At 45.3% G+C, this 70,409-nt stretch overlaps 2 protein-coding genes across 2 annotated transcripts; one reads left to right on the top strand and one right to left on the bottom strand.

Annotated features, from left to right (window-relative positions):
• The first annotated feature begins 13,115 nt into the window (after positions 1–13,115).
• LOC119464763 (vacuolar protein sorting-associated protein 35-like) lies at positions 13,116–59,991 on the top strand. Its single transcript, XM_037725710.2, has 17 exons — positions 13,116–13,335; positions 13,767–13,965; positions 14,075–14,198; positions 18,990–19,175; positions 19,656–19,712; positions 19,816–20,032; positions 21,560–21,753; positions 28,951–29,047; positions 32,137–32,285; positions 35,437–35,644; positions 43,894–44,049; positions 44,164–44,286; positions 45,402–45,581; positions 45,715–45,954; positions 51,450–51,593; positions 52,834–53,042; positions 59,100–59,991. The coding sequence occupies exons 1-16, from the start codon at positions 13,333–13,335 to the stop codon at positions 53,011–53,013; spliced, it is 2,457 nt and encodes an 818-aa protein (XP_037581638.1). The 5' UTR covers positions 13,116–13,332; the 3' UTR covers positions 53,014–53,042; positions 59,100–59,991.
• Positions 59,992–67,467: 7,476 nt separating this feature from the next.
• On the bottom strand, positions 67,468–69,815 carry LOC119464778 (pyruvate dehydrogenase [acetyl-transferring]-phosphatase 2, mitochondrial). The gene is made up of 2 exons (XM_037725716.2): positions 69,374–69,815; positions 67,468–69,109 (listed from the first exon to the last, which is right to left on the bottom strand). The coding sequence occupies exons 1-2, from the start codon at positions 69,512–69,514 to the stop codon at positions 67,832–67,834; spliced, it is 1,419 nt and encodes a 472-aa protein (XP_037581644.1). The 5' UTR covers positions 69,515–69,815; the 3' UTR covers positions 67,468–67,831.
• Between the last annotated feature and the right edge of the window lie 594 nt (positions 69,816–70,409).

Consider the following 70,409-nt stretch of genomic DNA (forward strand, 5'->3'; position numbering starts at 1 on the left):
GATTAGGCCAGGATTCACAACTTTCTCGCAACCTCCGACACTTAGGAGTCAGTCCAGTGACAAAGCACACCACGGTGAGCAAGCGCCGGAAACTTTTTTAATCCACCAGGCATCGCTTAACCCAATAATTTGGACCTAAAATTTTGTGCCGCCAAAGCGAGCTCACATGTACCTCTGAGTTCACCAAAACCAGATCGTTGTGCTGCAGAGAGCAAATGAAAAATACTTAAAATGGTCTAAATAAATGATAAATGAAATATCATACGGAGCACAAATGCCATGAACAGTCTTACATCCGCTAGTATTGCACGTACTAGTGCCACTCAGAGCCACATTAGCATCATGGATGTACTGTTTTAACTTTGCGGACAAACTCACAAGTAATAAGTGCGAATCACGCACTAACAATTTCTTTCTCTTGTCCACATAGGACACACACTTAAGAAACAACAACAACAAAATATTGCGTAAATACGCGCTAACCCTACCGAAAGTAAACTGATAATCAAGCGTGTCACTACAGGCTTCAAACAAATAGCCTGGACTTGACATTGCAAGCGTATCTCCTACAAAAAAAGCCTATCTGCTGTTGCGAATGGCGATTGTCCGTGGGTCCACGAAGGGTTCCATGTATGGTGCCCTGCCAGGTGCCAAGAGGAGGAGTTATCCAGGGAGATTAGAAAATTGTTTTGTATACACTGTACATGGTATATTACAAGATGGGCTCCATGATATTGGAGCCGTCTACGTGCTACGTCTTTGCATGTGGTAGCGTTTACATTTCCGAGCGTTCTCCATGGTCGAGCGTGCTCTACATCGTCAAGCGTGCTCTACATGGTCAAGCCTCAAGCTTCTCTCACAACACTCAAGTCCCCTGTTTTATCCCTTTCGTTTCCCTCTTTCACTCGACGAGGGAACACACTGTAGTTCTTTTAGGCAATCAGCATCTTGGATCAGGTGGCCATATCCCGCACGTGATGTGTCGTCGTTTCCCGCCGGGCTCCGCCTCCAATCTTGTTAGGTCGCCCCCGAACACAGGCAGCGGTTGACACCTTGGGAACCGAACGTTGATGTCGTTCCCCCGGGATTGCCAGACGCGGGACCCTTTCAAGATTCGCCTCTCCATAGTGGTCAGTTCGCGGAACCAGGTAGGGCGGTGGCTGTCTCGAAAGGCAGCAGTCGGCGTAGCGTCGTCGTGGTTCGGGCGGCGCTGGTAATTCACGGGACCGCACCAAGGGGCGACGCTGCCGTTTAGCCACGCATGAGGTAGCCTGGAGACCAACTGCTAATCCCTCAGTCCCAGGTGGACAATTCTCGGCCGCGAGAAAGGGCGCCAGGTTGGCGCGTCTGAGTCGGCGCCGGCCTCCTTTGTCCCGAGGGACCGCCAGACACAACACTGCTTAAAAAGGAATGACACGTTGAAAAAAAGTTTCAAAAATTTTAACGCGAGCGAACCATTTCTTTCAGAGTATCGATGAGCGTCTAAAACAAACAATTTAAACAATGCTCAAAACGTGCAAATCGACATGATCTCTATTCCGGAGATCTTAAAACGTTTAACCAAACACTAAATAAAGAAACCAACAAACAAAATGATGTTTCCGCAAACCTGAGTCGCTTTTGAGTCCGAGTAGCTTATGGTGGCGCCGTATCTTTGAGCCTTACTCGAGGCGGGCGCGGTCTGAGAGTCTGTCTTGTCAACGAGGTTGCACAAAGGGCATGTAGGTTAATCTCCTTGCTGCCCACCCCCGACACTGAACTAACAGGCATCATGCCTTCTGGGCTCCGTGCGACGACTCCGCTGCCGCGCGTGACCGATTCGCGTCGCCGTACCGGCTCGCTCTGCAGTGTCATGCCTAAAACACCTCGAAAAGAACCCAAAGAGGGGGAACATAATTGCCCCCTCCGCGCCGCCTTCGCTTTTGTCAACTTTCGAGCCGAACGGCCCTTTCCCTTCTTCGTCCTTCGGCGGTTCGGACGCGATCTCTCTGAAAACATTCCTAGGAACAAACGCGCCGCTCGAACTCTTTGACTGCGCTCCCCACTGGGTGTAGCGCCTTTGTTCGGCCGCGTTGCCCTGTCTGCCGCATTCCCGACTTTTGCGACGCCGTTTCATCCTAGCACGTTTAGTAGTGCTCATTTGCAAGCCTTCCGCTTGAATCTCGTGCTGGCCGGCACTTATTTCATCGGTCACTATTTCTATCTCAACCGCACAGTCTGAATGATTTGCGGGTAAATCATTCCTTTCAATGCTATCTCGACTGGCGGAGAGCTTCAAACACTCAGGGACAATGCAGCTATTTTCATTTGCACAAACTAGCTCGTATACATGGGAGCTGTCCATAACTGCACTTCCCTGCTTACATTGTGCTTTAGCGCACTTTTCTGACCGATTGGACTCTGCACAGGTGCTCTTGTCTGACGACTCGGGGCCACTTCGGGCTTCTGCAAGAGCTACCTTCGCGACGTACTCCCTGGATAACTGTGCCAAATCGTCCACAGCTGGCCTAGCTGCTTCTCTAGTATTCCATTGGCACAGTATCTCGTCGCGCTCAATACGGTCCCCATTAATGGGCTTCTCAAGAACTACGTCACGGTCTACGGATCTGGCCTCACCTGTGAACGTACCATTAGGCTCACGGGGATCAGCCTCTTTTTCTACCATCGGTAGAACCGTGCGTGTTACTCCTTCGCACTTTCCGTGCGCTACTACTGCGGGTGCCTGACATTTCTGTTCCTCCAATTCAAACCCTGTTCCATTATTTCAATCTCTTGTCTTAGAGCTTCGATCTTTTCGTCTTGTTGCTTAATCCAATCCTGTCTTTTCAACTCCTCCTCATTCTCAATTGCTTCCTGTTCCTGCTCTTTTAGAATTGAGTTGCCGAAGTATTCAAAGTATTCCTGATCACTGTTGCTTTCTAAAATTGCTCTAATTTCGGCTTCTGATTTATCATCCTCTATTTCTACGTCGAGCTCTTCACACAACCGCAACAAGCTAGCTCTCGTCAAACTCATGAGGTCCATGGTCACTACTTTAGGCTTTGGCTCAGCTATTCCACAATATATACTTGCTGCAAAACCCGCACAAATCACAATGCAAGTAAAAAGCTACCAGCGGTTCAATTCTGTTTTCCCAAGAGAATTTGAAGCCTGGAAAATATAGCAAAAACCAAATGCCTACACACAGAAGTAGTACCAAGTCCCCAAGTACTGCTCCACCGCATCGAATCAATTCAAAGAAGACAAAATCCTGGGCCGCCTTTAAATGATAAGAATTACGGTAGTTCTCCACTTCCCAATTACTCCCACACAAGAATGAGGTCTGGCTTTAGTAGCTGGTTCAGATCTATGCTGAAAGCTGCTTTCTGCTTGGATGCGCAACAACCACAGTATCAAATGGGCAGTTGTACACGCTTCATCGGTTTTTAGAAAGTCTAGGCTAAAAGATCCGATGACTCAAGCGCAAAGCCAGGCACCTCACCCTGTACCGTGCAGTCATGATTCGCTGCATTCATCCAGCCGCTCGCGAACCAGTTGGCGATTGGCGTGGGCTGCAGGTTCCATCTTGCCGCTGTCATCCTGTCGCTCGTGAATCAGTTGTTGGTGACTGGCGTCGGCTGCAGCGTCCATCTCACCACGGCCATCCAGTTGGTCGCGAAAGAGATGCCGGCGACTGGCGTTGACTGAAGGGTCGATCTCACCATGGCCATCCAGTTGCTCGCGGCTCGGGGCTAGGATTCATCCCACCGCTGCCACCAGTTGTTATGAACGGGTTGGCGTTTCATCTCAGCGCTGCCATCCGTTGTTGCGGGTCGGAGATTATTCCGCCGCTGCTGCCAGTTTGTTGAGACTCGGGTAGCGTTTAGGCCGGTGATCCTTTAGCCAAAGGGATGAGTACGTCCGGAGTAAGAGCGAGAGAAAAAAGGGTTTATTCTACATATTTACAGTGGCTCCAAATATGGAAGCCCACTCCATGGGAGAGCACTTTGAAAGTCTCAGCTCACTACATGTCTGAGCACATATCAGAACAGGTCAGGGTCGACACACCACTGCACGCAAGGTGTCTCCTTATAAAACATCGGTCTTCCCTAGTTGACCCGACTAGGGAATCAGATGACCTTGATGCGGCCAATCAGACGGGCCGTCTTGTTCGCTGAACTCCGCCTCCAATGTTGCACCTTCGAAGCAAGGACGAGGCAATCCGGAAACAGGGGGTTGACACTCCTTCCACGAAAGTCGGTGACCTGTTTCTTGCCCTCCGACGGTCAGCCTGCCCGGGTCGGGAGTATGGCCTTTGCACTAATCCCCGCGTCTAACGAAGGGGGGCAAGCTTCGTGAGCTTCTTTGTCATCGCGTCCCAGCTGGTGTTGCGCCGCGTCGCCAAGTAGGCGGCTGCTGATGAAGAGGGTGGCCTCGGGGGGAAGCACCTAAAGAATGCGCACTGCCCAGTTGGGGCGCTTGTTTGCCTGTCCTCGTCGGTGTCTGGTATTGTCGCCATCTGGGCGACGCTCATGGAAGGGCCTGCCTCGATGGGGAACAATCAAAGAATGCGCCCGGCCGATTCGAGACGCAACAGTACTGAGCGGTGCTGTAGCTCCCGCGAGACAGAAAGATGCTTCGCGCAGGTACTGTAGGAAGCTTACTTCCGTTATGTTCGCAGACTGTTTGCTGCCTTGGAAAACGTTTTCTGTTTGCTGCCCGAAAAAGGCTTTGGAAGAATTTATTCTCCGTAAATAATTACGACATTAAACATTACGATAAAATGCTTAACCCCTTTGAGGGTAAAATGACGAGAAAATCGTTTGTGTTGCAAAATATACAATGTTTATTCATGAATAAGAAGATAAGCGCACTGACAAATGGTGCCGTTGTCAGATGGGAAGAGGACTTGGCACCCGTAGGTACCGCGCCCCAGAGCGTTCATGTACTCAACAACCCAGCATCATTCGGTACATTGACCCCGGCACCCCCCCCCCCCCCCCCCCCTACCAGGGCTCACTGGGTGGGGGGCTTTGATTCGGGCCAACGGTCCTTCCCGGACAAGGGGGCCGCTGTGGAGCGGCGCACACCGTGCTATTTCACGCTTCACACAAACAGCCATGTCGGTCGTCAGGGACACAAGCCCATCAGATCCCTGGATTGCCTCGACGGAAAAGGTGTCAAGGCAAACAACCATGGAGACAACAGAAGCCGTCCGCGGCGCAGCGCACTTTGTTGCGCCAGCACCGGTTCCAACTCTGTGTTCCACTGAGGCGAACGGAAATACGTGGATCGACTGGCGCATGCTGTCCAGTCGAGTGACCTTAGAAGCACGCATCATAACTTAATGGAAAGCTTTCCACCTGACTCTTCAAAAATCACAGCTGGGCGAGCCCACACTTCGAGAAACTTCTTCTCGCCTAGGTGATGCCGCTCCCGGGTGAGATGAAACCAGACTTCCTTCCGTGCTTTTCCAAGCACTTCGTGAAGACCCGGCGCCGCTCCCCCGAAAACCGCATCACAGCGTGCTAACCAAACTTGGTATGAGCACTCGACAAGAAGAAGCACGAACTGGTTGATCGCCTGGCTGGGCAAAGGGTGCAAGAAACGGACTGTCTGAAATGGAACGCCTGGGAGACTAAACAAACTAGCTATCCGTTGGAGGAGAGCAGCAGAAAGTAAACACTGCGAAAAGATGTGAACTGTATCTTCTCGACCGCGACAAAAGGGGCACACTCCACGAGCCGGGATGGCTGTGAAGGGTCGGAAGCTAATCGGCAAACAGCCTCGCGCCAGGCGGTACATGAATGTAGCTCGCCTGGCGTCAAGGAAGCTTGCCGTAATGAGCTTCCAACTTGGTCTGTGAAAAGACAGGTCATACCTTTGACAATGCGGGGGAAGACCGGGGGTAAGGATGTCAACTAATTCTTGGAGCGGAGTAGAAATTACATCGATGTCGGAGTGGACCTTGCGAAGGCGTGCCAACGAATTGGCAGCCATCGCATAGAATGGGGACGGGGTTCCTGAGCGAGGCACACAGTGAGAAAATGTGCTCTGGGAAAACAAACGGAGTCTAGTGCTAAGGAAGAAGGAAGTAAAGCTTCGAGTCAGGAGCATATCTGAGCTAAGGGCAACCTGGGTCCACCTGACGTGCAGTGCAGCAGCTACGATGCCCAAGTCGGGAATTCCGAGTCCTCCCTTATCCTTGGGCAGCTTAAGTACCTGCCTAGCTACACAGCCAGTTGTCCCTTTCCAGAGAAACCGAAAGAGAACCCTCTCCAAGATAAGCTTGGTTCGGGTTGGAACAGGGGACACACATGCTACATACGTGAGAAAAGAAAAAAGAAGAGACCTAAGAATGTTCGCTCTAGCTGTCAATGGACACGACAACACGCTGAACTCCTGAATCCTGGTTTCAAGCTTCTCTTTAGCTTGCTGCCAGTTTTCAGAAGACAGGCCGTCTGGATCGAATTGGAAACCGAGAATTCGCAACCGCGTTTTCACGGGTAGACCATGAACGGGCTGCGGGCTGGACGGAGTGGAGTTCAAGTACATGGCTGCACTTTTCGACCTATTCAACCTCGCACCGCTCGCCCTGCAGTAACTGTCCATGACGTCCAGCACGGTGCATGCTGATGCCTCGTCCGGGACGACAATAGACAAGTCGTCTGCATAGGCGAAAAGTGCAACTGGAGGGGAACCTGGTGGAAGTAGGAACTTGCCAATTCTACTGTCACAGGATAGCCTCTGCAGAAGAGGTTCGAATGCGAGTACGTAGAGAGCAGGTGAGAGCGGATCTCCCTGCCGTACACCACGACCCACAACGAAAGCCTCCGAGACGCGATCCTGTATGAGAACAGCAGAAGTCGGTCGAGAGTACAATGCTTGGACCATACGCTGAAAACCCACGCTAAAGCCGGCCTCCTTCAAAACCCGAAAAAGGTACCTGTGGCTAATGATATCGAAAGCCTTCTCCTGATCAAAGGAGCAGAAAATACCGGGAAGTTTCCTGGCATTTGCCCACAGGAGAAGGTCTCTGACTGCTAAACCGTGAAGCTGAGTGGAGCGTCCCTGAACGCAGCATGCCTGGTATGGGCCCAAAACAGTGTTGAGAACTGGAGTGAGTCGCATACACAGACACTTTGCTATGAGCTTGTAATCGCAGTTCAGAAGTGTGATGGGCCGCCAGGCTCTTAGATCGGTGCTTCTCGACTCATCCTTGCACAGGAGAGTGATTAGCCCCTCTCTTTGAGACGCTGACAAAGTCCCTTCACTGAGCAGCCTGTTCACCAATGATGTGAAAGGCTTCCCTAACAGTCTCCAAAACTTCACATAAAATTCAACTGTCAAACCATCGGATCCTGGACTGCGATTGTGCTTCATAGACTTCAATGCTTCCAAGAGCTCGTCTTCAACTATGGCTGTGTCACCAACCACCGGCGGTTCGGTTGGTGGAACGAAAGGAAAAACAGCCGGAGTGGCAGCTGGCTCAGCATAAAGGTTCATGTAGAACTGCCTTGCCACTGCAAGTACTCCTTCTGGTGAGTCGACTAAGCTACCATCACTTGGATCTACTACGGAAGAGAGAGTTGTGCTCTTCCTTGAAAGATGCCTGCGGAGAATGTTTCTGCTGCACCACGCTTCCATTTCCCACCGCTCCGCTCGGGTTATAGCTCTCAAGCTATCCCAGCGTCGCTGTAGGAGAATCCGAAGTTCCTTTCGGAGTGAAGCCAGCGCCGGACCAACCCCAGGCCCACTAGACAGTGGCCTCGAGAGCAGAAGGATCGCGTCGGAGACGATTTTTATCTCCTCGCGCTCCTCCCGCGCCCGACGCTTGCCCCAGGACCTGAAGCACTCGCGGACACTGGCCTTCACTTCGTCCCATTCTCTACCTTCTAGATCCGCTCTGTTGTGCAGCGAGCGAAACAGAATGGACGATACCTCTGCGGTTGCCTGCCTGTCTTTAAGGAGCCGTGGGTTTAGACGCCACGGTCTCTTCCCCTGCGGCACTAAACTCGAGTCGGCAAACCGCAGTGTCAGGAAGCGGTGGTCGCTAAGAGCAGAATGAATGGTTGTGTGCACGTCCGAAGACCGAAACAAGTGAGAAGCGGACAGCTCTCTTTGCACTACTCAGTTTGCGCCAAGGCTGCGATGGGGGCGCTGGTGGCGGGTTTTTCCGCAGCGCCGCCTGGGCAGAGTCTGAAGTCTATCCAATGAGGACTTCAGCAGCAGACGAAATGGACATGTCTACAAAACGCGTACACTCTAAAAAATGTCACAGTTTCGCCCTAAGGGCGAAGCAATGAATGCGATAGCAACACAGCAATGTCATACGAAGGAAGGTGAGCGGCTTTGGTAGCAATACGAATTGTAGTAAACATGAGCTGATTAAGTAAGCAGGTGTGCTGCGGCGTAAGTAGACCGACATGAAGAGAGACTCGATGAACACGAGAAGGCGCGTGTGAAACGGTGGTGTTGATGAGAAGCGCTTCCCGTGGGCAGCGCGTGCGAAGGGACACACCTGTAGCGCTGCACTGCCGATCTGGGCAGCATCGCATGTGTAGCGTGCGTTGGAAAATGTGGCCCGACTATTACTAACTAAATGAACAAGCGTGGTGTGAGCGCGCACAAACGAACATGAATAGACCACACTGAATGACTACAGACAACGACTGTCAAAACGCTGGCAGCAAGCGCATACGCCGCAGCGGCGAAGGTACGTACGGTCTATCGCTTCAACGGAAACTGAGCGGCGAATGCACGGCGCATAAAGGTCAGAGCCGTGGGGAGATAAGAGACGCGGTGCGGGCGAGCGACGAGCACGGTTGTTGGCAGAGTAGAAGTGCGCCCCCCGCTCCCTCCGGCGCTGGCTTTCCGCTTCTAGGGATGGTCGATGAATTATTTTATTCGATTAACGATTAATCGTTCATCGTTTTAGCCTTTAATCGCTTTCGATGCAGGGTTTTTCATCGATTAATCGAAATTTTTGCAGGGTACTTTCAAAAAGGTTGAAACGCAGTTATCTACTTTTGTAGGGCCCTATTTCAATGTTTGAGAGGTGGAACCAAGTTTGAAACACAAGTGTATATTTTTGAGCAAAGTAATCTTTACCTTGTTAAAGACTAGTGGCTTCTGACAAGATAAACAATATATGCCAATATAGTGCTATTTTATGTGTTATAAAATGGCACTTAGTCAAGAATGAAAAAATTCTGCGGCCCTACCCACAGCCCTAGGGCAGGGCTTATTAGGACCTATTTAATAAAGTTCTTTGTCTGTCTGTCTGTCTGTCTGTCTGTCTGTCTGTCTGTCTGTCTGTCTGTCTGTCTGTCTGTCTGTCTGTCCTGTCCGTCCGTCCGTCCGTCCGTCCGTCCGTCCGTCCGTCCGTCCGTCCGTCCGTCTGTCTGCTGTCTGTCTGTCTGTCGTCTGTCTGTCTGTCTGTCTGTCTGTCTGTCTGTCTGTCTGTCTGTCTGTCTGTCTGTCTGTCTGTCTGTCTGTCTGTCTGTCTGTCTGTCTGTCTGTCTGTCTGTTCTGTCTGTCTGTGCTGTCTGTCTGTCTGTCTGTCTGTCTGTCTGTCTGTCTGTCTGTCTGTCTGTCTGTCTGTCTGTCTGTCTGTCTGTCTGTCTGTCTGTCTGTCTGTCTGTCCTGTCTGTCTGTCTGTGTCTGTCTGTCTGTCTGTCTGTCTGTCTGTCTGTCTGTCTGGTCTGTCTGTCTGTCTGTCTGTCTGTCTGTCTGTCTGTCTGTCTGTCTGTCTGTCTGTCTGTCTGCGGCCCTACCACTCCGTGAAGATGGTTAACTAGCGAAGCTGAAACGTGCAGCCCCGGTATTTATCACTGGGTTGATCCCTAGGGTTCATTAGAGTATTGCTCAATTATGAGGTTACACACACGTTCGGCTGCGACGAAGAGAACGACGTCACCGACGGTATGCCCGCAGTCCGCCGTTGTCGCTTGCATTCGATGTCTGGAATTTTCTCGGCGGTGTTGTTCGTCAGCCACTGCCGCTTGCGAGTCTTCTAAATTAAATTGCTTCAAAAATTAAATCTGTCCGTCACGTAAAACAATGATTGGCTCATGCCCCTTTAAGCAATGGCTGATAGCGCCGTAAACCGGCCTCCCCATTACGACGACAGAAGAGAAGTGAAATTCTACGCTGGAATGATTAGCGGCTACGCAGCCAGCTATCGAAGCAGACGACGACGACGAACGCGGGAGCAGTGGCACGAGCGCATGCCGAGCACGAGCACGAGCGCAACACGAGGGGCGCCTACGAGCGAGCTGCGGAAGAAGACGATGACGCTCGAGCGAATGCTGATGATTATAGTTTTGTGTACGCAGGCGATTTCGCCTAGCCATATACGATTTCGCCTATAGTAGGATACAAATTTAGAAACAGCAGTTGGCAAAAAAGGTAGAGGGACCACGCGTGGTTGTGTTACTCCGCCAGCCAATCACAGAAGCAAACAAAATCGTCGTCTTGCGACGTTTTAAAATGTTGTCATACTTGATACGACTGTACTTGTCGTACTTGTATTTTCCACTATAATAGTTAAGTGAAAACGTATAAAATTACGCGTTTATAATTTCATTTTCGTGGTTACCGCCTTATTTAGGTAACAGGGAAACTTTGAAGTACGAACTATTTTCAGCCTCGCGGAGGAACAGTGGCTGGCGGTTATGAGGGCGTGGACGGGGCTTCACTGCAGACTTAAGTTGTATCCGATTATACAGAGGGGAAGCGCTCAGCTCGGCATCACTCTGGACTCGGAAAGACAGTCGACAGTCGCTCCACCCCAGCCTCACAGACACTGCTCGTGGGTCGCCATTCCAGTACGATTTCAAAATTCTCGTGCCACTCCTGTACAACTCGATTAATCGAACACGATTAATCGAAAACGATTAATCGAACAGGCCTAATCGATTAAGTCGATTAAATGAAAGGTGGACATCGATGACGATTAATCGTTTAGCGGGATACTTTTAATCGATTAATTGATTAATCGTTCATCGATATTACCAACCCTACCCGCTTCCTTGCTTGCGCGTGGGAGATTGAGTGCGTTCGCTCTCCGTGATAGCGCGCGTCCCCGCACGCTTCCGCTCGGGCATATGGCGCGCGGCAAAGATTTTATCTATAGGGAACCTCATGGCGACGCCGACGGCAGAAATCCGGTTGAAGTGTCCATATAATTGTTATCGCAATAAAAATGTCACAGTTTCGCCCTAAGGGCGAAGCAATGAATGCGATAGCAACACAGCAATGTCATACGAAGTAAGGTGAGCGGCTTTGGTAGCAATATGAATTGTAGTAAACATGAGCTGATTAAGTAAGCAGGTGTGCTGCGGCGTAAGTAGACCGACATGAAGAGAGACTCGATGAACACGAGAAGGCGCGTGTGAAACGGTGGTGTTGATGAGAAGCGCTTCCCGTGGGCAGCGCGTGCGAAGGGACACACCTGTAGCGCTGCACTGCCGATCTGGGCAGCATCGCATGTGTAGCGTGCGTTGGAAAATGTGGCCCGACTATTACTAACTAAATGAACAAGCGTGGTGTGAGCGCGCACAAACAAACATGAATAGACCACACTGAATGACTGACAACGACTGTCAAAACGCTGGCAGCAAGCGCATACGCCGCAGCGGCGAAGGTACGTGCGGTCTATCGCTTCAACGGAAACTGAGCGGCGAATGCACGGCGCATAAAGGTCAGAGCCGTGGGGAGATAAGAGACGGTGCGGGCGAGCGACGAGCGCGGTTGTTGGCAGAGTAGAAGTGCCCCCCCCCCCCCCCCCCCCCGCTCGGGAACGGGAAGCCAGCTCCCTCCGGCGCTGGCTTCCCGTTTCCTTGCTTGCGCGTGGGAGATTGAGTGCGTTCGCTCTCCGTGATAGCGCGCGTCCCCGCACGCTTCCGCTCGGGCATACGGCGCGCGGCGAAGCTAGATTTTATCTATAGGGAACCTCACGGCGACGGCGACGCCGACGGCAGAAATCCGGTTGAAGTGTCCATATAATTGCTATCGCAATAAAACAATTGCACCCTTTGGGGCGTATTTTTGCCACAGAACAATAATCGTCATCTGACTTGCGTGGCTTTCCTTTCTTTAACGCTGTGCGCCCGGCACTTCTTGGTCACGAACGACAAGAGCGTTATCAGCGTGACACAGCGTTCTCGACAGGAAAGTGGCAAGTGCCGAGTTTTCGAGATAGGAAACGAAAGCAAGACAGATGACGATTATTGTTGTGTGGCAAAAATGCACCCCAAAGGGTGCAACTGTTTTTAGAGTGTATGGTGAGGCTTTAGGTTCGTTATTCTATCATACCCCGCCTGATTTCGAGAGGCAAAAGTCCCCATGCAGATGAAGTCTTTTTATAGGAGGCGTTGGCAGATGTCTCTCGCGCAATTCACGCATGCGCACAACGGTCGGGAAAATGCTAGGAAGGTCTCGTTGTCTCGCGTTATGAACGGAAAGTGGCTGTGAGGCTTCGTGCCGACATTGAAAGCTACCCAAGAAAAGCAAAACAAGAAAAGCGGGACACAGAATTTTTGTGTCAGTACTCCTTTCAGTGGTACTAAATCCAAAATTTCAATACCTCGAAAACGTCAAAAGCATTGAGTTTTGTGAATAGTGTATGGTCGAAAAGGCTTAGCCTTTCGCCAAGATTTTTGCTGCATGGGCAAGGCAAGGCTCAGGACCACGGTAACCATGGCTGCTACCACCGAAAGTACACGCCGTATGTGTTCAAGAAGTCGTTGGGACGTTGGGAGTAAAACCCCCCCATACAAGTTTTCGCGTGGATGGAAGGGCTTTAGTTGGGAGGGAGGTGGAGTTGGGTTTCGTAGACTTCACTTTTCGTCCACTAGAGGGTCTAAAGTGCTCCTGATGTAGCAAAGCAACGGGGCTGATTTTTTCAAAGCATTGGGGTTTAGAGAAAGGTAGGCAAAATAGACTTTAAGCGGGTAGAAATAACCAAACGGAGGTTATTTGATTGGTGGCTAAAATCAAGGCAGGAGTGAAATTTCACCCTCCACGAAGTACAAAATATGTTAATAGTCACGGCTAGGTGGCGTGTGCCACCGCCCGATTTAAAAGGTTCAGACTCATCCATCCATCCATTCATCCATCTGTAGCTAATAAAACTTTTCTACCAGCGTAATAGTGGCTCGCCACTGGTCGACGTTGAGTGCACTTCATGGTGGGCGTCAATCGAAGTCGTTTTGCTGTGTTTACGGCGGCGTACTGCCTGAGCATTCAAGCTGGTTAAGTTATAGACCACCTATACGACGTAGTACTGGGCTTACAACTGAGCGGGAGGCCACTATTCCGTACTGAAGCGTTGCCTGTGGACATCCCGAAATGGTACGCACTACGTGCATTTGCGTGTATAAATAATCCGTATACCCCAAGTAACTGTTGATGGCTGTAAAAACGGAAATCATTTTTGTAGCTCCTTGTAGCTGTGTTTGTTGTCTGGCACACGAACTCAGTGGAACAACCTCTAGGTCACTAACTCGTTGACCTTACATAGGTAGCAATCGCAGACCTCATCAATTTAAGCTTTAGTCAAGTTCTGCGCACATTATATCAATGTAGTTGGCGAAACTGCATGACCAGGCGTATAACGGTTAGTGCACGAGCAGTTTAACATGTGTCACTATAAGATTGTTTGTCTGCAGATCATGCACACCATCGTCAATGCTGATCAGTGCTTGTCGGTTTACGGTCTATTGTAAGTACATCTCCCGCATATTTAGTTTACCCTGATTTTCGTTCAATCATATATTTTGCAGCCTCAGACACCACAAGCATCCCCCCAAGAAGACCAAGAAAAACTACTCGATGATGCGGCCAGCATTGTCAAAGTCCAAGCATTTCACATGAAACGCTGTCTCGATAAAGGAAAGCTTATGGAAGCATTGAAACATGCTTCTAACATGCTTGGTGAACTTCGCACTTCTCTCTTGAGCCCAAAAAGCTACTACGAGCTGTGTATCCTTTTCTTAGTTCATGAATTTTGATATGTGAAGGTGCATGCAATTTTCACTGCATTTTGTTTACATGTACAATGTTGTGACGGTTTCCTTAGTTTTATATTTAGATATGGCGGTTACTGATGAACTGAGGCATCTAGAAATTCACCTTCTAGATGAAATCCAAAAAGGGCGCAAGATGTCTGATCTCTATGAGCTTGTTCAGTATGCTGGCAACATCATTCCTCGTCTGTAAGTTTATTTGGCTTCCACTGTACTGGCATTAAATAATTTTGCACGCAGGCAGTCATGCTCACTGCTTATTCTGTGGCCAGACTGCACTAACATTGCATTGTGCGAGGCAGCTTGCTTAGTGGTCTCAGTAACCTGTCTAAACACAATATGAAGAAAGCAATGCCTTCTTAGTCCCTGGCTGTCTTAATTGATGCTACATAGTAAAGGGCAGTGCATTGCTGTAAAATGGTGCACACTTTGACTCTTGCTGTGTAGGCTGTATTCTGTGTGTCTGAATAGTTGATATTAGTGTATTATTTGGGGTATGGTATTGGTATAAAATGCTGTGTAATACTTTGTGCTGTTCATGTGGCAAAATAACCGTCCACCATCTCTGTGCGGAAGCTGCTTAAATATCTGGCTAACTTTCACCTTCATTATGTGCTTCTTTTGGCAACATAGATTCTGTCAACTTGGAATTACCATGCCTGTTTAAGGGGCAACTTGACATTGTACTGAATTCCTGTATACAAAATATAAAATAAACTAGTAATGACTTTCAAGGTAAACTGCGTCAAGGACGACGATGGACAGAAGAAACGAACACACACCATGAAAAACAGATTAACAACTGGAGGATTTATTGCGATGACAGCAACAATAAAAAGGAAAAACAACCAACATGTGACAGCAAGGAACATTTTCGCATGATAAAACTAGCAGGAGGAAAGTTATTGAAAAAAAAAGAAAGACAAAGAGAACGACAGATGCAGAGTCCTCCATGCTGATTTTTATGCACTGTCAATTTAACTGATCTTTTTTAGTTAGAGCTAAGGATGGAGTGTGCACGCAAGCATCGACTCTTTTATTATGTATGCTTCAGCAATCAGGCGAGCACATGTGCTACGATAACATCCTGGCACCTTGCACTTTACAGTAAAGTCTGGAGCACAACTGCAGACATTGCAGTGAAGAGCCATTTTGCTGCCTTGTTTTTGGCAGCACTAGTTGGCATGCTCACTGAGCTGCTGGTTAAGACAGACCCGTCTGACCAATGTAGGTGTTTCTACAGGAGAGCGGGACTTCATAGACGACGTTGACTCTACAGTTCATGAAGGGCTTTGTGTACCTTGTGGTACACACAGCCTTCTTGTGCCCTGTTGTGTTGACAACCCTGCATAGTCAACTCGGCTTGTTGGGGGCTGAGAAAACAACTTCGACTCCTGCTCTTTTGGCAACTTTCTTGATCTTGTGCGAAATATTGTGTATGTGCAGAATAACGCTCGTCCGGGATGTTGTCTCAGTTTGCTGCTTGTTGCTAGTCTTCCTGAGAAGCTCAGTGCGAAGCTTTTTGGCTAGGCATCAAAGTAAATTTTCTGGGTAACCTGTGTTCCGTAGTCTTTCCACTTGAGCCTTTAAGTTGAACTCTACCTTGTGATGGCATGGCTCGGTGAGAGCTTTCTTGAGCGTGGCAGTGTCTATAGCATGATTGATTAATTTTGAGTGAGAAGAGGTGAAAGGGAGTAAAGCGGGGTGCATAATGCCAGCAGATGTCCAGTTTGTCGAGTCTGGTTGTGCTCCCGACTTCGCAAAGTGCAAGTTGATAAAACGTTATCGCAGCACATATACTCGCCTATTGCTGCAGCTTACGCAATTAACAAAGGAGCTGAGGCCTGTGTGAGCACCCCATCCTTAACTCTAACTAAAAGCAGATCAGTTACTTTGACAGTGCGTAAAAGTTAGCACGAGGGTCTCTGCATATTTTTCTTATTTTTATTTTTATTATTTTTTTCCCCAATAATTTGCCTCCTGCAAGTTTTATCATGTGACAATGTTTCTTGCTGTCATGTGTTAATTGTTCTTGCTTTTTATTATTGCTGTCATCACAATAAACCCTCCAGTTGCTAGTCTGCACTTCGTGGTGTGTGTTCGTTTCTTCTGTCTGTCGTCATTCTTTTCACTGTTTTACCTTCGAAGCCATGTTGAACTAACTAGCCCAATGTTGCACACTTCTGAGATATAGTAATGACTATAGGGGAAAATAATAGTGGGGAGGCCCCACCTGCACTATAGCTAGTAGATGAATGTGACAATACATTGCATCACATTTCCAATGCATCACATTCATGTAAACGGCGGCAATGCGCTAGGAAGGCCAATCACGTTGATGTGATGGGAGAGGGTAGTTTGAGATGGCATAAGTCGTCTTGCAAGGTGCATGTAAAAGCTGGCGTGTGTCATTGAGGGAGAGAGACAGCTGCCGCCGTGTGCTCTCCTCCACTCACCGGTGGAATGCAAATCGCCTGAAACAGGTTTCGGCTTGTTTCAGATGAGGGTGGATGCGCCACATGTAAACGCTGTTGTATAGCAATTATCGTGGTGCACTAAAGGTGACATGCTACTGTGGCATTCATGTAAGCGTAGCTACTATCTTGCAGCATTGAGAGAACCTGAAATATCCCATGGATAGTTAGAAGTAGTATATTAGAGCAAAAATGAATGGTGCTGAAAGCGAAGGTTTCTAGAAACGATAGAAGGGGTATTAAAACCTCACGAATAATGGCCCTGTCTAATGATGACTTGAAATGTAGTCAGTCATTTCAATGCATAGTCCTCCTTGGCTTTGAGAGGTTTGAAGTTGAGGCTTTACTTCTCCAAGATAAAAAAAAGTGTGCTAGTCAAAGGAACCAGTACAGACACCCTGAATTATTATTTTAGGGATGTTTTTTTAGTGAATTATTTATTAACATGCTCATTATGTTATATAAAAACATCTAGTTCACAGACCCCTTTTACAACTACGTGAGTTATGGGGCCCCATCTTCATAATATGCGCAATGTGTAACTGTCCATGCAATAAAAACTTAAACTTCCATTGATAAGAAGTGCAGTAACCACAAGTAGACAGTTGTATTCTGTATACATTGAAGAGTGTGGGTACAGAATTTTGTTACAGAAGACTGCATAAAGCGTAAAAACCAGCCTGTGTTGCAACACAAGAAAACAGCACTTAAATGTTATGCAAGGAAACTGAGACAGCTTAGAAAAGGGCTTTTTTCATTGCAGTTTTATTGTTACATTATGAAGTTTGCAGAAGTTAAATGGCAAATTTTTAAGCAGAACAAAATATCCAGTTTCTTGTGCCATGGTGGCTGCATTATATGCACCCTTTACTGTCTTCTGCTTCAAACATTTCTTTGACCTTTTCACACATAAAAGTAGAACATTCATGATGCAAAAAGTAGTGAAAGCATGGTATCATTTCATAATGAGGCTGCTGTGCATGTTGGTTGGCACTACTATGAGATGTAGTGCATTGGAGTGTCTGATATCCCATATGTTCATGCGCAAGGACTCTGGCCAGCCGCTCACTCTTGCCACTTTGCATAAAATTGCTTTGTGTGCGATTCATGTGTGGTGATTGTATAACAACTGTGTTCTAATTCTCTTCCAGACTGATTCTTGTTCTTTGCAGTTTGTTTGAGAACTGCCATTACTAACCGTGAATACGCTAGCGCAAGGCAGGGGTAATTGTAGATCGCAGGGAGAGGCCTTCGTCCTGCAGTCAACATAAATATAGGCTGATGATGATTACTAACCGGAATGACAGTTAACTACAGTGGATGGGGGGGGGGGGGGGGGAAGCATGATGTGCTAATAATAAAAATTGCTGTTATGCCAATATTTATTATGAAAAATTACCTTCCATGCTAGCTAGATGCTAGCTAGATCTTAAACTGGGTTCCTCATTTTTCATTCATAAAGTAAAAATGAAGTACTACTTTTAGAAAGGTTAAAGTCATAAGTAATTGGTCAGCTTATAGAACATAAAATTTGTCTCATTTCTGAAGTAGGTGTAGGTATCTGACTGGTAGGATTTGAAGCATCTTATGTTCTCCTAACAGCAAATTGACTCTGATTAGAATTGGGAGCATCAGAAAAGTAGCGTGTTCAAGTGTTCAGGGGTCACTTGTGCTCTAATGAGTAGTGTTAAACCTTGAAGTGAATTGCGCATTGGAAATTATGCAAGTTAGTGTGGTTAGAAAACATGTCTATGTAGCTGCCGATTAGGACACACAGTTGAAATCAATCCATGATTACATACACAAACATTTCATTTTCTGTACCATTGTTTCAAAATGTGACCCAGCTTATCGACCTTTCTAACAATAAGTCCCTTGGCATCCATAATCTATTGCCAGACTGTTGTGAGCTTGCATGAGCACCTGCTGTAAGTGGAAGGCAGCAACACGTGCTTTGCACATGCTCACAGCTGTCTAAAGAGTATGTATTCTGATGTCTTTGTGTAAAGGACAAATCTTGGTGTAAAGCACAAAACTGTTCATATCAAGCTTTTTCAGATGTGGCTTTGCTTTATAATTGTGGTAGCCTGTGTGCCCTAGAAGAAACTTTTTGCAACACTAACTCCTGAGAAGGAAACACTTTAAGTTCTTGGGAAAATTTCCTAATGCACAAACTTTTAGAATAATTAGGTTCGGTCTGATAGTGTCTTGTGCTTATGATCTGTTATGGGTCTGACTAATATTCTCCTTGAAGTTCATTTCTTGCAATTTGTGTTAATCTACATTACATTGTATAAGTGCTGGTTTTATCTCATTGTGGCTTTTTTTTTGATAAGGGACGTGTTGCTAACATATACAGCTGACTTCTTGTGTTTGGATTTCATACTCTTGATATTCTGGTTTTAAATAGCTTTTTCGCATCATCCCATCACCTGAATGTCTTGCTGTCCTTTAAGCATGTCCTTGCCATTCATAATAAACTACAGCATGTGCTTTCTCTTTATAGATATCTTCTAATCACTGTTGGGTTGGTTTATATGAAGTCAAATGAGCACTCTAAAAAAGACATCCTTAAGGACCTTGTGGAGATGTGCCGTGGGGTGCAACACCCACTACGAGGGCTCTTTCTGCGCAATTATTTGCTGCAGTGCACACGGAATATTCTCCCTGACAATGAAGAAGATGCAGCCCTGTAAGTAGCTGTGGCGCCACATCAGTTTCTGTCAAAAGGGCTGTAATGACATGTTTGATTAGCATTATCTAAATATGCTATTTAGCCAAACAAGGTACAGGAGTATGCATCTAGTGGCCCAAGGAGTAGTCAGAACTCTGTAAATTGCTTGTGTAATCAAATTTGAATGCTATTGTATTTACCTGTGTGGCAGGGCGCAAGTGGCATCTAGAGCGAGACATGAAATACCATGTCATTTTCTGTGCTCTTGTGGCACAGGTATGGTTTAGGCATTATTATAGCAGGTTCTTGATTATGGTAACTAGGGAACTGCAGTAGAAACTGAATAGCTTTCTGTGGAAAAAATTGTGTAGATTTAAATGAGTTTTCCAGTATCACTAAAGTAGGTGGCTGTCTTGCTTTTGCATCTGTTTATACTTATGTTGCACAGTATAAAAGTTCATTTCACTCCACTACTGAGTACCTCTTGATGTATTCCAGGAATGACGCAAACCTGAATGCTGATGGAGGGAAAGTTGAACTGCTGATGTACACAAGGTAATCGTGTAGTAAGAGTTTGTAGTTTTAAATTTCCAGCTGCAAGGGGAACTATTTATGTAAGGCAGCTGCTTCAAGCTGTCTTGTTGCTGTTTTTTTCCAGAGACAGCGAAGTGAGTGGAACAGTGAAAGATTCTGTAGACTTCGTTCTTCTTAATTTTGGTGAAATGAACAAATTGTGGGTGCGGATGCAACACCAAGGCCACTCTCGGGATCGAGATCGCAGAGAAAAGGAACGCCAAGAGTTGCGTCTGCTGGTAGGAACCAATCTGGTGCGTCTCTCTCAGCTTGATGCTGTGGACATGGAACGTTACAAGAAGGTAGGCTGCTCTCCTAGTTCCTTTCTGCGTAAAAGTGCACAGGTTTTTTTTGTAGTGAATGAAAGGTGTGATGAGAAGCACCAAATGACATCTGATGTTTTTAGGCTACTGGCATTTTCAAATGCATAGAAAGTTCGCTTCTTCATTAGGCTTCTGTCTTAACCTGAAGCAGCATGGTTATGACAGCTGCAAAGGATAACGCTGAATTCAAGCACCAAATATCCTTCCAGCCATCTTACAGAAAATATTGGGATGCTTACAACTTTTAATTCCTGCTTACTGCACCATAAGCAGTTGACCAATTTCACCATTGGTCTTCGATGTCCCGCCAAACCTTGATATTTTAACATTTCAGCTAAAAGCACAACCATCTCAGAATGCTGTTTCAGGCATGCTTTCTGATGCAGTGAGTCTTCAGTATATTGAATGTACCCCAACTAGCCATTGACTAGGGACTCGGATGTTTGCACACACATCTGTATGATCCTTTTTCCTGAATAAAATATGATGATGATGATTATCTGGAAGCCAGCAGAATGAAGAATGTTGATGTAAATTGTAATTAGATAAAAGTAGCTTTGCTGTAATAGTTGTGACACTAGTGTTGACTGCTTCAAAGTCTTGGTGTCTAAGTGGTGTCACTTTGATAATGACCATAGGTGCGTTTTCAGGACGTGTTCCTGTTTTGTACAATGTCTCAATAATGTCGGGTACCATTGGACATCTACTAAGCAGTGTGCACCTAGTTTTCATCAACATTTCTGTTCCGAGTCGTCCTGAAGTTATGTTGAGCAGCCTGGAATTTCACAGGTTGTCCCAACTTTCCATTAAATGCGTCGTTCTTGAACACATACCTGTACTTAGTACTTCTTTCACCCATCATCAATATCTTTGCATTGGCAAGCAGTAATATCGGTGTCCTCAAGCAGTTTTATAGAATCTGAACAGTATGTGCTGGAAACACTGTGCAAGAATGTGCCTTCAAGCTATGTGCACCACGTACAGAGTGAGACAAATTGGCGGACCAAATTATCTTCAAATGCACTCGCATTTCCCCTGTCTGCCCACTCTTTGCTACCTACATCAGTTGGCTTCATGCTTGAGGATGACCAGGAGTGAGTCGGTGTGAAGTAGATACACTTTTAATCTATACCGGGCATCACAACAATGATGGTTTCTGCAAGTAGTGTGGGTTGAAGCAGTTTCTTTAACAGTGATTTTCCCTAAATGTTAGCTGGTAAATTGAATCATCTTTGGAAGAGGGGTATATTCTAGCAACAATCATTTAGGTTAATTTTACATTGAAACTCCTACTTTCCATTGCTTGCTTTTCCCATCTTGTTCATTATTTTTTTGTGCTGCTGTAATGAAACTGTTCTCAATGCCTGTTGTTTGGTCTTGCTTACCTATGTTGTTTGTAGCGTATCATCAAAATAAAGCCCAGCTGGCTATTACTTTTTTTTTTTTGCAAAAGGTGTATATGTGCTGTCATTTCATATTGCTTTTTTTGTGTGTGTATGTGACCAGGTGGTTTTGCCAGGCATTTTGGAGCAAGTAGTAAGCTGCAGGGATGCCATAGCCCAGGAGTACCTCATGGAGTGCATCATTCAAGTTTTTCCTGATGAATTTCACTTACAAACTCTGAGCTGCTTTCTCAAGGCCTGTGCAGAGCTCAGGCCACAAGTAAATGTCAAAAACATCATCATCTCCCTTATTGACAGGTGACTGCCATTTTTCTTGTTTTTCAGACCTTTTCTGTTGAACCTTGATTTGATTTGCCAAATGCATTTGGAAGGAAAATTAAATTCTGTTTAAAGGAGATGCTGAAGTAAATGTACGCTTTGCACTTTGTGCAGTCACGGAGGCACCTTTCTGTCCAATCGTTGAATCCAGCTATTGAACTTGGTGTCATTCCATAAAGAAATATCCAAGACATTAAGTTCATCATCATCAGCCTATATGTGTCCACTGCAGGACGAAGGCCTCTCCCTGCGATCTCCAATTACCCCTGTCTTGCGCTAGCGTATTCCAACTTGCACCTGCAAATTTCCTAACTTCATCACCCCATCTGGTTATCTGCCGACCTCGACTGCGCTTCTCTTGGTATCCATTCTGTAACCCTAATGGTCCACCGGTTATCCATCCTATGCATTACATGGCCTGCCCAGCTCCATTTCTTCTGCTTAATGTCAACTAGAATATCGGCTATCCCTGTTTATTCTCTGATCCACACCGCTCTCTTCCCGTCTCTTAACGTTAGTCCTAAGATTTTTCGTTCCATCGCTCTTTGTGCGGTCCTTAACTTGTTCCCGAGCTTCTTTGTTAACCTCCAAGTTTCTGCCCCATATGTTAGCACCGGTAGAATGCAATGATTGCAATCTTCTTAAAATACATTGCAATTCACTTAGCAGCTGTGGTGTTGTGCTGCTGAATGCAAGGATGCATATTCCATACCTACCAAGTCTCCCAAATTTTTCATACAGTTTACAAATTTGGGATCGTTCTACGATTTTATCAATGTTTTGCCACACTTTAGGAAAAATAAATTCTGTCTGTCATAAGTTTTAAAGGTGTTGATGGATGGGCTGACACAAGATTGCAAAAAAGTGCATGTGAAAAATGAATTATGTGGCACTTGTGCCGTCCTCTTGAGGCAGTGCAAGACACATACTACTAGCGGGGTACTTGCTTTGAGCAAGTATATTCAGTATAGTTCCTGTAGCAGGTGAAATCGGCAGCAGCAAAGTCGTCAAAAATGACAGTGCAATCTGAAGACAATGTGTTGTGTGTCAGTCTCTGCTGTTTCAAGTTTGCTGCTGTCTGTGTGCTGTGTCTGAAGTTGAATTAATAATAAAGCACACACACGTATGCTAAAAAAGGTGTGTTATCAGGCCAAAGTTCTTAAGAATGCGTGTCATACACCTCTAAAATAAAATAAACCTTACATATTGCTTAAGCATGAGGCTTATCAGCATGCCTACCCATGATACTGTGAAATACTGCACACCTTGATTGTAATGTTTCAGTCATAGTTGATTACACATGAAGTTAATAGAGTTGGCAAGTTAGTGAGCACTTGATTGGTCGTTTTATACCTCCATCGCTTACACAAAGCATATCCTTCTTTCTCGTATGCTGGCATGTCTCAACCATAGAAGGACTACATTGTGCACTTCACACCAAGGTAGTGGTGAGGCTATCCTGTACCCTGCAGTTTTGGACAACTTGCATACTATGATGATAAGATGAACATAAATTTACAGATAATCTGATGAGGTGAGATGCAGGGTGGCATGGTATTTGAGAACATGATGATGACTTTGAGAGAAGCATTGATGTTTCACGCAACATTAGATATGTTCACACACAATTTTGTAGACTATTTCATTACTGTTGTCAAAAACTGTCGTGAGTAAAGCCACCTTTGGCTTCAATAATTGACTTAATCTGACTTTGAAAATGGCTGCATGCTTGGCTGCATGCCTGCTGATGTTGACAGTTTTGTGACATGTCACTTGTGCCATGTAGTGTGCCCTTACATGGCACATGGGTGTTGCATATGTAAACAGAAGAGTACATCTGCCCTGCATAACTCAAAAGGGCAAGCACACAGATGGCTACCAGCACTGTAGCATTTTTCTTGCGACTTGAGCATTTTTCCTTGGCACCATCACTCGACCAGCTAATGTTCAACTCGACATCAAGGTTTTGGAAGTTGTCTTCAACACCATGCCATTGGTTGAGAGGATCGACACTGGTGTGCAGGTGACTGTTGTCCCGGCAACTTTTGTTGGGGTTCCACGGGACACCTTCAACCGGTCAAAGAAACTGTTGTAAGACCAATAGGACCAAGCCCTCAAAAAATTTGACTTATCTGCATCATGGAAGCGAAAAAAATTCGAAGCAAGCCATCAATGTTGTGCGACAGCTCAAGTGCCCTCTCTTTGGATTACCAGCTGTAGAAAGCTTGGGCATCCAGAAGGTCCTCTGTGCAACAGAATGCATTGAAGAACACTATGCCAATCTTTTCAAAGGACTGGGTCATTTGCTGGGCAAGTACATAATTTATTTGGACCCTCCAGATGGGCCATATTTTGTCTTAACAAACAAGGAGACATGACAGGGCTTCACATAGTGCCACATGCATGAGCCTTGTAGTGAAACTTGAGTGTGCTTCCACTGTGCAGGCCAAAGGTCAAACACATGCACGCCTGCACTTCTCAGTAATACTTTAGTTTCCAGCCAGCAGCTTGGAGAGTCACGTTTCCTCATGCTCTAAGCATGAAACATATTTCTTCCACAATAGCAGCCTTCAGCAAGCTTTTAGTAGTTTTTTTTTTTAAGGTCCTTCTTACTGACGCTGCAGACATTGCAGTCTAGTGGATTTGAATGTTGGGAACTAGGAGGCCGTTATGGGTGTGACATGGTTGTAGAAGTTCACAGATGGCTACTTTTGGGCTTAGCCAGCTGTGTGGGAGGATGCAAAGCCATCACTTAGCACTGGTACCCAGTGTGCTCGTGTACAAAAAGCCTGACTATTGACCCTGCCCCTTGGCAGTAGCTTGGCAGTGGTCTTCATTGACTTTCGAGTGTTCTCACTCATGATGTTGTGGACCTGCTGGACAAATTCAGCCATCTGGATGACATCCTACTACCAGCAGTGCTTCTTTCTCTTTGCTACAGATTGCATGTCACTGTTAGAAGTCATGCGTTCTCTTCTGACCTTGAAAACAAAAGACATTATTGACAGGAGAAATGGCGATTAAGGGAGTGCTGACATGATACTTTCAACTCTTCATTTTTTGCGTTAAATGAAGGTCTTGAACCTCGAAGTCCTAGAAAAGATACTGACAAGCCTTTGAGCGCCCTAAATATTTTAATGCAATTGCTTTTCTTCCGACACTTTCGGTTTCGTTTCCAGCAGGTTACTGTGTTGCGACATCACGACTCCAGCTCGCTAGGTTGTCTGCTGTGCTGCTACAGAGGGCCTCACAATGAGTAGCAGCATAGGAACGACCAAGGGAGCTAGAGTGAGTGCCATAACGTCGCGATGACCTGCTCCCACGTGATCACACTCTGCCTCATGAGGTTACAACACAGTAACCTCCCGGGAAATGAAACCGAAAATGGCTCTAGAAAACCAGTTGTATTAAATTATTTTGGGCACTCTGAGGCTTTCTAGTATTTCTTCTAGGGTTTATTGGTATATAACATCAATTTAACAAAACAAAAAAATGACGTCTAAAATACGTCAGTACTTTAAGAACAGGACAGCAGCAGTCAACACACACAATTGCTGACTGGCAACCATAATGTTCTTGTGGTGAAGAGCTACATATACAGGGTGTCCCAACTATCATGCAGCAAAATTTAAAATTATGCAACTGCCACGTAGCTGGACAGAAGCAAGGTAATATTGTTTGCTGTCGCTTGGAGATACTTGGATTTTTTGCATTCCGCCTAATTACTTAATTAGTTTTAATTACATAATTAACTTCTCAAATATTATAATTAGGTGGAAAGTGTCAACGAAAAAACTGTAGAGCAGCATGAAAAACTTCCGATATAGGTTTCTGTTGCTCAATACAGTGTAGACCGCTTATAACGTAAGTCGCCGGAGTTGCGAATATCCGCACTATAAGAGGTACCGCACTATAACCAAAGCAACAATTTTCAAGGCCTTCACATATGCAAAACATGTGTACCGAGCCGCCACGCGTATGCGACAGTCGAGGAATGTGGCTAGAACGTTTGCATTCATTTTACAGTCGAATCTCGTTAATTCGAACCAAATCACGTGGCGGCGCCTCTGACCGGCATTGCTCCGGCACCGCCATAGAGTAAAAGCTTAGGAGAGACCCCTCAATGTCGCGCGCGAACAAAACAAGAAAAAAAAAGAAAAAAAAAACGCGGCGGAAATTTCACCCTCTGTCAAATGGCAAGGTCGCCGATTCTGCGTTGCGTGGGAACATGCGTGTACGTGCCGACGTCTCAGCCACGCTACCGTAGCCACTCGTAAAAAATGACAGTGAACCCATCTTTCTCCTTTATGCTTCCTTTACTTTCTAGTCACGTGTTGACCTTGCACGCTGCGGCTACGGCGCAGAGGGAAGCAGCGGTGCTGTCCCGGGCCGGCCAACGAAACTGCCCACGCCGGCAAATGCCCGGCAGAAAACGAAACTTCGGGGAGCTGGCGCTGGGCCGGCTGGAGCGGCGGCGGGCATGCACGGTGACATTCGAAAGTGAGGGAGTTACGAGGGAGGGTGAGGGGAGCCACCGAAGCGGCGGAGTTGCCAAGGCGAAATCCATTTCCCTGCCGCCCTCCTCCCTCACATTGCACGGTCTCCGCGTGCGCCCCATAGTGTGCGCCCTTCGCCGTGCCATGCCGGCGCCGCCGCTCCCTGAAGTTTCGTTTACTGCCGTTATCGTGAAGCGAGCGTTGGCCGGCGTTGGCAGTTTCGTGGCCCTCACTCGCTATGCGCGCCGTGATATTTCACGACTCGCACTCAAGATTCTGGTTTTAGCCTCACTGGCTGTTCGTTCGCACCACGTGCCCTTCTCCTCCACTTCGTCTCTCTTCCTCGAGCACTCCTTGGGGCGCCCATTTGAGGGGAGGGGAGCGTTCGCCGGCTCCGCTGACTTCGGTACTCCCAGGCAGCCGCACTGTAACCGGTATTTCGTTTCCCGCAACTGTACTATAAGCGATACGTGTATTACATGGAGTGCTATGGGAAAATTAACGGGAGTCTGAAAAGACCGCACTATATCTGGTCCTGCACTATAAGCGGTTACGTTATAAGTGGTCTATACTGTATGTGCTACATAAAAATGTTTTTCCGAGCGTGAAAGGTACCCAGGAATACAGGCAAAATTGCCGTGCGACTGGCCGCTCGAGGCACTTTGCGTGTATTCGCGGGCTTCTTTCACGCTCGGAGTGAGTGAGTGAACTTTATTCGGTCCACGATAGATGCGAGTAAACTTGACGTCACCTGGCTAGGTCCACTCGGGGACCATCAGGTCAAACCTGACGGCCCTCTTGCGGGCCCTCTGGACTGCCAGGATTTGAGAGGTCTGATCCTGGGCCTTAATAAGCGTCATCATTTTGGGTGAAAGGGGGGCCGGCAGAGGCGCAGCCCCACAGGACATGCTCGAAGTCCGCATAACCACCACACGGGGCAGTTGGGGCTTGGAAACCGTTCGGGGTACATTGTGTGCAGTGTCGCAGGGCTCGGGTAAGTGCTTGTTCGTAGAAGTCTGAGAGTGACTGCCTGGGCCCTGCACAGCGAGGAGTGCAGCAGAGGCAGGAGTCTTCTTGATAGGTAATTGTGTTTGCAGATCTCATTGTACTAGCAGAGAGGCTCGGGTCGCCCAGGAGAGGACGCATTACTCGGCGCACGGTCAGTCATACCTCATGCAGCCAAGTGTGCCTCCTCGTTGGGGTTGAGCGAGGCACCCTCAATGTTTCCAAGGTGCGCAGGGAACCAGGCCAATGAGTGATGTTTGAGGTATTTAGCGTTTTGGATGATACGTAGGGCCTGGGGAGCCACCATTCCCATCTGAAAGGCCCTGATAGTGGTCTTGGAGTCTGAATAAATCGTGTCATGTTCACCGTCCGTCAATGCAAGAGCAATGGCAACCTGTTCTCTAATGCTGGAACTAGAATGCGGATGGTAGCGCAGCTGATGATTTTCGAATCACAGTCGATGACCATTGAGGAGAAGGCTTCTTCTTGAGCGTACGAAGCATGTTCGATCCTTGTCTAAGCGGGCACTGGCGAGCAGAGCGTCTTCGTCCTTCGTTGTAGGTTGGGTTGTAGGTCACGCTCGGAAAACACTTTTATGTAGCACGTATTGAGCAACAGAAAGCTATACCGGGAGTTTTTCATGTTGCTCTACAATTTTCACATTGACACTTTTCACCTAATTATAATATTTCAGAAGTTAATTAATTAAGACTAATTAATTTGGCAGAATGCAAAAAATAATCTGATTATCTCCAAGCAACGGCAAACAACATTACCTTGGTTCTGTCCAGCTGCGTGGCATTTGCATAATTTTAAATCTTGCTGCATGATAGTTGGGATACCCTGTATACGGGTGCCACCAAGTCCAAACCAACTAGAAACATTTACAAATCACACTCAAAATATGCCAACTCTTTTTTGGGCAAAGATATGGAAGCTTTCTTAAAGCACCGTCTCTTCGCCCAAGTATACACCAACCAGTATATATTAATACTTTGCAATGGAGATTGTCACATTTAGGAATGTGGCAATCTCCAAGTTGCGGTGGTTTGCAGCTAAAGCAACTAGGACTGCAACTAGGCCGGCCCTTCTCTCCGATCAGAATGGAAGCAGTTACTTTTGAATAAACATCAATGACTGAAGAGTTGATGAAAACAAATTTCAGCACCTAGACAGATATTACAGGAATGTTAATTTCTTCTGTGGTGATCCTAAGTTATGTTCTCTAATATCTTGTGCATCCAGTATTTAGAGATGGGCAATGTCTTATGTCAATGTCAATGTTTTAACAGTTCCTAAAGAGTCCTAGCGATTGTGAATGCATATCAGTAATGAGCACTGTGTGCATTCATGGATGTGAGCACTATGTAGCAGAGCCTCTTTTGAGTCTTGAAGCTCAGAAAACAATTGCTGAAAAAAAAAAAAAAAATTACTTGGGTATTTATCTCACCGCCCTGTAGCTTCAGGTCTTTCCAATAAATCTCCATTTTCTAAACCTAACAGCAATGTATTTAAGAACTTACTAGATTTATCTGAAAATGTATAACTACTTACACATTATTGGCTGGGTCTGACTACGTGTGTATCTGAGCATATTGAAGAGACCTCTACTGTGAAGGATGTTCTTACTCAATTGTTTGGTGTATCAGCTTAATTTTTTTTTTCTACCCACTAGACTAGCAGCCTATGCAATGAAAGAAGATGGACCAGGCATTCCGAGTGACATCAAATTATTTGATATCTTTTCTGACCAGATAGCACAAGTGATACAGGTTAGTGCTTTTGTTAAGTGTGTTGCTTCATTTCTACCTCTTCTCGTTGGTTTGAAGATTTAGCACTAATTAGGTTCTGTTTGTGGATGTCACTACTCTTCATGTTACATTTGCTGACATGTAGTACTGGATGTTGTTAATTATGGAAAAGCAGTTTATTCTGTATCCTGAAATAGGTGTAAGCATGAAATGGCCTGATATTATGTCATATGTGTTCATTGCAACCTTTCTCACTGGGAGATGGAACACTTACTTTACCTTCATTGTATTCAATTTTCTGTGACATTGATGTGCGGGGTCTAAGCGTCAGGCACACGATGAATCATTGCTTGCTTGATAAGGACGGAGGACGTTATGCATGACACAAGAGGGTGACACCATAGTTAAGAGGACAGCTAGCACATGTAAGGAACTAACAAGATAATGCGGCGTAACTCATGCAGTGGTTACTAGAGCCTGTTGCGTAGGGAAGTTTCTCGGGGTTTGATGACCCTTGCTGCATTAGCAGTAAATGGTCACATGTGTAGAGGCGGTGTTGTATGTCAGTATACAGGGTGTTTCAGCGAACACTTTCAAAAATTCTTAAAAGGTTGCCTGTGGCAGATAGCAGAATTCTAGTTGTATGAAGTGGGTCTACTCGAAGAGGCGGACATTTGCACAAGAAGTTGAAATGCATATTCGAATAATTAACAAAAATTTACTAATTAGGTTTTTAACTAATTACCTGATAGCCCATATTGCAATTTACAAATTGTAGCCTTGGAGTTCGCAAGGTGGATCCAGTTGGAACGAATTCTTGGGATGACACCAGTTTCGAGATATTAATTACCAAACCTTGCGGAGAAATGCATTGACGTTCCAGTTAGTTTCTTAACAAAAGTTGCTTTATGCATTGAAGCACAAAATTAACTGGTACGCCAATGCATTTCTCCGCAAAGTTCGGAAATTAATATCTCGAAACTGGTTTCATCCCCAGAATTCATTCCAAGTGGATCCGCCCTCGAACTCCACGGCTACAATTTGTAAATGGCAATATGGGCCATCAGGTAATTAGTTAAAAACTTAATTAGTGAATTTTTGTTGATTAGTCGATTGTGCATTTCAATTTTTTGTGCAAGTAATGTCCGCCTCTTCGATTAGACCAGCTGATTAACTAGAATTGGGCTATCTGCCACAGGCAACCTTAAATAAATTTTGAAAGTGTTCGCTGAAACACCCTGTATACCAGGGGTTTCTTTTCCTTCTTTTTATTTTTAGCTATGGCATATTTTTAAGCATCATCTGCGACAAATATTGCAGATCAGCCTCTACAGTTTAGTCAGTTTGGAGAGGCTGGCATTACTTTTGTGAGTAATCACAACATTCAATACAGTAATTAACCAAATCTCAATTGAAAAAATTCTAATTAGGTACATTAAGGCACGTGGTGTGATGGCAGATGGAGATTGATCAGTGCTGAATGCATGTCAGAGTGGAAGCTCAAGAAGTTGAGGCTAGCGGTAGTTGCTTGATTGCTCACACTCAGTGGTCGAGGACAATAAGTTATCACAGGTTTTTTAATAATGGTGTCTGCTTGGGGTGTCAGTGAAAGTCATGGGTGCACCACACGGTGGTGAAGTGGTAAAATTAAATCAGGTGTCCAGAAGTTCTAAATATGTGCCCTAGTTCAGCCTACAAGAATTTAGAAGCCTTTATATGTATTTGCGAGTAATGAATACCTTTTTTCGGAAGTGCAATAACAAGAAGTGGACCTGGAAAAGCTTAGACGAGGGAACAAGAAATCAGTTTCATACTCTGTGCAACTAAAATCAAGAAATAGTTTTCATACTCATGAATGAGAACTTAACAAGATAATTTCAGAGCCCACAGTTGAAGTTGGAGATAAGCCGTTAAGACAGCAAAAAGGCAAGCTCTCCCAAGTAACAAAGGAACTTATAAGGGAATGACAAAGCATGACAGTGTATAACCCAGAGATCAGATTGAACTGGTTGACTATCAAAGCTGATAAACAGGAAGAAAATAATTGACATTAAAAATTTGAACATTGGAAATATTGAGGAATCTGTAAGGAAGAAACTTTGCATTTAAAGGATCAAGGTGTATGCAGTCAAAGATAAGCAGGGCAGTGTCATCAGTAATTTCAGTGATATAATAAAGCCAGCAGAGGGATTCCGTATGTACTTGTACCCAGAGTAGCCATGTAACTGATTGAACGTAGTGACGAACAGGAAAGAAGTTATGTGTATAACTAGAGATGAGGTTGGAAGGGCTTTGAAGAAGGAATAGCAGCTGATTAAAAGATGGAGGGCATACTACACTGTAAAAGCTTGGGGCCCTTTATGTGCAATGCGTCATGACTTAAAGTGTACCAGACGCTTGGAAGAATGCCATCATATTAATCCATAATAAGAAAGACATTGAAGAGTTAAAAAATTATAGGCCAGTTAGCAATTATAGGCCAGTTATCTCTGTTAGTCGGCTTAGAACCACTTTTGACAACAATTGACAACCCCTCAGCCTATATAGCAATATTTACTTTTTCAGATTCACTTCATTCTGCATCTTGAGAGATACATGGTCAAAAAGTCAATACAGATGTTGGCTCGGGGGTAACCATGCCCCTGTTTGATGTACAAGGGACAGCGGCAGCAAAACAGATGATACATCTTGATTACAGCAAAGAAATGCAGAAACACAATAAACTATTGACAGTACTACAAATATACAAATGACTAGCTATTACTTGTTGAACATGATTACAAAAATTTTTTTTAAAATTATCACATGCATGATGAAATCAACTACTCTAGCACTGGCGTCTCTATGAATGAGGGCTAAGTGAATCGGACAGTGTTGCAAAAGCTTTGCATTTACTTTGTGTTTTTGCTTTTCGAAGCTTTTTGGTTGTGCACACCCTTGATACCTGTCTGTATCAATGCTTGTAAAGTTTGAATAAACCCTTGATGGTTGCAGGATTGGTTCTAAAGGTCTTGTGGATAAAAACAACTAAAAAAATGTACGGAATTACTGCATGTGATATCTACAGAAATGCTGCACCTAATTTCTCTTTTTTTTTTTTTTTTTTGAAGATGAGGCAGGACATGCCAACAGAAGACATCGTGTCATTGCAAGTTTCCTTAATTCACCTGGCTTTGAAATGCTACCGAGAAAGAGTTGACTATGTTGACAAAGTGCTTCAGACAACTGAGGAAATCTTCATCAAGCTTGGCATAACTAGGTATGAAACAGTGTTTACTCTTCTTTTGAGCAGCAAAAAGAGTTGCAGTATGTGAGATGACATATCAGAAATAACTTGAAAATATTGGTGAAAAAAAAAAAAAATGTGCATTTGGGGGGGGGGGGGGGGGGCAAATCAGAGGTGAACTCAATGTCATTGAACATGGTGTCGTTACAGGCAGTCTTGCGTAAGAAAGGGTATGTTGCTGTTTAAATCAGCTAGCTAGCTTGCAATAACATTTTACATTGAAGACAAATATGAAACCTTTGTTATAAAGATGTAGAGTGTTCTCGTAATTAAGTTTTCACAAAAATGTTCCAAAAGACTTTCCCTTGCTCAGAAGAATTCATGCAGCACATTGCAGTAAGAAATTATAATGGTTGTTATTGTTTACTGGACATGACTGCAGCTGCGTGAGCGCCATGGTGACAAGAAATAAATGGTTAGGCTGTGCCTGCCTGATGCATGTGTAAACAAGCTTCTAATGCCACTGGTTATGTTATTTTTGACTTTGTTTAGTGCTTAGAAAAAAATGTCTGAATAGTTTTTGGCACTAGTTTATCTTTTGATATATGCTCTGCAACCTTCTAGTTTTTCAAAAGATTTGTTAAATGGTACCCGATCGTTTGTAAATTTAATTGCTTAGCAAACTTAATATCCTTCTTACATGACATGGCTTTCAAGAACACAACATAGGCTGCATTGTGTCTGAGTTATTTGTTATACTTAGATGGATACCATATTTGAACAAAGCATTATCGAAAGAGAAAGAGACGCAATGCCTGTACTTCATTTAAGAATAATTTGGCTCAGGAGCGAAAGCTATGAAGTGTGTTCTGGCACATTAGACTCGGCAGGTGATTTGATGCAAATGGACACACAATGCAAGATTTATTGCATTTAGGTGATCAGGCTTCTGATTGGCTTATAACATCTGTAGCTTCAATTGCAGGGCCACATTACTGCGAAACAGTGCAATATGTTCAACCATCCAGGGAGTGTTGTTTTTAAATGAAAAGACCACATTTTATTGGACATGTAGCAGATTTAGCTCAAGATGTATTAACTCTTTTACCAGAAGAATTGAATGGCTTACCTGTCATCCATCCAGATAAGAATTGGCTTGCAAATGCAGTATTTCATGCAGTGAATAAAGAACAGTGGCTGACAGTAGGCACTTTCTGCAGAATTCAGCTTTGGCATGTAGGCATATACACAAGCTTGTGGCAGCATCAACGTACAACGTGCAGGCAGCATGTGTAGTCACTTTGGCATTGATACAGCTATAAATGCATGCATGCATGCATAAACATTCTTACAGCGAGCTGGATTCATCTTATAATAAAGTCAGTTGGAAACTGGAGAAATGTAATGGCTGTAAAGTCTGTGCTCTTTGTCGCCTTTCTACTGAGATAAGCTACTTAGAAGATTGTCATCATGACCTTATAGCCAGATGATTGATTCTTCGTTTCATCGTTCAAGGCTCCAGAACCTATGAGGTCCTCTTTTGTTAAGTGGATTTTCAGGACCTTAGTAGATAACGTAATTTCAACCAGAATAATAATGCTCCTAGATGAACAGAGTAAGAGTTGGTACTTCAGCACAGCCAAGCACAGTCGGTAAGCTTTCAGCAATGGCCTCCTGGGCAGTGTATGTAGCTGAGACAGCTGAGGTATGTGCTAGCAAGATGCCTTGAGGTTTGGGGTCATGACGGGAGTTTAGAAGGCTTGATTCCTATGTTTGCAATGCATGCAATGAAAAATTCATAGGGGTGTGCAAATATTCGAAAATTTTGAATATTATTGAATGTTAATATTCATATTCTGTTCGAGAACTACCGCATAGACTCGTGTAAGGGCCGCACTTTTTTTCACAATTTTGACGAGGTGCGGTTCTTACAACGGGACCGAACCTTTTGGTCAAAATGGTGCCGATGCAGCCTGCGACTTCTGCACACCACGGATATACCATTGCATCAGAGGTCAACGCGCAGCTCTCATTATTTAGTAGTGGCACGCGGAAGTACGCAGCTCGCAAAAATTCACCAATGCGCATGCGCGACATCGGGGCACCGAACGGGACTGCTTCTCCATTGGAAATATTTTTTCTAAATTTTGGGCTGCCAAGTTGGGGGTGCGGCCCTTACACGAGTCTATACGGTAGTTCTCAAATCGAATATGGATATTAAAAATATAACACAGTTCTTAGCATTTGTTTCTATCTAATCTAAGAATATGCGTCTGAATTTGTGCTGAATTTGAGAATTTTGTGCTGCTGGCGAAATTTCACCTGTAAAGCACGCTTAGCCACTGGACATCTAAGTTTCGCGGGAAAGCCAGCCTGCTCTCAATAGCAAGTGAGAGCGCAGTGAGAGCACAGGTGCACAGCTGCCGCCTTCCTGAGCACACTTGGCAAGGCCACCACCAGTGGCTCGTCCGTCGGTGTGCTCTGCACGTATACATGCGTGCACCCGCCATCTGTTGTCACAGTACGAGCACCAAGACGTCTAAGAAGTGTATCGGCAGGCCTTTAACACTATTTCGGATGTGGCTGTGGCGAGCTCTTGAGGGCTGTTAAAGGCATGCATTAATTTTTTTTCTGACTGCCAGATGTTTTGGACATTTTTGAGGTCCCTACGCGGTTTGAAAAATCAGGCGGTGGCTATATTGAAGTTCGTTCTATCTAGCTATAACCGTATTTGCAGCATCTTTAGCATAGCACACAGTGCATGCTCTAAGTATAAATATTTGATCTTATTGCTCATTGCTGTTTTTCTTTGGGGATATTTACCAGATCTTTTTTGATTTTTGGTGTTGTTCTGGCTGGTACTTATGCAAGAAAGCAATGTGAAGTGTTTGTAGACCTTAAGAATGCCCATTTTCTATAGCTGTTGTTTTTATGGAAATTGTTCATACGTAGTGGATTTTCAGAAGGTTTGCAAAAATGTTTGGAAGATTACAGTGAATTTTTAATGTTCTAGTGAAATTCTTACAAGAAAAATGGCAACGCTGATGCTGATAATTGATAAAAAAAACTGCTTGCTGATTTCATTGTAGAGCATTTTGTTCACATAAAGAATTCCTGAATTTAAGAACTTGCGATGGCCTGTTGCACTGTGACCCTCTTTCTTATTCTTTTTTTCCTCCTCTAGAGTGGAGCTCTCGAAACCTGTTGGAAAGGAGTTGGTGCGACTGCTGAAGATACCGGTGCAGTCGTACAATGATTTGCTGATAATTTTGCAGCTCAGCCACTTTGGAAGTCTTCTGCAGCTTTGTGACTACCGTGGCCGCAAAGTGATGGCCTGCTTTCTTGTGAACAGTGCCCTCGAGAATGACACTCTGATTCCAACACCAGAGCAGGTATTAATGCATGGTTTCAGGCTTGCAGTATTCTTGGTTGAAGGTTATTAACAATGTAATTGATAGAAAAACAACTAAAGCTCCATATTTTACCCCGAAATGTTAAGCACCTGTAAAGCCAAGGCATGCATATTTATGAGCATGCAATAAGCCACATTGCAATCGACTGATAACAATGCCTAGTACAGTCGAACCCGGATATGTCGCAGTAAAACCTCCTTGAAAATTTCTGTATAAGATTTTCATTTTATATATCTAATTACCTATATATCGAACGTTTTTGTGATCCCCTTCAGATTCGATATATCCGTATTCGACTGTATAACAATGTTGTTCGTAGCGATGAGTCAGCATCACCAGCTATTGGGTAGGCTGTATGCGAGAAACTGCATTGCAGGTGTTTCAGGGAACACTAAGGGACATTAAGCTCAGCATAGTAGAGAGACTAGAGGTGGTTTTTGCAAAATTTAAACCGCAAAGTATGCAAAGCACACCCATTTGCTGGAAGGCTTGTGATTAGCACCAGTTTTGAAAAATGACCTCGAAAGATGCAGCAAAATGCACTGCTGTTCCAGTCAATGTTTCCTGCACTGTATAAAAATGCTGTGTGAACTGCTAGTGCTTGTGGGAACTGTATATTAGTACGGTGACCTGCATTTTTGTTCCTGCAAACATCTGAAAATATTTTGTGCTTACCATTCACTTTTTTCGTCCGGACCAATTGATAATGCACTTGGCATCATTGCTCATCTGGTTCATCTCATGCACGCAGGGACACTATCACATGTGCAATTTTAAAGCAAAGGTTTCTTTGATCCTCTACTGGGTTTGATTGGGGGTTGTCTGGCACATCTCTAGCAGAGCGCATCCAGCACAACACGCTCACATGTAAGTCTCTCACCTGGCGCGTCTCGAGCACAGCGCATGACACACACAGCGCACAAAACTCTAAGTCAAACACAATAGACTCGAGCATCAACGCATCAATTACACCAAGTAACATGCTCACATGGAAATGTTTACAGGCAATCTTGTATAAATCTGAGTGGTGATGAGACGAGACCACCAGAGATGCCTGGCAGACCTTTGAAGAAGCAGAGTAGGGGAAAGCCGAAAGAGAATGTCAGTGCTATGCAGCAAATAACTTAAAACATCAGTGTCAGGTAACAATGTCTGCACAAATGCCTCGAACGCTTTGCATTCTCGTGGTTCTGACACGGGCATCTAACCTGCGCAAATTTTCTTATTGGTGAACTTAACGGCTGCAGAGACATAGACTGGTTTCGCTTCCTATCGGCAAATAAAGAAAATGGCGTAGACAGTGGTACTAGCAGCAGGGCACTGCTGGCTCAGCATATTTTCTTTCATCCTTTTACTTTGATTGACATCACCAAATTGGTTTTTCTTTATTGAAATGAAGCAGCTCGGCTAAAGTGCCATTGGACCAACTCGGACTATACAGTTGCCGACCGATTTTCCGGAACTTGCGGGGACCGAAAAATAGTCCGAAAAACTCAATCACCCCCCCCCCCCAAAAAAACGAAAATTTATTGGGTTTAGAGTGGCATTAAAAAATGTTTAATAATGCCTTGCCTCATGCTACGCTTGGAGGCGATCACATGTGCTTGGATTTGCGCAAGGCTGACGTCATCTCTGCATACAGTCAACAGGAGCGTCACGGCGTTGGCGATCTCCATTAGCAGAGATCGCCATGGAGGTCGAAGAAACGAGCCCTGTAAAATTTTGCACGTGGCCTCTGCGATCAGCTCTGGCCGTCCTATTCAGCACGTAGCCCAGCGGAGAAGTGTAATCTTGCTAACTCCTTAACAGATCAGCAACGGCGCGCTGTTAGAGCTGATTGTGGAGGCTCCACGCCGTTGCTGAGCGTTAGCAAGATTACACTTCCACCGCGCTACGCACCGAATGGGATTTCCGGAGGCCATGCTTCGCACTACTTGGCTCTCGCAAAGGCACAGGGGGTGGCGCCGATCACACAAATGCGAAGCCGCACACGTCTCCGAGGCGCACAAACCACGTGCAAAATAGCAAACGAACTTAAAAAAACGTCACAGGCCTGTGTGGCACACGCAGCACAGTCACAGCGTAAGCTGGTGGAGCGGCTCAAGAGTAGCTCCAATTTGGGCACCACGCACAACAGGGTCTTCGTGGCAGTCTGTTCGCTTTGTTTTGACGAGAACGATCTGAACTGTCCTGCCCGGCGTCGACGGCGAGCTGAGGCTTGTTATGCTCTCTGCACAGCAGTCTGCTAAGCAGGATCAAGCCTTAAAGCTGCAACTTACATGTCGGGCGCGCCGCATTTGCAGGCACCTTAACTAGATGGCGCCACCACACTGGCGTAGGCTCGGCAGCTCGGGAGCACGTTGATTGCGTGCCTCGTCTGAATCGCATATCATCGTCTGCGCCTGCGGACGCTGCGTTTGCAGGCATCTTACCTAGATGGCACCACCATACTGGCGGAGGCTCGAGTCGTCTCCCCCTGCATGTGCCTTAGGGTATTTTCTGCGGCCCGATAGCAAACGCTTGCGTGGCTCAATGTTAAAGTATCCGGCTCCCATGCAGCGGGCGTGGGTTCGATCCCGGCGGGAGCCGGCGGCGGCGGCATCATCACGATTTGAAACAGCTATTGGAATGAGCCCATAACAGCTTACGCTGTAAAGTAAGAAGAAACGGATTTCACAAAGTGATTATGACGATAGTGCTCACCGAAAAAAGAAAAAAAAAAGTGTCGTCCCCTAGAGCGTTAGATCAGCTAAGGAAGAGTGGGCATGGCCTCCAAGACAGGAGGATGGCGCACGCGTGCGTTTTCCAATCTTGGAGGCTATAGAGCCGGCCACTAGAAGCCAAGCCTGGGCAAGTTGACGGAAAATCCAACATGGCGGCCTTCAAGAACAGGTAGCGTGGCTCGGACCGAGCGATTTAGATTGAGTCTGGAAAACCGAAATTTGTAGCCTAAATTCGTTGGAAAAATCAGTAGTGAAAATGCATTAAAATGTATTAGTAGCTCTATGAGAACCCTGATGGTGTATTACGTCCAGAATATCCAACAAGTCCGAAAAATCCGTCGGCGACTGTATTTGGTTTTTGGAGGCCAAAATTCTTGATAAGCTAGTGTTTGGTTTCCACTGATATGGCAGATATTTTGTCAGCAGATACCTTTCTACATTTATCAGTTCAAAGCTAAAACCACAATTCCGGAGGCTTGCATACATTAGACTATAACAAGGATTCATTCAAGTACTGTGCGAACCATCATTATCCTTGCCACTAATATTATGCATTTTAATTCTTGATAACTTCTACAGTCAAACCTTGATAAAAAAAATTGTATTTGCAATGAAAAACTTTGTTAAATCGCAAATTTCTTTACGTTGAGGCTCTCATGTTCCAGCAGTAAAAATAATTTCACAGGTTTTCAGAACATTCTTGGTGGATAGTATCCTGTCAGTAAGCACTTACAAACTAATTATTGCAGGAAGGTTGGGCCATAAAATAAAATTAAAATAAATCGCGATGATGACCACTGGCACGTGCAGTGCAGATTGTGCTGCCAGCAATGCATTTGCTCAGCCGTACGGACAACCATACGCAGCCACAGGCGAGCTAGAGAAGGAGACCCACGCTCACCTGCACCCCCTCCCCTTAGTGCACACTTGATCACGTTACTGCATGTTCACGTTCGCACCCCCCCACCCTGCTCCTTGCATTGGAAAAACAATTGCTGGGGGTGAAACATCGCTGGCACTACGTGTTTCCGGCTGTAGCTTCTGGTGCCTTTAACGCACAAAATCATGGCCTTCAAGGTTGGCTATGGTTACTCCAAGCCACGGTGGAAGTGTGCTCCGAGCTGCCATCGCATGGTCTTAAAGGGACACTAAAGGCAAATACTAAGTCAAGCTAAAGTGATGTATTAGTGCACGAGTATCTCTAAAGCGTCAATATTATCGCGAGCAGAGCCTTAGTAATAGAGAAATTAAGGTAAATGCAGGACACGATTAGCGACTCCCCCGGGACATTCAAGTACTCACCCGATGACGAAGGCACTCATTTAAATTCTGTCTCTAGTACTGAACCACTCGTTATAAAAACATCATTGTACTGTATTATAAGAAGAAAGAAAACACTACTTCACCAGTTCTATTACACTTTTAAAAAAAGAACTAACTGACATTACACCGTTGACAACGACGCGGGCGGTCAAAAGGTTTCGTGTTCGCTCGACTCTGCGCCGCCCGCACTTTTGCGTTTCAGTTTTTCTGTTATTGTGTAGTGTTGCGCTTGTTTTTCTGGCTCGCGAACCTCGCACTAACTGCAAGTAGCAGAGAATTCCACTTCCATGCGACGTCGCGGAATGCCGGAACGGTCTACGCCACTTTACCAAAATCAGCTGCAGCGGTGCACCGTACCGCCATCTGTCGGGCGCCGTTACACTCACCAACGGCAGAAAATGGCGTATGCAACGTCACCACTCCTCGGTTGGCGTGGCGGGTGATTTGAATTGCAATAAAGGTACTTGGACCCTTCAGATGCAATTTTCTCGTAAACTATGTCTTTTCTTTTCACGAGACAAGCGTTTTGAGGTTTCTGGAAAAGTATTTAAACAGTCCACGTTGACTTAGTATTTGCCTTTAGTGTCCCTTTAAAGATTCACAACTGTTACTCTAAGCTGCCGTGCATCCCACAACCTCTGTAACTTCTTCACCGATGTGACTGCGTAGCGGTTTGTCGTGCATACCGCGCCCTTGGGCGCGTGCTTCGAGGAACCCGATGATCCTGTTCAACGTTCTTGCCTGTTTTTGCCAACAGTGTTTTTGTGGGCAAATGATAAATTCTGCCTCAGCTGACCCATTTATAGTTTTTTGTAGGGATGGGCAAATATTCGGTATTGTCGAATATTTGATCGAATAATTCTATATTCGTTATTCGCTTCGATTCGAATTCAGGTATTCAATATTTTCGAATTATTCGGCACTCCCGAATAGTCAGCCAGAAGCCACGGACGACGGCCAGTACACATCTCGGAGTCTATGCTTCACGCCATGGCTGCCATAAATGAACCATAAATCTCGAAGGCTATACGTTTTTGCATTAAAGAGCCGGAAATGTGCGACGCAAAAGAGCAGAAATGGCGCTAGCGTACAACCGAAACGAAGCGGCGGAGTCCACATCGCTATAGTCATCAGCGGAAATCGTACCTGAATGACAGCAACGACGGAAGGCTTCGTGCCTACCGTATTTTCTCGCATATAACCCGCACCGAAAATTGAAAAAAAGTGCTTAAAAAGTGGAGGTGCGGGTTATCTGCGAATATTCGCGAAGGGAGGGGGTGGGGGTCGCTTCACGGCAACGCGCGACCTGCCGTGCAGAGTTGGCATTGTCCGCATGCCTATAGACATCGACGTGTGTTAAGCCAATAAGAGGCCAACACAAGTTATTGCCTGATCCACATTCATAGTCTGGTTAGACGCTTTTCGGCATGGAGGAAGAAAAATGATTTTCGGTGTGGGTGTTCTGTGCTTTTCGCACTCTTTTCGCACGAGTCAGGTGCCGTTTCGTGTACGCCCAGTTTGCACAGTTGGCCAGCCTTAGGCATCATGAATCTGTCTCGGCGGCAGTTTTTCACAGTGAAAGAGAAACTGAAGATCATAGCTGCTGCTGAAGAAATCGGCAACAGAGCTGCTGCGAAATGGTTCTGAAGACGATTACGTCTTCGAGAGCGGCGACGAAGCCTCGTATGGCAGCAGTGAATCGGACGACAGCGCTGACAACGTTGCTGCGGTCGTTTTGAAATAAATTTGTTTTGAAAACAAAATGATGGCTGCGCGTAGTTGTAACTTCCTAGTCATCATTTCTTCAGATAAGCGTGCGGGTTATACGCGAGGTTATTTTTTTCTTTTTCGCGGAGTTCAAAGTTAGGGGTGCGGGTTATATGCAAGGGTGGGTTGTGTGTGCGAAAATACGGTATTTGTGCCTTTATTGCGTTTACCGTCGCGCATAACAACGCGTTGGCCGCGGGATTTTATAGTCGCCATCCGTGATCCCATCAATAGCTGCCGCAGTTTCTTCGGCAGCAGTTGCGGCAAAAAGTAGTTTCGTTTTGACTCAATACGCACGTCGGCTGCGTGCCTAAAAAAACTGCATAGTGGCCATCCATGATCGCATAGATAGCGACCGCGATTTCGTCTGCAGTTGTTGCAACGAACGGTAGTTTCGTTTTGACTCGGTGCGTGCGTCGGCCACGTGCTTAAGCACCGTAAAGTCGCAGTTCATAATCGCGTCGATAGTGGCCGCGGTTGCGACAAACAGTTGTTTCGGTTCGACTTGGTGCAAAGCTGTCGAGGATGAAGAGCACCCGCTACATCACGATGGACGTGCGTGCGATCTGTTGGCGGTCAGCTTACTGGCGAAAAAATAATCGGGATGTGCGCGCGGTATGCAGAGCGTGTCGCAAATGATGGCGCGCGCCGTGGCTGTGTTGCGAAAGAAGTCGCGAGGCCTCGATCGCTGCTGAGAGCCAATCAGTCACGAGATGACGAGAATTGAAGCTTCCGCACTGCTTTTGTGCAAAATAGCAAAAAGATTTGCTCATCCATTACACTAATAAAATCGTGCTGATGTAAGCATTTGCTCATTGTTTTCTGGATGCCTTGATAATTCGGCATTCGATTAATTCGGACATTTTTTTTTTCGGACCTGTGAACTTTGAATTAACTAGGTTTTACTGTAATATGTGATATACACTATTCGAACTATTCGATTCGAAATTATTCGACCAAATCACTATTCGCTTCGAATTCACTTCGAACCTCAAATTCACTATTCGCCCATCCCTAGTTTTTTGCTTGATTTACTAGCCATAGAGGCTCCAAGTACATGTTTGAAATGGCTGGAAGTTTCATTAAATCGAAACCATGTCATGAAATTACTTTGTTAAAACACAGGGGGAAAAAATGCATACGTGGTTTTTAATAGAACTAACATTGGGAAACGCAAATAGTTTGTTACGTCACGGGTTTCATTAAATCGAGGTTTGATTGTATGCATCATTAGACAGTTTTAGCTTAGCGCGGTTACCGGAATAACGGGCGTACCAGAATAGCGGGATTGAAATGCGCATGCGCAGAACTCTAAATGACCCATACCGTTTACCATGCGCACGCTATTTCTCAGAGTTAACGTTACCGTGTTAGCGTGTTTGCGTAGTTCACGTAAAACATGGTGGCGGTCCCGGTCACCCACTTCGAACTGAATTTGGCGTTGTTTTTGTAGAGTTCACTTCGTTCGTAGTAAATGACTGCATAAACGGCTTTTGCTTAGTCTCATGCCGCTTCGACGAGAGAGTGTTATGGCTAATCTTGAGGAATTTTCGAGATCGCTTCTCATTTCGAACGCGCCTAAGCCTAACGAGAGAAATTTTCTTCGAGATGCGAGTGCCACCGGTCAGTAAAGTTGGGAGATAGGCGCGATGACGGCATATGGCCTCTGAGATGGGAACATTTCGGAGGCTATGGTAGACAGCTTGTACTGCTTGTCTGTTTCGCTGCAGATCGGCAGACATGGGAAGTAAAAATACAACTCGCTCCTGGCTTCCATTGCGCTGCCTCTCGCACTTTCCGGACGCACACACACATAGGCTTTGGTGCCCTATGTATGCTAAATTCAAAGCGTAATGGAATAGCGTCTTGCAAGAAAACTACGCTATCACGCTATACTAAAGCTCTTTCTGCAAAGTTCGTTTGCGGAACAGTAACGCTATTTCCCTTAACCCTGCTATTGCGCTAATGCTAAACTAAAACTGTATTATTATAGCTTGCCCAGTTTGTTGAACCTTTTTTTTTATTTATGATGATTATATATCATTTGACTGCAATCAAAATCAGGTACCAGTTGATGTAGTCAGTACATGACTTCTTTCTCGTTGCATCATTTGCACTGTTACACATGTAGACCACAAAGCAGCTAGCCCACAAAGTGATGTGAAAGCAGCTAGCCCACTCCCCCACACTTGTGTATATTTTATATTAAATGCTGCACCAGTAGTCCAAGAAAAGTTATCAACTTTGCTATCCATTAAGTACTTATTCTCCCTGCGTCTTATTTTACTGAGAAACTGTGCCAAGTGATGACCAAGGTGGCTTATGAGCCCCATTAAAAGTAATTCAGAATTGTGACCTGACGTGCCAAACACAAACCATTCAAGCCTACCTGAATGGCATGCTTGCTATTCCCAGGCAGACCAAGTGCTAAACTTGATAAGCCCACTGGTTCAGGACCAGCCAGACCAGCCAGACGAAGAGGAAGACCCAGAGGACTTCTTGGAAGAGCAGGTGCTTGTAGGGCGATTTGCAAACCTCATGGTAGCCGACTCGCCTGACCAACAGTATCTGGTTTGTATCTAGTTTGTATGCCTCTCAGCTGAAAAAAAAAAAAAAAAAAAAAAAAACATGCACATTGATCTTGTCATTTCAAACATTTTTCAACACGTATTGTTTAATTTACAGATCGTGATGACTGCCAGGAAGCACTTTGGCAGTGGAGGCAACAAGCGCATTCGCTACACATTGCCTCCACTTGTCTTCCAGTCGTATCAGCTGGCTTTCAAGTACCGCTCCTTGAGTGACAAGGTATAAGATTACTAGGATTGGTAGGACAGTTTATTTGCCTGTCCTCTGAGTGTTGTAAACATTTTGGTCAGTATGTTACAATTAGTCTGTGGGGTCGATCTAGTGCCACACAAGCTATTAAGTTATGAAAGGGAAAATTGTCATGCACCTCACTGTAGCATGAATCTACAAAGCTTTCTTTCAGAGCTCCCTTTCACAAGCGTTTCTTCATTTTGTGGGGTTCTGCAGAACTGAATTGCCATATTTAGCGTCCCTACACTACAAATTGTCTATTAATTCACCTTTGCTCTGCAATCTGCTAGCCTCCTGGTTAGCGGTAGAGTAACCACCTCGGAAAGGCGTTGGTGCCAGGTTTGATCCTCATACCAGGACAAATTTTTCAACTGTGAAGCTTTCTTTCTGAGAAACCCATATTGGGTTTCTTTTATAGCTTCGTGCTAGTCAGATGGATGACAATTTTTCCTTTCATGAACCTTCCCCTTTTGGGCTTCCGCAGAACTGATGGGTGGGTGGAATAACTTTATTGTAAGGTCCTGCGGGCTACTCCCACGTTGGGACCGGGAGTTTTAGCTCCCTGGCCGCATCGTGGGCTCGCTGGACGGCCCAGAGCTGTTCCGCCAGGTCCGTGCTGCGTAGTGCTTCTTGTAGAACTGATGTGCCATATTCATTGTAGCAGTGGGCAGCATTTAACAACAGCTTGCTGCAATGTATCATCAATTTTGATGGGACACCTGTACTAGCAGTTAGTCATTGCTATCTAGAGGTGGTCACATGTCCCCGGGAATGCGTTTAGTGCGAAAGAAAGCACTTTTCTGTTCTGCACTATTATGAGAGGATCCACATGTCATTGTTTGTCCACATGACAATTGTCGTTTCAAAAAATATAATGAACACAGCCTCTTATAACATGCAGTATTTTCTGACATACGCTCGTTGCATGTCTGTTGTAAAGGCGTGTGACTTATGCAAGGCAGTATTTTCTGACGTGCAAGGCTCGTTGCATGTCTATAAAATATGTTATGGTTGCACTAATCTTGTTGTGATGGTTTCAGTGTTGAAATTAGTATACTGCTTTGCGCAAAAAACTAGCTGACAACCTTATCCATCACATGCAGGATGACAAGTGGGAGAAGAAATGCAACAAGATTTTTCAGTTTTGCCACCAAACTATCAGTGCACTTATCAAAGCAGAACTCGCCGAGCTACCTCTACGCCTGTTTCTTCAAGGGGCACTAGTTGCTGGTCAAATCAAGTTTGAAAATTATGAGACAGTGGCCTACGAATTTATCTCTCAGGTACTTTCATTACACTTTCATATGCTTGCCACTCTTTCATTTGTTCTTGAGACTGTATTTTTCTACGTTCTCAACACAATGGCCTGTTAAAGCAGATAAAATTGCTGTTCTTTTATTTTCCATTTTCTTTTAGGCTTTTTCTCTGTATGAGGATGAGATTTCTGACAGCAAAGCCCAGTTATCTGCAATAACCCTGATTATGGGTACAGTAGAACAGACAAGTTGCTTCTCTGAAGAAAACCATGAGCCGCTTCGTACACAGTGTGCACTGGCAGCATCCAAGCTTCTAAAAAAACCCGATCAGTGCCGTGGTGTGGGTCTTTGTTCACACTTATTCTGGTCGGGCAAGACCCAGGAGTCTGGAGGTGAAGAGGTTTGTGGCCTTTCTATATGCTAACTATATTTCAGCAACACTTTAAATATTCTTTCCTAAGTAGTCTTCTTGCTTAGATTATGCAACTGATGTGAGGAGCATTAGATTATGGTGGATTCCATTGAGACTGCACTGTCGAGCTTGTCCTTGCCTTCATGACGTATTAGCAACTTTCTTTAGAACGAAGCTTAATTTAAACTTAACTTTTGCAGTGTAATGCACGTATTGATGACTCAGAAACGCGACCGTCTCAGTCGAGCGTCGAACACCGAGAGTGCGAGCCCATCTTCGTCGGTGGGCTGATGATGATAGTGCGTGCAAAGGGCGCGCCAGTCTTCTTCGCTACAACTGCCCCCTGGAGAAGGAGCCATCCTGGCGACTCAAGGAGAGGAGAGGACAAGGGGGTCGTAATAGGGTTTAAGTCTCTGGACGTGGACTGTCTCGCGTCCACGATGCCTCAAGTCAGTAGATGGCTTTAGCGGCTCGACAACGTAGTTGACCGGCGGCGTCTGTTGTATGATGCGGTAGGGAATGGGACCGTGGTATTGAGCGAGGAGTTTAGAGGATAGACCAGGAGTGCTTGAAGGTATCCACAGCCAGACTAGTGAGTCCGGCTGGTAGGTGCAGGGAGGTCGGTCATCATCGCGATGGAATTTTTGGAGACTTTGGTCTTCCGCCGTGAACGAACGGACCAGCTGACGGCATTCCTCGGCATACTTGGAGGCTTCAGACAGAGACGTGCCCTCTGATGGGTCAGGCTGGTAGGGGAGAATGGTGTCGAGCGTACATGTAGGTTCACGGCCATATACGAGAAAGAATGGCGAAAATCCCATCGTGGCCTGTGAAGCGGTGTTATAGGCGTACGTAACATATGGCAAAACGAGGTCCCAGTTTGTATGATCCGACCCCATGTACATGGATAGCATGTTGCCCAAAGTACGATTAAACCGTTCTGTTATGCCGTTCGTTTACGGATGATAAGCTGTACTGGTGCGATGGACGGTGTGGCACGCGGTCAGAAGGGCGTTAAGAACTTTGTAAAGAAACGCACGCCCTCTGTCACTCAGAAGTTCTCGCGGTGCCCCATGACGCAGTATGAAGTGATGCAGGAAGAAGGACGCAATGTTGCGGGCTGTCGCTGTTTGCAGTGCCGCAGTTTCTGCATAGCGGGTGAGGTGGTCGACAGCGACAATAATCCAGCGATTGCCAGCTGATGTGCAGTGAAGAGGGCCGTACAGATCGATGCCGACACAGTCGGATGGTCGGGACGGACAAGGAATGGGCTGTAAAGGACCAGAAGGACGAGGAGCAGGAAGCTTGCATCGTTGGCACGCTGTGCACGAGCGAATGTACTTTCGCATAAAATTATACATGCCATGCCAATAAAAGCGGGAGCGAAGTCTGGCGTAAGTCTTGAAGAGGCCGGCATGGGCGCATTATGGGTCTGCATGGAGAGCGGAGCATACATCTGTGCGCAGGTGGACGGGAACGACGAACAACCATTTGCGACCGTCGGAAGCGTAATTTCGACGATAGAGAACACCATCCCGCAACTCGAAATGACAAGTGTGGCGGCGGATAGCGTGTGAAGGGCGTGTTGTTGAAGTGTCGGAAATACAATCTATAAGTGCCGCAATCCAGGGATCTTTGCGTTGCTCCACAGCCGTGTTGACGGGCACAGGCGACGAAAACGCCGATTCGATGGCTGTAATGCAAGTCATGTCACTTGGTGTAGGCGACCGAGAGAGGGCATCTGCGTCACTTTGTTTACGGCCAGACCGGTAAATCACGCGTATGTCGAAGTCTTGTAACCGTAGAGCCCATCGCGCAAGGCGGCCAGACGGATCTTTTAAAGTCGATAACCAACATAGAGCATGGTGATCTGTAACGACGTCGAAGGGGCGGCCGTACAGGTAGGGTTGGAATTTTCCAAGGGCCCAGATGATAGCCAGGCACTCCTTTTCGGTGACGGAGTAGTTGGATTCCGCTTTCGTTATTGTTTGGCTGGCGTAGGCTACTACGTATTCATCATGCCCACTTTTTCGCTGTGCAAGCACGGCACCAAGTCCTACGCCGCTGGCGTCGGTGTGGACTTCCGTGGGGGCCGTGGGGTCGAAATGGCGCAGTACGGGAGGCGAAGTGAGCAAACACCGCATGTTTCAAACGCATCATCGCAAGCTGTGGTCCAAGTAGAAAGTCGTGTGTCGCCGCGAAGCAGCTGAGTCAACGGAGAGCAATGATGGAAACGAAATTCCGGATAAAACTACGAAAGTAGGAGCAGAGCCCGATAAGTTCTTTCAGGGACGTGGGTTTCGGGAACTCGGCGATGGCGCGAAGTTTCGAAGGATCAGGGAGTATGCCATCTTTCGATACGACGTGTCCGAGTATAGCAAGCTGCTTGGCTCCAAAGCGACATTTCTTCAAGTTGAGTTGGAGGCCTGCCTCGGTGATGCACTGCAGGACTTGTTCGAGACGGTACAGATGTGTGCGAAAATCTGGAGAAAAGACGACGACATCATCAAGGTAACATAGGCATGTCTTCCATTTGAGCCCACGAAGCAGATTGTCCATCATGCGTTCCAATGTAGCAGGGGCATTGCGAAGCCCAAACGGCATAACGTTAAATTCATATAGGCCATCTGGGGTCACAAAGGCTGTCTTCGGGCGATCGGCAGGATCCATAGGCACTTGCCAATAGCCTGAGCGTAAATCGAGCGAAGAAAAATACTCCGCGCCTTGCAAACAATCTATAGGATCGTCGATGCGCAGTAAAGGGTAGACGTCTTTGCGAGTTATCTTAAGACGGCGGTAGTCAACGGAAAATCAAATTGAGTCATGTTTTTTCTTAACCAGGACTACAGGCGACGCCCAGGCACTATTAGAAGGTTGAACCACTCCACACTCAAGCATTTCGCTTACTTGGTTTTCAATAACGTGGCGCTACGCGGGTGATACACGATAAGGCCTCTGGCGCAGTGGTGCGTGGGTGCCGGTGTCGATCTCGTGACGTACAGTCGATGTGCGGCCTAATGGGGCGTGTTGACAGTCGAACGTAGATTGGTATTTCCGTAGAAGGCTGAGAAGCTGCGAACGCTGCGTAGGGCTCAAGAGGGCATCTACTGAACTATGGAAGACGTCGTGCATAGGCTGGGAACAAGGCAAGCTATAAGTCAACGAGATCACGTCTGAACAGGTGTCGTCAAGAGGCGCGTCAAAGATGGTTACTGAGTCGGCAGACTGAAGATGTCCAAGGCACTCGCCACGACGTAAGACGAGGGGCGTGGCCTTAGCGTTGGAAACGAGCAGTCTCGTGCAGCCACCACTGACAGTTAGGACAGCGAAGGGAAGGGAACATTGTCGGCGAACAAAAATGTCCGATGGGACAAACAGGGCAGTAGTGTCAGTGGCGAAAGTAGAGCAGGCATGCGCAATCACCGAAGAGTGCGGAGGGATCGTAGTGTCTTCTGTAATGACCAGTTTGTCGCCGAGATCGTCAAGGTCATGTGAGCGGGTATCGGGAAGTGGAGAAAACTCAATTTCGGCGCGAGAACAATCAATGACGGCCTGATGATCGGAAAGGAAGTCCCACCCCAAGATGACGTCGTATGAACAGGATGAGAGGACGACGAACTCGACTGTATACGTGTATCCTTTAATGACGATGCGGGCGGTACATGCGGCAACAGGGGTAATGCACTGGGAACTTGCAGTCCGGAGTGACAGCGCAGATAAGGGCGTGATTACTTTTCGAAGCTTGCGGCAAAGGTCTTCCGTAACTACTGAAACGGCGGTGCCTGTGTCGACTAATGCCAGTGTGACGACTCCTTCAACAGACACTTCGATTAGGTTTGTCAGAAGAGAGCGAGGCCTTGTGTGGTTCGACTGGAACACAGTTCTCGCCTCTTGAACTGTGGTAGCTAGTGTTCCTGCTCCGATGGGGCCGGACGCCGCCGCATGGGGGAAAGTGAGCGGCGACGAGGGGATGGCGAGCGACGATCACGGGCAGAAGGAATGACGTTGCGCGTAGACGGCAAGCGCGAATCATGTGGCAGGTGAGAAGGACGAAGCTGGCGAAATGTAGGAGGAGACAGGTTGGTCATGACCTTGAAGCCATAAGCGACGGCGATAGAACCGTGCCACGTGACCAGGGATACCACAGAAGAAGCACACGGGTCGCTTGTTGGGTGTACGCCAGGGTCCCGTGCTAGCTGGTGATCTGGTGGTGTACACTGGAGGGATTGGACGTGGCGGTGCAGCAAACGGTGGTGCTGAAAAAGTCGACGGAGGTGGCCGTGCTGCAACCTCGACGTAGCTGAGAGGTACAGGCATTGGTGGTGCTGCACGAGGGGACTGTATGGCTTCGGACACTTGTTCCTGGAGCATTTGACGCAACGGAGGAGCCAAGGACGGCGTGGGTCCGGAGACGGCGGTGAGTAGGGATAGCTGGTGGGCGACTTCGGAGCGTATAAATTCCTTGATTTCACCGGGCAGATAGTCGTTGTTAGTCACAGCTGCTAAACTTGCAATGGAAGTATCGGGAACAGAAGAACGTCGAGTGAGCAGATGTTGCCTCCGGAGTTCGTCTTAGCTCTCACAAAGTTCAGCGACCTCAACCACAGTCCGCGGGCTTTTCGAGAGGAGCATTTGGAATGCATCGTCTTCGATTCCCTTCATCACGTGACGGATCTTGTCAGACTCAGTCATTGATGGATCGACGCGCTTGGAAAGGTCCACAACATCTTCTATGTACTTGGTGAAGTTCTCACCGGGTTGCTGGGAATGGCTGCGCAAGTGCTCTTCGGCACGGAGCTTCCTCACCGCAGGGCGACCGAACACTTGCGTAATGCGCGCCTTGAAATCTGACCAGGTGCGAAGGTCGGATTCGTGATTGTGGTACCACACACTAGCGACACCCTTGAGATAGAAGTGGGCGTAGCTGAGCTTCGCAGCATCGTCCCATTTATTGTGGGCACTCACCCGCTCGTAGATCGAGAGCCAATCTTCGATGTCGTATTCATCGGAGTCGCTGAAGATGGGAGGATCGCGTTGACGCATTGAGCCAGGACAAATCAACGTTGGCGATGCCGGAGGTGTTGTTTGGCTGGCGTCGTCAGGCATGATGGCCGACAGTGTTCGATTGCGTAGTTCCAGGGTTGGGTAAGTAGAACCCAGCACAGCTCCACCAAATATGTAATGTGGTTTATTGACGACTCAGAAATGCGACTGTCTCAGTCGAGCGTCGAACACCGAGAGCGCGAGCCCATCTTCGTCGGTGGGCCGATGATGATAGTGACGCGCCAGTCTTTTTCGCTACAGCAGTTATTATTGTAGTAGGTTCACTTAGGCACTGGAAACTGTCTGCAGTCATTTAATTACCTCTAATCTATTATAGTACAAGTTTTGTAGCCCATACTTCAGTAGACTGCTTACAACACATGCTTGCAATGTTTCCTGTCTAACTTTGCACAATTTTGGTTGTCTCTGCTTTCTTGCAGCTGCATGATAGCAAACGAGTTGTTGAATGTCTTAAAAAAGGAATTCGTATTGCCACACAATGTATGGACCCATCAGTCAAGGTGCAGCTTTTTGTAGAGCTGCTGAATTATTATATTTACTTCTTTGAAAAAGGCAATGAACAGGTGAGTTTTGATTGTTTTTATTTTCATGTGATGGAGTTTGTTTTATTTCTGAGTTATTTATGAGTTGCTGAAAGGAGGTGATGTTTGTTTAATTTATAGTCAGCGGTCTGTATGGAATAATAAGCTAAAGCATTAATAGTGCATGCTGGCGTGTTAGAATGTATGACAACGGCACATTGCTGCATTCTGCCAGCAACTGCCAATTGCTACCGATTCATGAACAAAATGGTTGTACGTGAAATGAATCCTTTTGTTTGGTGGTGGTGGTGGTGTTTTTTTTGGTCCAAGACTGTGTTACACATACACAAAGGAACTCAGCTTTGTGAGGTGAGATGTGTGTTCTTGTTTGGCGATAATTGTGGTAATACTGAGCTGCTTCGATGCCAAGTAATCATGGTGATAGTATAGCATGGTGCTGAGTTGGCATGAAAAGGCTCTACTCCTGACTGAATTATTTGCATGGGCTGGCCAGAAAGCCTGCTTTTTATCACAAGGCTATACATTGTATATTTCAGAAAATTGTCCCTTGTGTTTAACATTTGCACGGGCTGGCCAGAAAGCCTGCTTTTTATCACAAGGATATACACTGTATATTTCAGAAAATTGTCCCTTCTGTTTAACTTCTGAAAGCTAGGGGAGGGGATGGGAGAACACATTAGCTTTTACACAAAACAGCTTTCCCACTGTCATGTTGTGGACTGAAGTTGCTACAAATCAGCTGTCTTGAGTTGGGAATACTCCGGCCAGTTAAAGGGATATAATTAGTCACCAACATTTCATTCAAGTATATTCTCACACTTGAATGAGCGAGAATCTGCGCGTCGGCGGGGAGCTGATTCGGAATACCATGCCTAGCAGCACTTAACATTTCCTAGTAAAACCTGGAAGAAGCTAGGTCGATCACCAGCTCTGCTGTTTACTCCAGCCTTGCACCACTAGTGCAAGCTGCCCACGTGTTTTTTTTTTTTATTATTATACCATTCGCTTATAATGTATAACTGTAGTGGCATATGGAATTATCTATAGTTCTATACACTTATTGTGATCATTAAGCTAGAATGTGTTGTCTAACTTGCCTAGTCTTTGTAGTTTGAAAAATTTCATGTTATGTTACTTATAAATTCAGGGAGGGTGTCATCTTGATTACTGGTAAAGTAAGTTGCCTGGATGGCACAGTATGACCCCTTCACAACCAAAATGTTGTTCCTCTTACTAACATATTCATCTGAATTTTTTTCAGATCAAGACCGATACTGTTGGTCAACTTATCGGTAGAATAAGAGAAGAGCTTCCGCAGCTTGAAGCAAATGAAGAGACAGACCAAATCAAGAAGCACTTTCAGAACACCCTAGATCATCTTCGCACTCGTATGGAGTCCCAAGATGCCGAAGGACCATCTTATGCAGGCCTCTCACTATAAGTAGGAATACGGCAAAGACCGATCTTCAGGTGAGCTATCTGTAATCAAGATTTTTTATGCTCCTTTTATGTTGTGGGGCATATGTAGCATAAACTTCAAACCTATTGTGTTAATTTTGGTTACAGATGTGTTATAACCTTCAAACGTGCTGTGTTTACGTTGCAGTGGCGCACCGACTGGGGGGGGGGGGGTTAGTTGGTAACCCCCCCCCTGGGGCCGAGTTAACCCCTCCCTCCACCCCCACGCATCAAGCCCCACCAGTCCAACGTGTACCTTCAGCGCTCTGTTCACATTGTCATTACAATTCAGGAGGTGGCTTGAGGCCGAATTTTCCTGATTAACAAAAACACTCTATCACTGTCTTGTATTCATTCACTCTTAAATTACTTTGAGTAAAACGCTGAAGAAGTAAACATCGTCATCATCCTTGGTGTCATTATTATAATTATTAGGCATTTTATTTGCTTTTGGATTCCTCTGGCTAAAGCACGAAAATTGCATATTATGCAAAGTGCTTGCAACCCCCCCCCCCCCCCTGGCAGAAATCCTGGGTGCACTACTGTCACCTTGGTTACAGATATGTCCTCACATTATTGCGAAATCTTGGGCAACTGCTCGCTTTTCTGGTGACAGTAAGATCTCCAGAAACTACAACCCCACAAAGTGCGAACACCATTACACATCAAAGAAAAATTAGAACAGTTTGTTCACATTTATTTCTGGCCATGCAGAGTTTATTGGTACGAAGAAAAGTGTAATGAGAACTGAGTAAAAATTAATTGGTAATTGATTTGCTGAACTATCCACAACTTAAAACTTCTGCGAGCATATCAAAAATGCTAGTATGGGCTCTACATTAGGCTTCCAGTGCTTAAGGAGAGATGCAGGTCTTGAAATAGTAAAAAAAAAATTTTTTTTTTTTTAAGTTGACTTCCGGAAAAATGCATTTTTGCTATGTTTATACCTTCAAGAATCTCCGCAAAATATGAAAGCCAAATTCAATCTCAAAATATAAAAAAAAGTCGGCATTATAATCTCAGGGCGGACACGAAATGACGGAAAAGAGGCCAAATATGGTCGAAGTTTGCACACTCGCAACGTGCAAATGCTGTGACCGGCAGTCGCTATCTTGGGCTTCTTTTGAAACTGCTTTCTTTGTGCGTATATTGCCTATTTTCAAAATGGCGTCAGTGGATGGTCCTGTGCCTTTGATTTGCTTTTTGTTCTTCTTTGCTCTGGTGCTTCTATGCCTTGCACACTTCTAGGCGTCTGCTCAATGCATTGTTCTGCTGTATCACGTTTGTGCAGCCGCTTCCTTAGCGACCTCATTGAATGACTTGCTGACTTGCTTTTGCTCAGGGCCCCAATGGGGCCCCATGTGTGGAGATGCTCATCTCAAGAAGACTACGCATGAAGCATTCTGCAAGAAACGAAGATGACCGTGGAATTTACAACACAAGGCAGCAAGGCATGCCATACTCCCGAAATTGCCGGTTACCAGATCTGAGTACGGAGCCACAACCTAACCTAGCACATCCAGCGTGTACGCCTCATCAACCCATGCTTCAAGTGCTGGCACAGACCGCATCATACTCCTGGAATTGCCAGTTGCCAGATTGAGTGCAGAAGTGCAACCTAGCATGTCCAGCGTGGATGCCTTGTCGACCTATGCCTCGAGTGCTAGGGAACACAGCGGGATGGAATTTGTGATTATGGATTTGAACGTGATAAGTTTTTCATACTCATGCCCTGCCTCTAGTGCGGCGACAAAGCGGTCACGCTATATAAGAACGAAGGGAATGAGTATGGGCTTTGTGTGAAGCTTGTGCTAATATTCTCGATGTGCAGCATGTGCAACAAACGATTTTCTTTGCCGCTGAGGGTGAGTGGTGGTGCCTAGATAATGCTAGTCGAGGTGAAGGTCTGAGCGTTGAAGGCTATCCGAGGCATAGGTAAGGGAGCAACAGCCCTTTCTGACTTTTTTGCATCTATAAACATATCACACTGCAGCTTGCACCACAAGACCTATCGGGGTCACATGGGCATGATGGTGCATATTTACATCAGTAGAACAGCAGATTATGAGGCCACAAGTGTAGTCCAGATCAAGGAGCTATATAAGGGCTTTATCAACCCACCAAGGAATATCGATGTGATTTTTGACGGAACCTGGCTCACATGCGGCCACAGTTTGCACGTCGCTGTTGGCTGCATCATCGAGATGTATTCCGGGCTTGTTGTGGACCACATTGTGCTGTCGAACTTTTGCTTAGGCTGCTCAAATGAACCCAAGCCCAATCAGCTGGAGTACAGCACACAGCTTGGCTTGCAAAACATGCTCCAGAGTGCCAAAAGAACATTGACGGTAAAGCTGGGCAAACGGTGGTGCCAGTTGCACTGTGCATGTTTCAAAGCTCACTTGACAAGTATAAGCTGTGCTATACAACAATGCTATTTCATGGGGACAGCAGTACCTTTCATGCCTTGACAGAAGAATCTGTGTACGGCTTCATCAAGGTGGAAAAGAGGACTGTGTCAACTATGTCCACAAGCACATGGGAGCAGCCTTGCGTGGGCTTGTTGACCAAAAGACGGCTCAAGGTAAGCCACTCGGAAGAAAAGGACATCTCACCCAGGACAAAATAAAATAAAATAAATTACTATAGCTATGCCCTGCACAGCCACAGGAACAATGTGCCAGGCATGAAGAGGGCAGTTAAGGCCACACTGCGGCACATGTCATCAACTGATGATGTCCCTAAGCATGGCCTTTGCACTCAAGGTCCAGGGTCTTGGTACAGCTACAACCATGCTGTGGCAAAGGACAAGGAAACCCCACACACAAACAGCCCACTTGACTTTGTCCGCGAAGCTTTGGAGCCCATCTTCAAGCGGCTGAGTGAAGCGCTCTTGGAGTGGTGCAGTGGTGGCATGACTCAAAATTCCAGCGAGAGCCTGCAGTCTGTCATCTGGGATCAAGTCCAGAAGAATAAACACGCCTCACTACACAGTGTTCACAGGGCAGTGGCTGAAGCCAGTTCCACCAAGGCATGACAAGGAGCAACACCGCTATAGCCAAGAAGCTGGGCTACACTGTGGGCACCTGTTAGGTGTGCTGAAGCCTTGAAAAGATGGCCGAGGGCTTCACATGTCTAACAAGGACCACTCAGACAGATCTGCTGTTAAAAGCAAGCTTATTGCCAAGAGGCACAAGCCAGCAGTGGACTCTGCCTACAGTCCCGGTCAGCTGTAGGGTCTAGGAGTGAGCAGAGGGCAATGCCATAGTGCTGCAAGAATTAAAAAACAAAAACAAAAAAACTTTTTTTTTTGCTTTGTGATTAAGAACTTGGTGCAACTTGTGGAGGGACAGAACACATGTGGATGTGATTTGTGCAACTGCTGTTCATCTACAAACTGAAAAAGAAATGTTGGTCGAGTGGCTGGTAGTAGCTTTCTCACTGTTTTCTAGGACTATTCATGACGCTACGACACATTTTTCATTATTCTTATTGTGTTGTGGCAGCAGGTGTGGCATGAACTTGTTTCTGAAGAACATTGCTACATGGTGATGCTGTTTGTATTGCTATAGTACAACGCCAAGTAAATTTACAGCAAACTGAAACTTCAAATGCATTTTTCATGTTTTCACATTTTTGGACAGAACGCATTGCCTTTTGGAGTATTTTCATATGTTGTTTTTCAGTCTTGGCAACAGGTTTGAGACCTTTGGGTTCATATTGAATAGATTTAGCAGGTGATGCTATTTGTATTGCTCTAATCTTGTTTGCCAATTTATAATTGCCCATAATGAAATAACATGTAGTGAAAGCTTTGTATTCAAGTTTGTATGTTTTTTTTTTTTTTTCATTTCAATTGCATCGAGAACAATAAAACTAGCATCACTGGCTAGAGCAACCGTCTGGCAGTCGGGCCACGTACTTTGTTTTTGTGTTTGGTAAAGTGAAGTTACTAAAAAGCCCCGTAAGAAACAGACTGAAATTAGATATTGAAAATTTTAAATCTTGTTCATGTGAACCTATCCAAAATCCAATTGCAGATTTCGAATTATCAGGAAAAAAAATGAGAATGTTAAATTTAATCCAATTCACCCTCAAAGTAAAAAAATTTTAGACCCCCACCTCCCCTTAAATCGTAGAATTTAGGCACCAAGTTCAGCGTATCAAAAACGATATGTTGGGCTTTGTGGGGTTAAAAGGGCAGGCCGTCATGCTCATTGCTTAGGCAACAGTTAGTGCAGTATTATGAGCTTCATGCTTTTATGTACTGGTTTTATTTTACAAGCTGCTACCTGATAAAGCCAGATTTTGCTGTATGAATGGAGCTTTCTGGATCATAGAATTCGTTTTTTTTTCTTGTTGCTATTTCTTAATATGAAAATTAATCAGTGGATGTGAAAATACAATTAAAGGTGCACCAGGTGACATTTCTGAGTTCATCTTAACCATTTTTAGTTAGAATGTTTTTTTCTTTACTGGCAGTTCAATTGAACTATCTAAAAAACACTGTTCCACCAATATATTTTGGAACATTGAAGTGGCAGTATAGGCAGTATAGGCTTTAGAAGCAGTTCAGCTGCTTTCCCCTCATATTTTCAAGCACCTTCATCCTACCATGTATGGCTCTTGAAAACCCTTGGGAAGAACATTGTGTGTCATGAGGTGCTTTGTTGCATTTACCTCTGTGCTGTGTGACAGAAATGTTCTCTCCTAGTTGCTGCAGTTTTGCATTCTCTGCATCTAGTGGCATTGAAAGCTCACGCAAATTTTTTTGTGACTGCAGTTGCTGATTTCGGAGTGCCTGTACTGACGTCACTTGTTGTTGACGAAATTGGCACTGTAGCTAGAGAGTGTACCCAAATTCATTTATTTAGGCTCTACACAATATGTAGAGTATTTTGTGGAGCACATCACGTAATGCTACAGTGTGTATTGGGTCAATAAGATCTGCACAACCCACTGCAGTGGCTCAGTGGTTATGACAGTCTGCTGCTGAGTATGAAGTCATGGATTCGATTCCCAGTTGTGGCAGCTACATTAGAAGGGGGCAGAATGCAAAATTGTTTTTGTACGGAGCTTTGGGTGCACATTAAAGAAGCTTGAAGTTTTCAATAATAACCTGGAGCCCTCCACAGTGGCACCTCTTAGTCCGTAATGCTTTGGGATGTTTACTCCATCAATCAAACATGATCTGCACTTCTCAACTACTGACTAGCAGCGACTACTGTTCTGCATGCTTTTGTAGGCATTGTACTGCTAGCTGTTTGAAGGTCACTGATAACCCGCCGCAGTGGTGGTGCAGTGGCATTCTGCTGCTGAGCATGAAGTTGCGGGTGCGGTTTCTGGCTTTGGCAGCCGCATGTCGGTGGGGGCGAAATGCAAAAATGCTTATGCATACTTAGATTTAGGTGCACATTAAAGAACCCCAGGTGGCCAAAACTAAAGGGCAACTGCAATGAAATTTCACTTTGGCTAAGTTGGTCATAAGTGAGTAGTGTAACATCACCAAAGCAATCAAGCAATCTTGGCAAAGCCGCAGGGCAGGGAATTGTATAATTTCCCTATTAGCAGCCTCTGAACAGCACCTAAGCATACAGCGCATCTACCTGGTGGTTAGCAGCTATGACGCAAGTCCCAGCACGTCTCACCTGAGATCTTTCAGCGCGCCGTAGGCAGCTGCGGGCACCGCCTAATGTTGGAGGTCATGCCGAGGGGCCATGCATTTTGGTATCAAAAACGGCTATTTTTGCAAGCTGTTCATGACGCTTCCACTTGTATTCCATACGTCAAATTTTGCACGGAGGCTCCTCTATACCTACACTGTCTTAAACTGGCCTTCTTATACACTCCTAAATTTTGTTGCAGTCGGCCTTTAATCCAGTGCCTTCCTTTATGGTATCTCTCATAGCCCCAGTGCTGCTTTTAGACATTAAACTCTAACTCTATGAATCAATCAAATTAAGGCCACAGATACAGGGCCATTTCTTTCTTTTTTTTTTTGTCCTGATGTGCAGAACTTTATAAAAAGCAGCTAATATTTAAGTAATTAAAATCTTTTGCCTTTTGCAGCATGGTTCCTCTGATGTATCATCGCAGGGATCTTCTTCAAGAGGAGTTGCCGAGTGCCCTATCTGAGAGGCGTGTTCAGTGTCTTTTTTTCATTTTCTCTTAGCCAGTGCTTAGTTCACAGAAAATTTGTCCTCAATCTAATATACATAAAGGATTGCAGGACATTTTTTATTATGTCCTTCCAAGTAAGCATTCAAATGCATGCACAATTCGTACTATAAATAATTTCATTGTGAGAGTATACAATTTTTCACTGCAAAGCCTGTTTTTCTGGAGAGGTGAGATGGTGTGGTTTCTTCCCCCGTTTCTACCATGTATTATACTTGTCTGTACAGTCGAATATTTGTGTTGTAATGAATACGAAATAAAGTGTGGTTCAATTAGTATTGAATTGTGCAGCAATTCTGGTATAATGAAGCAGTATGGAAGGTATGGGTTTTTTTGCCTGAGCTTTTCCTGCAGTTTTATGGGTAGCCTTATTAGAATTTATTTGTTGATGTGATTATGCAAGCGGTAAAGCTTCATTTGTGCAGTAACATTTTTTTTTACCTGTTGAGAGTCCCACGTGCAGTGCACCTTTGACTACTTGAACCTGTCCGCCTTTTTTTTTTCACATTTGTTAATAGTATGCTCTGTGCATCACTTTGTACAGTTGCAAGAGTTAATGCAAGTAGAGCATTTTTTACAAAGTAAGGAACAGCGAGGAGTTAAATTTCTGCAGGTGTTTAAGTGCAGTACAGCATTTCTGGAGGACATTTTGTTCAAGTTGCATCGTGCATAAAAGTAGGATGGCTATATGGCTAGTGGCATTCTTGTGTGAGCGTGTTAATATTCAGGCATTCTAACCTGAGGTGTTACCTTTTGAATAAAACTACACTGCTTGAAAGTAAAATTTGTATATTGTTTGATGTGTAGCTTTGTTATTCCACTCTGGCCCACAGCACAGTGCATTGCTATAGTGATATGCTTTCACTTTGGATTTGCATACTTGCTAGTAGGCAATGTCATGGCTTGTCAAAGGTTCTGGTGACCATATTTGCACCAGAAAGTAAACCTTTTATAAGGCTTCACTTCTTTTTCATTTGGGATGTAGTGGCGCTGCCTTCTGCAGCAGCGTGTTCAGATGATGACAGGAGTTAGTTGAAAAGTTCATTGGGGATCTCCTGCTTCACTTGCAGGAAACGCCATACTTGGGAGGTGGTGCCATTCACATAGCGGATAGACTCGCACTGAGTAAACCAGTCAGCTGGGCAGTTATGGTAGAAGCCTGGTAGAGGCAGTGGTGCAAGGGGAAGGACCGTGGTCTGGCACGATGTGTTGCTGTGAAAAGCCATGGTTGTAACTGAGGCAGCAAATAGGCTCTAGACTGAATGAATTGCTTACAGGTTGCTGTGGTCCACATATTCCGTGGTCACCAAAATGGGGGGGGTCAGCAGTGAGGCGACTGCGGCCATATTTATTCGGAAGGTCCCTGTGAGGCAAGAGCAGTTGACCGACATGTCAGGTCGGCCTTGAAGCCAGGAACATCCGAAGCCCATGTTCCTGTCATCATCCTCATCTTCTACTTTGGCTGGACACACTGCTGCGAACGGCAATGCCAGTCCAGGGGCCTTAATTTGTTTTGAGTAGCATGGTGCAGAAACTAGATCACTTTCATGGCACAGTGTTGCATCTGGTTACATGAAGCTACCTGTATTGTAGAATGGCATAAACAAACTTGTCAGTTGCAGCTTATAAAAAGAATATGGTGTGGTCATACACATTAAATTGTGGGGACGTGCCAAATCGATCAGACATTAAATCGATCGGATGTGCCAAAACCACGATCAGATTATGAGGCACGCCGTAGTGGGGGACTCCAGAATAATTTGGACCGCCTGGGGTTTGTTAATGTGTACCTATATCTAAGTACACGGGTGTTTTCGCCCCCATCGAAAATGCGGCCGCCGTGACCGGGATTTGATCCAGTGACCTTGTGCTTAGCAGCCCAACACCATAGCCACTAAGCAACCACTGCGGGTTCATACACATTTAGTCAGTCTAGCTTACTCCACTGAAACGTTATTTAGCTGACAGACTAGAAATTGTTATTTTGTGCATATCGGATTCATGTATGGTTTGTAACAAGCTGTTCACTTTTTTTTAACCGATTGTGAACCCATGCAGTCAAAATTTATTTAGGCTATCGATAGTAATTTTAAGTCCCTGCTCATTCAGCAAATGTAGTAATGCAAGATTTTCGAACTGAATAATAAATAAGCGTGACAGTAAATTAACCCTCGTGAGCTTCAGTGTTGAATGTGCACTTGATTTTGAACAATGAATGTTGACATCAAATTTAAACTACTTGCTGTATTGCATGTTTGTTTTTACAGGTATTGAAAGAATATTATACTATGTACATGCACCAAACAACTTTTGCACCAGAATGCTACATTGTTGCTCCTAATTTTGCAACACTTCTAGTGCTAGTATGCACTTGCTTGTGGACTTTTTGCACATGGAGGGTGTGGTAAAAGAATAAACTCCAGGCAGCTAAAGAAAAAGCAAAACGAGGGAAAGTTTGTGTCCCAGCAGCACAAAACCCATTAATGTGCAATATTAAGTACAATGTTATAGTTGAAAATTAGTGGTGGTTATGCATTTCATTTTAGCCCAGTGTGCAAGTGGTGTGGTCTCATGCATGTTGCACATAGCGACATGCAGGTGTGCCTACCGTTGTGACTTGGTTAATAGTGTTCTCTTTCTGAGCACGAGGTTGAGCGATTGAAACCTGGCTGTGAGGGTTGCATACTGTGATAGGGACAAAATGCAAACACACCTGTGCAGCGAGATTTAGGTGCACATGAAACAGCTCTGGGCAGTCAAAATTAACTTGGAGCCCTCTGCTCTAGCGTCCTGCATAGCTGTGGGACTTTAAGCAGTTTCTGTGCCATGAATGTGCTTTGTAGGCTGTGTGCACAATGAACGTTGTGGTAATGTTGAAGCATTTTCTAGCCGAAATTGTAGGCACAAAAGCTCCCACAAGTTGAGTGAACACCGAATAGATAAGAGGTAGCCCATGCTCTGATTGTGATATCACCTGGCAAAGCTGACACTCTCATTGAAAACCACTCTTTGAAAGAACTGATCATGCTAGGCATTGCCCACATCCCTAACTGAAATGCATGAGTTGTCAGCCTTTCTGTGTGATGCCGTGGTTTGAAGTGCATAGGCCAGTGTATAGGAGCTGCTGGTAGGGTATCCATGCACAATTGCTCACTCCCTGAACTACCTTTTGACAGGTGGCAGAGAATGCTGTTGATAAGCATACTCACAGTGGCCAAGTTATGTCTGAGCTTTTTTAGTTAGTTTGGTGTTGACTCAATTTATGCCTAGTGGTCAAATTGCACTTGTGAAGTCGACTCAAGAAATAGGCCTCACTACTGTACAAAGGCTCATTATTACCTGAAGGACGTTGGAGAAGAGGCACGAAACCAAAAAGGCATAAACAGTTCTTTTTACCAACCTGGGTTGGGATAATGTAACGATTCTGTTCCAATGCCTTTCTTTTTGTGCTTCGTCAGTGGTCTGAGCGGTGCTCCATCCATGTTATCAGAGGGATCGATCGGCCGGTTGTGAACGGTGGATGATAAAAGAAGGTGTATAATCAAGCGAGGGGAATATGTACAGTGCTCACAGAATGAAATGCAACAGTGAGCATTTAGTAGAACCTTGCGTATGTGCAAGTACTCAAGCGTACCATGTCATGTTGCTAGGAATCTAGTCACCAAAGGTGACGCGAACTTTGATCTAAGTGTACGTGCCAAAATTGCGTCGATGTCACATGAACTGCAGACGGTGGAAACGAAAGTATGCGCATTAGTTAGCCCTAAATTTACGCGTTTTATTCCGTGAGAACTGTACATTATACCGGCTCTGGTTTGGTTATTTAGTCTGCTGTAATATTTAACTGCTTAGTTCTATATGTTGCACAGTGCACATACACAATAATATGAAGTGAGAAACTTCAGTAGAACTTGAAAATGCAGTTATTAAAGTGAACATACCACTGTGCATTCTGGTGATCAGGTACTAGTATACAAATAGTTGTATTCAAGGAAATGATGGCATGGCAAAGTATTCATTGGGGCGCTGGAGGCACAATTTATTTTCTGAAGCAGTCTAGGTAGTGTCGTATTACAATTAATACCGAACGTTCTTGTGTGGATATTGCAAACAGTGTAATTTGATGTCGCCTGTAGCAGTAAATAGCAAAATTGCATAAGATTGCGACATTTACGTAGTTCAAAGCAAAGTTGCCAAAATAGGTTTCTTTCCACATCTCGGTATCTTGTCCATCTAACTCCACTTGTCTTTTCAAATCATGTATGACTACGCATTTACATTTATAGCAGATGAAACAGCCATGGTACGTTAATAAGACACATTGCAACATAAATATTCTGTACAAGAACTGAGGCAACTGGCAGCTTCTCCTAGGGCTTTGTTCAAAAGTGTAATGTTTTAGATTGTTTTGCTTTGCTGCAACATGCTATATGCAAAATGACACTTCTCAGTAAGATTTGCCCTACGATTGGTGATGGGAAACCACTAAAATTCAAACTACCTATCGCAGTGAACTGTTGTGGTGTACTATCAGCATAAATTTGACCACAAACAAATCAAAAGTGACTAGGCGGTGTTATTGCGTTTCCAGCTTCACCTGTATTTGTAAGGGTGACTCAATTCAAGCTCCACAATGAGCATTTGGGCCCACACCATTATGAATAACCCTGCTAGGAAATCATAGTAACTTTCTAGTGGTTACAAGGAAGAGGTGTTGTGATTATTTTTTTCTTGTTTGCATTTCAGCTTATGCTGATAGTACTGAACCAACACAATTGTTTTTATGGAAAGCATTAATTCTGAGAGACTTAACTAAAGGCAGGGAAGCTTACTTTTAAAATGGCACAGCACACAATTGAATAGATGTTTGAACAGCACTGTGATAGGTCTTGCCATCCTTGGAAAGCAAAGAAAGCATAGATGTAATCACCTGCATATGTTTGGTTGTGGAACAGGCTCTAATATCGGGCTTCTGTTAACATCACAGGCTGGCCTTTGTAGACAGCAGTTTGGGGTTTAGTGAGCATTAGATTTTTTTAATGGGCTAACACACTTGAAATAAAAGGGACTACAGAGAACAAACTTAAAATGTCATGTTTCGTATACACCATATGAGAAATTTACATGACCTAATGATTTTTTGGTTAAAGCTGAAGGGTGAACAAGCTGTTGGCTCAGCTTGCAAAACAGATTAGTGCTACAAACAAAGCATGCAAGAGGGCTTGGGCCAGCATTTGTCCCATGTCCTCTCGACAAATATTAGGCCTGTTGTACTATTTAGAATGCTTTGAAAGTACCAATCTATGCAAATGACAGTTAGTGAAAATGACCTTGCATCTGGATCACATGGCAGATCGGAGATATCTGGTGCGCCCACTACATGAAGACATTACCATCAACCACAATGACAGTACATCACAAAAGTAAAAATAAAAGTATGCTGCCTCGAATTGTATGGAATTCTTCCTCAATTGATGTCGTGACTTACAATAACCCCCTAATTTGAGGAAACACTCAGTATGAACACCTTTGCATCATCCAGCAAATCTTGCAAGAAGCCTCTCGAGCACTGCCTATTCATGACCTAATAGCTGTGCCAGCTCATTTACAGGTAATGAAACTAAGCAAGACTGTGGAACAGTAGTCTCACGAATACCCAACAGGTAAACCAAGATTTACAGTGGAAGCTTCTCGTGGCTCAAAAATTGCCAGTAGGGCCTGTTCAGTGCACAGGAAGTTGCTAAACAAAATAGGCAGTTCAGCTTTTAAGATTGCTTAACTTGTATGCCAGATGTTGTGACACTAGGCGCAAGCACAGAATGTGTGGCCAGTTGCATCTGGCTGTCAAGCACACCACTGACTTTAAACAAGTGCCAAAGGGAGATAAGTTCTGTGATGAAAGTACTCGCCAGAAACAAAGGCATCATGTTTGTGTCCATTTGCAGCACACGGCTGCAAGTGGCAAGCATCTGACTAGCTTAAAAAACTGTGGGAGTTCAATTCCTTGGTAGACACTAGTTGAGCAGACCGCAACAAGCTTCTGGTACAAAAAAAAGAAAAAAAAAAGAAAAACAAGCCTTTTATGTTATTTTCCAGTTCCAAGCATCAATCTAGCGCTTTGTTCACTCCTTCAGAGATGCTTTATGGGTAGTTGCAAATATGACACTTATAGAGAACACAATTTGTTGTAAAGCAATACATTGCAAGCACGCTTGACTGAATGAAATTTTCTTCAATTATAACTGTGCAATGCCTGTGATACTGTAAATGTCACTTCTGAGTAAATGCACTTGTGGATGCTACAAGATGACGCCATGGACAAGATAACACAATGATAGACATGAGGAGGCCTTTGCATTCTTTATTTGCCGAGGCTGCCTGTAGCTTCCACTGTGCTGAGGAAAACCACTGAGACAGAGCATAATGGTGGAATCAGGTCTAATCAAAAGCTCGTACTATTTAAAAACCATGTTGCTATTCTGTCCATTTATTGTAACTTTCCTGTTCCTACACTCCATTATCTTCTCCATGGCAGTGGAACAGTTAACACTGATAAACAAGGCATCTCTTTGCATGCGGCCTATCCCTTTCTAATGAGTACAATAAATTGCTACTACTACCTAATACTATATGCTTATCAGTATCGGCAATGGCAGAAGGCTAATACCAAACTTGCATAAGCATACTTTTAACAACTGCTTGCAGCAAGATATATCAATAAAAATATGTTTCTGTCGGCAAACGTCACACAGCAAAGGCCATTTCATTAAAACTAAATGTGAGTGGCATATGCGACTTATACAAATAGGTCGGATAAAATTTTACTGCGAGCACTGCTGCAACTTAATTTAAATTATGACCCATTGACATAAATGGCAGCACCAATGCAGAAAAGAGCAGCATGGTTGAACACTTGTGCGGTCACACATTGGTTAGTAACCTCTTCCAGTGAACCTGTTTGCTTTTCCACGTGTTGTGGAATTTTTTTTTCAGAACTTTAAAGGGACACTAAAGGCAAATACTAAGTCAAAATGGATTGAAAGATCATGCTTCTGTAATAAAGAATTTTTTATTCGTAATGAAACAGCTTTTTGAATCGAGAAAATGACGAAAATAGAAAATAAAAGTGGTGCCATCTGTTGTCGACTGTGGTACCTCATGTGTGGCATCATCACCTCTAATTCACAGAGAGCGGCCGCGACCTGACACTGCTAGGAAGCCTAAATGCGAGCGCTGTTTTACAGCGCTTGCATGTAGGCTCCCTAGTTACTGCGAACGGCATCACTTTTCTCTGTTTACAACGGCCAAGGCGACAAGGCGGCAACGTGTAGCAATTGACCATCATGCTGGCTCCAGCAGCGAAAGCTCAAGTGGCTGTAACTGGTAACCTGAACCCAAGCAGAGCCGCAGAGTGACTCACACAAGCTGGACACCTACACCCTCCAAGCAGTACGCTTTGTATATAGAGCTCAATAAAGAGCCTATAAAAGATATAACAATGGCTTTGTTGTGGGCGGTTCAAATTGAGAAGCAGCAGAGGTACCTTCGACGGCAAAGTCCTAGGTGAGAAATGATATATTGACAGGCAGAAAACGATCATAGCGTTCTAGGTGAATACTCTGTCGATCTATCTCTACTTAATACTTTCCTTTAGTGTCCCTTTAAAGGCATTGCAATGCACAAGAATGACAGAAAATGCCACAATGCAGCTGGAATATTTTCAAAGCTTCAATACCAACATGCCCAGCAGTTGGCAGTGTTTCAACAAATGTTCGTTATAACATCATGTACTTTTGCTTGCTTCAAAGAAAAAAACCCACCCTCTCCATAACACCATTAAACATAAGTGACGTTTGCTTCATATACTTATTTCTCTCTGAATTACCGTAGTAAAACAATTTTATTATTGCACATAGAATGATCTCCCCTGTAAAGATCTTGTTGAAAGGTCACTGTCAAATAAACAGTACCAAGCCTTGGCGATTATCTCATTAGTGCGTGTCAAACCGCAGCAGTGCGTCTATAGGCAGCAACACTTAGGTCAGTTTCCATGTATTGTCATGCGAATAAATAAATAAATTGATTATTTATTTATTAAATAAGACTATTTCAAATAGCCACAAAGTAGCAGGAATGCACTCACAGTGCTTTCCTGCTTCTTTACTGCAACATTTCGATGTGATGTATTGCAAATAGAGAACACTGCTTGTGCACAACTAATTTCTTGATGAATTATATTGGAATTGGTGATAAGAAAGGATTTTGCTGTGCCATAAGACTGTCAACATAATTTATTAGGAACCCTACGGTAATTACTACACACAGAGGTGTCCAGAGCAGTCCTCAAACACCAATCTATTATTTACCCTCTTCAAGTTGTTGCTATTCCCATAGTAACAACTGCAACTAAACATCTGGTTGCCATGGCTTTCACATTCTGAAATTGTGCGGAACATTTTGTAGACTAGACAAACCTCCTGCTAGCTGCTATGTGCGTTAGCACCATGGGAGTGGCAGTTTTTCTTGCTTCTTTTTCTGCACAATAAATATTTTTACATAAAATATCACAATGAGAGGGCGAAGCAGATGAAGACGGAGCAATAAATACATCATGTCCAGAGCTGTTAGCCGGCAGGTGAAAGCCGAAGGAAGTCGGAGTCAAAGTAGATGACAACAATAGAAATGTCATCACGAAAGCTGCGCACCACTTCTTGTGGCAGTGCCAGCATGGCAGCCAGCTTGCTGTGCTCAATGCCATATTCAGTGCGCCCCAGTGCATTACGGATGAGGTGAGTTGCTGCATTGGCATCTGTAGGCTTCTGGGCCAAGTCTTTCTGGCGAGCAGCAAGAATGTGTGCCACCTGGATGAGGCGCATGTTGGGCTGGGGCAGGCGCAGTCGGTCCAATGTTTGCCGGCCACTCATGTGCTGGCCTACAAGCTTTGCTACACGGTGCGGTTGCAGCTGCTCCCAAAGGCCATCAGAGGCCAGCACCAAAAATTTGTCATGAGGGCCTAGATGGTGGTGGGTCACTTCAGGTGCACCAGTCAGGTAAGGAGGTGTACAGTAGTTATGTGGCAGGGCATGAGGTCCAGCCAATGGTACCAGAAGCTCGGTCACCTGGCTGACAGGCCACTTATAGTTGTAGTCTCCCAGAGCCCGTAGTGGTGCCAGTTGGCCCAGCAACCGGTCCTGCCGCACCACTGTGTTGTGTTCAGACTCTGGATGCTCGCTCAACACACGGCGAAGCTCTGCTATGTTGTCTGTGTTGTGCTCCAGACTGAGGGGCTTTGCTCGCCAGCTGGAGTCTTCAGTGAGGCTTCCCAGTACTGCCCTGCAGTCGCCTGCCGAGGCCACATGCAAATGCAGCCCATCCACATGCACGACGCAGGCGCAGGCTCCCATCAGAGCATACCGCAAGGAGTCTTGCCACTTTTGCTCAGTTACTTCACATGAAATGTCAGCATCCAGTTGCAAGAAAGCTTGGTGCAGGGCATCTTGCATTGAAAATGGCCTTCCAACACTTGAAAGCAGTTTATGAGCAAAGGCATGGAGGCTGTCAAAGTGTGCGTGATTTTGCTCGTCTGTTAAAGAGTCTATACAGTGCATAACTTGAACAAGATGTGTCCTATTATTTTGTTCTATGTATTCCTTAAGTAGAGAGTGGGGAAGAATAGAGAGTGCTATGTAGTCAAACAGGCGTTGGCTCACAAGTTGTGCAAAACCAGGTCCGCCGTGTCCGTCGAACACGCCGAATAAATGTCCCGTAGTGAGCAGGCAGCGAGCAATAACAAGGCGGTCCTCCATGGGGCTGTTGGAGGCAAGCTGATTTGTATCGAAGGACCGCAGAGACCGGGCTTGTACTTCTCTTGACGTTTCATTGCTTCGGAGGATCTTTGATACCTGCGGGAATAAGCAGTTCCAGATAAGTCCCTTCAAATATCTTACAATTTACAAAACTCCAACGTGCGAATCATGCGGTGAATTCTGCCATAGATAACAGCATAATGAAAAACAAAAACACACTATTCGCGGAGCGTGCTGTTCGCATGGGGTCTGTCTTTTGACTGGAACCACAATATTAAAGCAAAAGCTCCATAAATGACGTGAAAGGTGGGAAAGAAGGTTATTTGAGGCGGACACTCGGCATGTTACTAAAGACGTTACCTCCGGAGGCCCTAGTCTCGGCGCTCCAAAGAGGTCGCTCCGTGAGCGTGGCTGATGCTTAACGGTCAGGCAGAAAGCAGGTGCAATTCTTCGAAGCCTTGGAAGCGCTAGATGCCGAAGTCCAGTCAAGGTCGTTGCCATCGCTTTCTCCAAATCATTTGTATTTTGCTTAACCCCAGAGGTGTTCCTACTCAAAAGTCGTCTGGGTGCTTATAGTAAAATATGTCGCCATTCTCGTGAGCATAGCTGCTTAGACATTAACCATTCAGGCATTCGACGCACTGCGATCGGTTAACGCAATAACTCCAACCACCATGACTCCAACCAGCGCCTCTCAAACAACTACTATCATGCACGTCGCCATGAATGTGGCCAGATGCCATAATCATTCTGCCGCAGCTACACATGGCTACACACCTACAAAAAGCTATGCATCCTGTGAAGGTGTGCGTTATCACTTGTAATCTCTAACGCAACAATGTGCAATAATCTTGTCATGCTTCGAGTAGTTTACAAGGCTAGACATAGGTCACAAGTAAATTGCACATTTTAATTTTCAGAGTCGCCGTTCCAGCTCGGTGAGTGGGAGTTGCGCGGGGAGTTCGGAAGGTTAGAAGATAATCTGTTCTCATTGACGCAGTGTATTGAAATAGCAGAAAAGGAACAACCGGCCCCTTTGGCTCGCATTCCTGGTATATCAAGGGAGCCTATGACAGTGTAATCCAAAAGAATTGTGGGACATACTGGGCACTCTAGATGTGGAAGATGGAGCAAGTAATATTTTAAAAGATATCTATAAAAGTAACAAGGTGCTTATAAAATGGGAAACAAGGTATCTGGGGCTATAGAGATACAGCAGGGCTTAGGCAGGGGTGCCCTCTGTCACCTCTGTTTGTTCATGCTGTATTTACAAGGATTTAGAGAAAAAATAGAGAGGAGCGGACTCGGCTTCAACCTTTCCTTTTTCAAGCAAGGAGAACTGGATTAACAGTCATTACCAGGACTGATGTACGCGATGACATTGTACTTATGGCTG

This window comes from Dermacentor silvarum, chromosome 1 (genome assembly GCF_013339745.2).
Source record: "Dermacentor silvarum isolate Dsil-2018 chromosome 1, BIME_Dsil_1.4, whole genome shotgun sequence".
NCBI classification, from domain to species: Eukaryota; Metazoa; Arthropoda; class Arachnida; order Ixodida; family Ixodidae; genus Dermacentor; species Dermacentor silvarum.

Excerpts from the sequence above, each read along its gene's own strand:
- LOC119464763 (XM_037725710.2), top strand. Across the intron at positions 13,966-14,074 it reads AAAAAGCTACTACGAGCTGT|ATATGGCGGTTACTGATGAA; the intron begins GTATCCTTTTCT and ends TTTTATATTTAG. Across the intron at positions 29,048-32,136 it reads AGATAGCACAAGTGATACAG|ATGAGGCAGGACATGCCAAC; the intron begins GTTAGTGCTTTT and ends TTTTTTTTGAAG.
- LOC119464778 (XM_037725716.2), bottom strand. The coding sequence starts at position 69,514 with ATGGCAACGACCTTGACTGGACTTCGGCATCTAGCGCTTCCAAGGCTT. Across the intron at positions 69,110-69,373 it reads CGAGACTAGGGCCTCCGGAG|GTATCAAAGATCCTCCGAAG; the intron begins GTAACGTCTTTA and ends TTATTCCCGCAG.